The following is a 72,089-nucleotide window of genomic DNA, read 5'->3' as shown; positions in this document are numbered from 1 at the left end:
GTGACTACATTTTGGAGGAATTCTAAAAAATAAATTCCATTGGTCTGGGTGAACATTCTTATTTTACTTTTAAACTTATTCTCTTATTTCAAAATAATAAAAAAAAATATTTCAACAAATGGTTATCTTGGCTCATTGAATTCTAAACAATAAGTTAAAAATCTAGGAGCTTTAAATAATAATTTTGTCTTTGCAGTTGGCTTGCTGTCTTTGTCCATATTTAATGATTTCATTTTTTCATAAAAAAATTAAATAATATAAAGTTGGAAATTATTTCTTTGGTCTTTGAATACTTCTGTTAAGTCTATTATTGTGAGCACTCTCTTCACTACTACAGATCTCTCCCCTTCTCTGCCTTAGTCTATGGTATCCAAAATTTGCTGGGATGAAAATTTGATGACCCCAAAACCAACTTTGTGATTAATTTCTCTGAACTTAACTTGGTTAATTTTCAGATAACAGAATCTTGCCAGGCCTAGACTAAAAACATCTCCTGCTTGGTAGAAGCTGCCAGTGCTTGTGTTACAAAGACATAGTCTTCAAGAACCAAAGAGGAAAAAGATGTGCCTCCATGTCACAATGAGGTGGACTTGAGACCTAAATGACGAAACTGCAAAAATAAATGCAATCACTTTCAGTTAATGAGATTTTCAAATTAAATTAGATTATTGTTTCTCAAAATTCAGGAGAATCAAAAGCTTTTGATAGTTGAAAATTCATATTGCAAAAGAATTACATGAAAGATGTTATATTATTTATTATTATCATTAATAATAATTTAGTAAGATTCTACTCTGTAGAACTCTGTCCATCCTTTGCCCATCCAATTATATTTAAGACATGTTACATACCCTCAAGAAGCATAAAGACTAATTGAGATTAGTTATTATGTTAACAGTTAAATAAATGTGGACAATGAATGCTACCAAAAATCATGGCCCAGGATTTAACCATAGTACATTTAGGTGCATACTTGTGATTGAAATTATTTACATAAGTTTTAAAAGTCTCATTTTAGCAAATTAAAAACTACCTCCTTTTCCAAAAGGCCACACTTAAAAAAGCACCAAAAGAATGAGAAATTTATTTCTTCTATTTCTAGTCAATGATAAACCCATGGAAAAAGTACAGTATAGTAGAAAAGATTGGGAGGCAGAAGAGTTATGCCTAATCTCAATTTTACAGCATAAATCATTTAATCTCTTTTAGCAACAGTTTTCTCATATCTCAAATGTAGGGATCTGATAAGTAATCTATAGTGATCATTTTGAAAGTATTATCTCCCCCAATTAAAATGAGGGCTTCAAGGGAGCTAGGATTTTCTTTATTTTCTCTTTGTATCCCCAGCACTTATTATAAAGTTGTCACATAGTAAATGCTTAATATGTATTTCCCTCATTTCATTCTAGGATTCTAGCTTCTTTACTTAGCCACTCCTTCTGTACATTAAGAAGAATCACATTTGCAGGCTAGTTTGTTTCATAACATTGGATAAACTCATCCTATTCATTTTTATGTTTTATTTCACACTGGATTAGCAATGTCATTCCTACCAATTACTAGGAAACATAGAGATACAGTTTTATCATCTTAAAACCAAAAGGACCCTTATTTTACATATAGGGAAATTGAGGCCCAGAGAGTTTCTTATCCAAGGTCACAAAGACAAATGGCAGAACCAGGATTTGATCTAAGGACTCCAAACCCAACATGCTCTTAATTGCACCAAACTTGTTATGTGATGGCTTATACACCAATTGTTAACATCTCCTTGAAAAGCAAGATAAATAGTTCTAAAAGTCTTGGAGTGTGTGTAAAACAGAGGTTTTTAACTTATGATGAACTGGGCTACCATAATGAAAATATAATGTCTACAAGAAGAAGGGTGATACTCTGTCTTAGAAGTGACTACATGAAACAGCAAATAGAGGGATGGACCTAGAATCAGGAAAATCTGAGTCAGATCCTATTTGGAAGATTGAATTTCATAATTAATAAATAATATTTTTATAATTAATGCTCTGAGTTGCATTTCCTCATCTGTAAAATGAGAGTAATAATGTCACTTTCCTCACAGGGTTGACCAAATGCAACAGTACTTATGAAATGTTTTGCTAGATAAAGATTGTAAAGCATTATATAAATGTTTATTATTTTTTATTGCTGTCATCAGACTTTATGTGATTGATTTTAGGTATCACATTTTATGAAGGATATTAAAAAGTTGAGTTGTATCAAAATTGGGGTGGGTACTAGGATAGTAAAAAGACACAATAGTTCTTACAAGTGAGTTTTTGCACTTACAAACAATCATAGTGCATTGTTTATGCCCCTTGCAATTTTTGGAGGGCAGGGCTTATGTCTTTATTATCTTTGTATTTCCTCTAGAGTTTGCACAAAGTATTACTAATAAGAGTCATCCAATAAACATTTGCCTAATTATTGAATTACCATTTATAATCAAAATAAAACACAACACATTCAAGTAAATCTGCTATTCTAAAAGACCAAAGACTCAAGGATCTGTGTCCTCAATCAACTCAGAAAATTCTTATTTGATTTGATTATAATACAGAAGTATTAAAAAGAAAATAATATGAATTAAATTGTATCTTATTGGATATCTTATCCAATTGTATCTTATCACCTCGTTGTGATCTCTCCTTTCCTTTTCTTTCCTTTCCTTTCCTTTTTTTCCTTTCCTTTCTTTTTCCTTTCTTTCCTTTTCCTTTCCTTCTCTTCCTTTCCTTTTTTTCCTTCCTTCCTTTTCCTTTTTTTTTTTTTTTCCTTTCCTTTCCTTTCCTTTTCCTTTCCTTTCTTTTTTTTTCCTTTCCTTTTCCTTTCCTTTCTTTTCTTTCCTTTTCCTTCCTTTTCCTTCCCTTCTCTTCCTTTCCTTTTTTTCCCTTCCCTTCCCTTTCCTTTCTTTTCTTTTCCTTTCTTTCCTTCCTTTTCCTTTCCTTTCTTTTCCTTTCCTTTCCTTTCCTTTCTTTTCCTTTCCTTTCCTTTCCTTTCCATTAATAGAAAAGATGAAATCCTGTACAAAATCTGACTTTTTGTATTTGTTCAAAGATTTGAACTAGTATGTCTCAAAGTATTATTATCTAATTATATAGATTTAGGGAACGTTGGAGACTTATACTATATATTTTCTGGATCCAGAAAATGTCATCCTTGGGGCAGCATGCTCTCTGCTTTTCCTTTCCCTCTATAACCTTTCTCCCATTATCCAGACCCTATCCGAACTGCTCACATGTTTTGTATGAAGTAGGAGTCATCAACTTTATTGGTCCCAATTACATGGGAAACTATCAGGCCTTAACATTTACCCTGACATCAAATATTAAAGTTTTCCAGGCCTTGCCAACTTTTTCTTTTGCTTCTATGCCTTCTGCATCTTGGTATCAAACAGATACCACTTAAGGACCCTGGATCTTTGCATTTGTACTGCAACAGACACTTCTTTTATATACTTTGTCAGCTAAAGTATGGGCTCCTCAAGAGTAGGGTCTATGTCACTTTTTCTATTTGTGTTCCTGATGCTTCACACAGTGCCTGTCATATAGTAGGTACTTAATAAATCTTAATTGAGTAATTGTATGGATGTAATAGAAGTTCATATTTTCATATGTAAAATTTTTTGTTCTTGATATTTTGAAATGTTAGTGTTCACTAATTGGGTTCATAATAAAATGAAGGCTTTAATTAAAAAATTTAAAATCATGTCCAAAAGCATGAAATTATTTCAATTTTACCTGAAAAGAAAAGAATTTGGCTATAGTAACACATTTCCAATTATCTCTGTTCCCATCAACCATCTCTCTGCTATTGACCCCTTGCCTCACTCTCAAGGAAGTGCAACTATCTTTGAGATGGATGGAATGCGGCAACAACAAAATAAATCCTTCTTTCCATTGCCAGATTTTCCCTATCCTTTTCTGGGTATAACAGAATTAAATATTAAAGGTCTCTAGTTGCTCTTTTCCCCTCACTTTCCATCCAGCATAAGTGATTAAACAGAAGACTTTCTCCTCTGATTTCCAAATTCCATGTAGCATTTAAAAAGAAAAAAGAAAGGTTCCAATAAACAATGGGGATGTGAGCCAGTTTGGGTGGGTATGCAACATTTTCTATGGTATTTCCAAGAAGTCACCCAATTTTGTGTATTCCCAAGCGTAGCTGAGTACAAAATGAAGTGAAAAATTGAGACAAGAATTCAGATGCATTTTTACACACACACACACAGAGACACACAGATACACACACACATAAACACACATAAACACACACACACATGCACACATTCCAAAAGAAACACTGGAATAAATTTGTAAAGAAAATGTAACTGCTTGTTAACTTAACAGTGACTGTCACAATTATCCAAAAGAGAGGCAGAAAAACTGTGAGTGGGCAAATGGATAAAGTGAAACTTTTGGACATGTCTCACAGATTTGAATTTTTCTATTTCTTGATTCACTAATATCAAACTGAAGCAAAAGATTCAATTGCAATAAATTAATAGAACTTAAACAAAAAAAAAGAAAAGAAAAGAAAGAAAGAAAAAAAGAAAGAAAAGGAAAAAAAGATCAGGAAACTGCCAGTGGAGTCAAATTTCCCCCAGCAGATCCAAATATTTCAGTTTCACAGTACACATAAAACCTTTTACACAGCTCTCTTGGAAAGGGCACTTCCAATGATCCACCCATCACTTTTTTTTTCCTCCCTTAACCTTTAAAAGTCTTAATACCCTGGATAACTTTACATGTTACACCTCTTAACTATGGATGAGGTTTTTCAGATCCAAGTTAAATGCTGTTTTAATTTTGAAAAGAGAAAAGAATGATTTAACAAAATAATTCAATGCATTTTCTCATATAGATTAAGGTTTTAAAAATTCCTTATTTCTCAAGATGCGACTTAATTGTTAAACCTCAGCTTACCTGGGCCTTTGATAAAAGTTATACCAGAAGATCCCTGTTAAACTTTTGACATGTGGTAAATAAGAGTACTTTTACATATGTGAACTTACAGTTCAAATCCTTGGTTCCCCTCCAGTCTTCATCTGTCTTTCTTCTCTGTTTTTTCTCTCTTTTAAAATGGAGAAAGTACAATTCCTGTGATTACTTTTGACTGTACACCTCTCAGCAAGAACTGCCCTCTAGCTATATAAATCTGCAATTATTCAGCTGCTTCTGGACTTACCCAGGGTCACATAGGCAGTGTATGTCTGAGGCAAGTTTTGAACTCAGATCCTCCTGACTCCAGAGTCCCTCTTCCCTTTTCCATGATACTTCTCATTTACTTTTCATCTTCTGAAATATCTCTCAAACAATAAGTACAATACAATTCTTACAAGTGAGATAAGGTATCACATTATTTTAGCTCCTTGCTATAATCACCCAGAATTATACAATAAGAAAATTTTAAATCACTGGCTATGTTTCTATTTCAGCAGTTACATAGACAAATATATAAATAATGAATGAATAATGAATGAATTTCCAATACCAATAAAGATCAGCAACTTTTCTGAAACTTTTGGTCTTAGAGATTTGCTTCAGGAGAAATGAGGGATTAAGCAATTTAATGCAATGAATTTGTGTTGGAGACAGGATTTGAACTCAGATCTGACTCCCACAACTTCTCTCTAGAGAATTGACTCATATAACTCTTTAGATTTTGACCTCTCACTATTCTTTATTTATGAAGTTATATACCACTTCGTTTGTTAAATTGCTTTGCAATTGTTATAAATAGGGTACATTTTCAGTAAGTGTTAGTGACCTTAGCCATGTTTCCTTACTTAATTTTTATTTGACAGCTGGAAAAGTTATCTCCTAGATTTTCTGATGGAAAAGCAATTATATTTAAGCAGTGTTTCAATTATGTCCCCCATGAGTCCTGTGGAAGCAAATCTGGCTTTTTTAGCTTCTTACCATCTACCAACAAGCATGAAACTATTTTTGAAACTAGTTTAATGAACAATTGGGAATGACAACATGGTATTTTATACAAGTCAAAAATTAAGACAAGAAGTAACAAATATAGTCTATAGTTAAGATAGGTATACCACCTGTGTTATCAGTTTTACTATGCCTAACTGAAAAAATAGGTTAATTTTTTAATGAAAAAATAAATGTATATAGGTTAATTTAGTCAAACCACTAATGATGGTTATAGGTATATCTTTATAATGTCATCCAGATGTACATTAGCCCAAATCCTGAGACTCATATCTATTAGGACCTTGTCCTGTAATATGACAATTCTTTGGTTAAGTCCCAACCATAAGCACAAAGGAACCAGAACCGCAATGTTTTGGCATTCTCCTCCATTAAAATAACTTGAACTAAAGAGCTTAAAAGAAGAGACAACAGAGGGACAAAAGAGGTAGAGTGACCCCTAACCCCTTCAGGAGGAATTTCTCACTGTCTCTGGTAGGACCCTGGCAACACCCTTGGTTCAAAGAGATGAACTTTCAGTGATAGTCAATAGTCAGAGATCAATGCAGTGAAAAACAATAGGTCTTCAAATCATTCACAGAGTTTTAAGAAAAAGCATAGTTCTGAGCCCAGAGCCCAGAGCTTACAGACCAGTGACCAGTCCTCTGGGATGCCATGATTTTAAAAAACATTTGGGGTTGTGTTAAATTGTCTGTATTCTTTTACATGTTTGCAGGTGAAGCTACCAGGGCATTTGTGAGAGATGATAAGCAAACTAAACTAGACCTGTCATAGTACTCTGAGTTTTGAACAAGCCTTTCTATGTATGTGGACTGCCTAGGTCTTGTAAAAACTATGGGCATATTAAAACATACATATATGTGGGGGTGTGTATGTGTATATCTATATAGATGGATAGATAGATATAGATATATGCAGATATGTGCATATATGGATACATGTATAAATATATGCATGTATCTGTAAACATATATATTTATGTATTGCTTTTCTCTTTTATTGTTTCTATGGTAAGAGTAAAACTTGTTATACAGATGGCAAATCAGTCCATTATCTTTTTCAAGAAAACCCCATGGACAGTACTAAAATGATAAAAGGTTGAAGAGTCAAACATAACTGAACAACAAAAATGTTCTGTCTCTATCATGAACAAGTTTTGTACGTCAAAGTCACTTAACTATAGTCCAGTGAAATATAGCAAGACATGGCCATTAGGTAGGGGCTTAGCTGTTCTGATTGGACAAATCTACACTGTCTCCTCCCTTTCCCCAAGACTGACAAAATAATCCACCCACACACCTAGAAAGAGAGAATTTCTCTCTTGGGAACTACTCTGTAGGAATCTGAGATCTGAGCATACCCCAAGAATATCTACTCAGCAAGTTGAAGTACATAAACTCAAGGATAAGCCTAGAATGCCCATCTACTGAGTTTTCCTATGATTTAGAATCAGATTATGCTGTAGAATAATAATGTCTAATCTTGGTCCCAGAGAAACAGATAAGGAAAATCAACTTGATCGCTTTCTTAGAAGGGTGGGGAAACTCTATGCATGGAATGTTGTAAGACATGATTAATATTCTAGTTATTTTTACTTAATCGTTTAGGGGGTAGAGTTTATAAAGAAAAGTAAATCCCCTGAGGAGTGGGTAAAGGAGAGAAGTATATGCAGAAATAGATCTAATTTAAATATGAAACATATAAATAATACTTTTTTTCCTTTTCTCTCTCTCTCTCTCTCTTTTTTTTTTTTTTTTTTTTTTTGCTGAGGCAATTGGGGTCGAGTGACTTCTGCAGGATCATACAGCTTTGGAAGTGTTAAGTATCTAAGGTCAGATTTGAACTCACGTCTTCCTGACTTCAGAGTTGATGTTCTATCCACTGCACCACCTACCTGCCCCAAATAATATTTTTAAAAGACAATAAATGTGTAAATAAATGAATGAGTAAACAAATTCAATTAGGTTGATGGCTATCAACCCCTATGTTTATACTAGTATATACTAGGTGTTGAGTGAATGAATGAATTCTACCCTATATGAAAGATACTGAAAAAGTCTTTGTTTTGAATGATTAAAAAGGAATGAAAACACACAAATTATAGCAATCACCAAGGAATGACTATTTAAGTCACCATAATAAAATAAAGTCACACTCTGAGAGATATCCTTTGCAATGTAAGGGAGACAACATGGAAGACAAAATTTTAAAGTACACTGAAGTCTTTTCTCTAATAGAAAATATGCAGATAGAATTGTATACTACTAGGTAAACTGGAATATATATATTTGGAAATTTTTATGAAAGATGTACTTATGCCAGAATAAAATGGCAAGTTATAACAGGTGTAAGATCTATAGCCAATTTTGTGATTTATCACATCCCCTTTTATGGGAAATGAATGGGTGAAGGTTTGCAGAGAGGAAGTTGGAAAGACAGAAATAGAAGCTGTGAATTTGGTCAAGGGCAATTGATATTCTTAAGTACACACTTAGCTTTCTGGCTAAGATATTACAATCTTGAATATATTCACATAAACCCAAAAGTCCTTATTATAGCCAGTTTTGCTACATAGTGAAACTCCACTGATTTGGAACAATTGTGAAGAAGCACTATTTATAATTAATGAAAAATCTGATTTATGGTATAATTTTAAAATAATTTCATTTTTATTACTTTTAAGTAATATAATAACTAATGGCTAACAAAATGATACAAATGAAGAGTCCTCTAGAATCTGCATTAAAGAAAAAAGACAATTTGCATGAATGATGAGGCACTGATAAAGTAAATGAACACAATTTTTTAAAATATAATTTGTATATTTCATTAGCAATATTGTCTGTGCTAATACCTCAGTATTATCTAACAAGCCCTTTTTCATAGCTCTGGCAAAGATAAACCAGGTTAATCTTAACCTGAGTTTTTGTATTTATCAGAAATATAATTAATTATCTGATTAATATCAATCAATTAACCTCTAGTACCTACTGTGTGGCAGGCACTGTGCTTAGAACTGGGGAATAATAGAAGCAAATTTATATACATATATATATGTATGTGTGTATACTTAAGCGTATACATATATATATGTATATGACATAATAATGAAATACAAGATAACTTAGGAAGCGAAGGCACTAGCTGGGGAAGAGGATGTAGAAAAGTCTTCATTCTATATAATTTCAATTTTGGAGGGCTTTTGGAGAATGAGGAACTTGGAACTTATATTTTTATCATATTTTATCATATACACACACATTTGACAGATGGGTGTGCATTGTTGAGCTGAGGATTTTCATGATTGCTGACTGCATTTTCTAATATAATTTATACTATATATTCATTACTAAGGTAAGCATTCCCCTGTGATCAATATTATGATGATCCTTATTTAATACTTCTTTCTACAGAAAAACTCTATAGTTATTTTGGGAGTTCAGACTTGCTGCAGCCTAAAAATCTAGACCAAAACATCCCAGGAATTTTGTACAATAGATTTAGGAGTTAGTGAACAAGCATTTAAGCATTTCCTGTATGCAGCACTCAACTAAATATTGAGGAAACAAACAAACAAAGCTGAAAACATGGTTGTTCCTTGCCTTGAGTTCAGAGGAGGGATCACAGAACATGGAAATTGACTAAGGGGAGAATTGTCTCTTCACCTTACAAATTTGTTACTGATGAGGCGAGCCCCAAAACTCTTTCTCTTTCTCTCTCTCTCTCACTTTGAGGGGGAATGCTAAGCTCTCTCCTGAGAAACCCACCCCAGGGAATCAAGATAAAGTAGTTTTCATTCTGTTATCTAGGTGGGACTGGTTGAGTCCAGGCCCACTCCTAGCCCTATAACTCAATAGGAAATTAGCCCAGAGACACTCATTCAATTCCAAGATTTTCTATTCTGATTCCAACTCAAACTGCTCCTAGCCCCCATCAAGAGCTGCCCCCAACTTCTAGCCAAGGTTTCAATTATAAAAAATGGAAACTTGGGGCTCGCTCCTTGCAGAAGGCCTAAGGTAGCTTGCTCAGCTGCTAGGACCCTTCTGTTCGCTGAATAAGCATTCTCAGCACCAAATTCCATTTCCCTAATAAGTCTTTGCCACTATGGAAGTCAATCCCTTAGAAACTGGTTTTTATCCAACAATAAACTTTTATTTTGCAATTGATAATTCAGGAGCAAGTGAATTCTTTCACTTTTACACCTGATCAAAACAGAAACAATTGCTATTTATCAGTACTAAGAGCCAGGGGATTAAAAGAGATCTTTAACAGCTTTTATTGCCACTAATCTTATGACCTTATGACCATCAGGAATTGAGGACATTCCAACCTCATCATTACTATCCAAATCTTCTCATTTTGTACAAGGACCTAACCTCCTATTTTACTGAAAAAATAGAGGACATTTTTCTTTGCCTCCCTTTTATTTTTTATTCCATGTCACATTTTGGCTATAGATACTTTTGTCAACTATTTATGAAGGCAAAAACCTCTCTAATTTTTTTCACTGAAGGAAGTACCCATGTGGAATGAGAGAAGTAATACTTTACATGAGTTCTTGGTCCAAAGAAATATAAATTTTGATTGCTTGTACTTCACAAGGTATCTTGGGGGTTAGAAGCTAGACTTTTTTTTTTCTTTCTTCCTTATTTATTTATTCTTTCATTATTTAAATATTTTTAAAAAATTGGCCAGATCAGAACTGGTCACAGACCTATAAATGGCCAGAGTTGAACAAAACAGGCAAGAAATAGGAAAGCTAGTAATTCAACAGAAGTTTAATTACAAAGTGAGGAAAATGCTTGTGAGTAGAAGTCCTCCTGAAAAAGAGATCTTATGGCTTATGATAGAAGTAGGGCTTTTTAAAAATGAAAATCACAGAGGCAAAATGTAAAGCAGTCATACTCATATACTCATATTTTCACAGCAAGCCCATGAGTGCAGGCATTTTGGGGATGATACAGACATTCTTGAGTCTTGTGGGAACAATATCCAAGTTAGTAGAATCGAACTTTGTGATTGTCTTAAATCTTAAGGATTCTTGAACTTAGTGATCTTTCAGAGGGATACAGAACCAGAGTTAACATGGCAGGAACAGGAGAGTAGCACCCAATTCAGTTCACCTAGTGGTTATAAATACAAGAATTATTCAGTGTCAGGAGATTCTGTTGCAATACATCAGCTGCAGTTCCAGTTCTCTAGGGGTTAAATAGTTAAAAATCATAAATCTCAATGGATTTTACTATGGTTAAAATCATTCAGAAGATGAAAACAAAGGATTTTTATGCCAAGTTCAGGGCACAGATTGTTTCTTGGGCCTTAGTTCTGGAAAAAAGAGCATCTCCTAATGTTTTGACAAAACATAGATCTGAAAAACCAGACTTTAATAATCCCATTGTGATTTAAGTTGTTGGCCAAGTGTCTAAGTCTTAGATGCTCATTGTTTGGGTTTCCCTGGCTCTTAGTACTGATAAATAGCAATTGTTTCTGTTTTGGCCAGAAACTCAAAAGATTTTCCCCTCCCAGATTGATTACTTGTGTAAACAAAGTAGGCCTTTAATTATTGAATAGGCATTGCCTCAGACAAACCTAAACCTGGGAAAGACTCTACCTTATAAAGACTTGGTTTTCCTCTGCACTCTGGGCTATCACCATTTGTCTTGATCTATGTCTTGTCACTAGATTCTAGAGGACAGAGTGCAGCAAATGTCTTTGCACAGCTGTGCCTCACTTACACCCAATTCACTTGCAAGTCAATATATCATCCTCCTGATGTCCTTGGTATTCTTTGAAAAAAGGGCAGAAAAAACTCAACATCCATGCAGAAGAAATCAGAGAATAAAGTTGTTGCCATTAGCAATGGAAGTTTTAATTCTTTGTAGCTAGTAGGATTCTCAACAAAATTCCCTAATAAGTTTGAGTTCTGTCTTTACCATGTCTAGCCATGTAATTAATCATGGAAAAGTGCCTTAAGTGATATGCTCTTTGAACCTTCATTTCATAATAAATTAGAGATAATGATGCTTTCTTTACCTATCTGGATACACTATTGTGAGGAAAGTGCTCCATAAATAATAGCTACACAACTTTGAGTTTTTAATAGAGGTTTTGTAATGTAGTGAGAAATACAATAGTATTAGAGTTAAATGTAGTTCTTTTGGTTCCCTATTAGTTTTTTTTCAAGGTTTCTAAATGATAAGAAGACAATTAACAATGGTCTGTGAAACCTAATTGCTGTTTTATTTGTTGGGAATATACAGTTGACAGTTATTTGCCTGTCCTGTGAAGCAAATTCATCTCTTCACATAGAAAGCTGTTGGCTCTTCGCATTTTGCAGTTGTCTGGTGAGCCAAGTTTTTCTATCTCAGACTGTTCTAAACTCTATTTGTAAGATTTGGTTTTTTATTTTTTTGTTATTGTTTTTGTTCTAGATTTTGGTCAAATTATAGATTATTGAACCACTTCTTGGTCATGGATCAGCCTATCTGAAGTTTTGGTAACTGTTAGTGTGCTACACCTACCCCCTGCATGGACTAAGAGCCTCTGCCCATCTCTTAGCCTGAAGCAGTTTTGAATGAGGCTTCATCCTTTACCCCTGATGGACTGATATGGAGGAATTTGGGAACCCTGATTGGGTTGTCTATTACTGTGTGTTTCAGATTTCAGATGAAATTTGTTAAAACTAATCTGTTATGTATAGGAATTTTGATTCACTCTTGGGATTTATATGTGGTATGATTATTTGATAATTCTTTCCATAAGAAGAAAAGGGAGGAAGAGATAGGAAATTGGGGAAACTGGTGTATTATTCTTAGGCATTTCTGCCCCATCCCCTATCTCACTAGTTCAGATTGAATTGGAAGTCCTTAAATTTATTGGATTATGATTTACTGGTTATGCTTTAACTTTGAAATCCTTTATTCTGTTAGAATTGCCCTGGAAGATTCAGTTTTGGGCATTATTTTTTAGAAACAACCAGAAATCAGACACCTGTCTTGGGAGTGGAAATCTCTCTGATCTGTTTCTCCAGTCCTGTAATCCCAATTCCTAAATTAATATTTCAGCATTCTCAAAGGACCTTTCAGTTTGATATCAGACCTCTAAAGGCCTGCCTTGGTCTAACTGTGCATGCTCTGATAACTTTGCTCAGAAATCTGATTCTTTTTGCAGCCCTGTCTGTTCCTCTGGGCAGGGACGAGTGGAGCTACTCTAAGTCTCACCCTTTTCCCCTATAGTGGGTTGCCTCTCTGAATGGGCAATACCACTGTCTTGAGCCCTGCTGTTCAATAAGCAGAGACTGAGTTAAATGCACAAATTACCACAGACCTAACTCACAGTGAACTGTCTATCTCAAACTGGATTCTCTGGCTGAGATGGTGCCCTAACTACAGAGGAACTGATGTGCTTGCAACAGGGAACCTTTGTATTGCTGATTAACTCTGGGGTTATCAGGGAGAGACTTGTCCTTGCCATTAGTCCTTGCATTTTTCTAGTTTTATTTTGGGTTATTTACTTCACATAAGATTGGTCAAAATTATGGTGTTAAGACTTTCCATGTATCTAGAAGAAGGTAATTCAGTGATTTGAATATTCATAAGAGAGAGTGTGTGGAATGTGACACAGTTCCCTTTTATTGTCCTGGCTCAGTTTCCCTAATTGTTCTGACTTAGTCTCCCTAAATTTTTCTGCCTCAGTTCCTAATTATTCTGCTTAATACTGGAACACCACCCCTCCCTCCTAATCATGATGATCCAGATAAGAAGAAAGACCTTCTATCTTAGACATCATCAGAATGTTGGGTGCTTCTCCCCATTCTGTAATCCCAATTTATCAGATATCCCTCATGCCTCCCCCAACTGTGTCAGAACCAGATTAATAACCTGTTCCCACTATCAGCACTCTGACTCTGCCCCTGCCTTGGTCTACCCCTGTACCTGAGTCACATGTGTATATATGTGTGTGTGTGTGTGTGTGTGTGTGTGTGTGTGATGGGGAACTTACATTGTTTGCTGGATTCTTGGAGATGATCGTTTCATTTAGCCTGGGACCAAATCATGGATGCATTTGGTTCTAGTAAATCTCTTTCTTTTAAATAAATTATTTAAAACTCTCTAATCTCTACCTTGCCTTAGTTTCTCTGACATTACAGTACCATTTTACTTTCTGTATCACTGCTGATTCAGTGGAAAGTCAGCTTAGCAACACCAAGATTATGTATCCATAAAAGTGTCATCTTATGCTCTTCTCGTTTCATTGTAGCCTATGAATCTCGAACCATCAAAAATTTCTGACTCTTACAGCTCAGATGAAGAAATGGAGCAATTGAAGAGAATACCAATTCAACAATAGCATGCAATTTTAAGTGGACATAGACAAAAATGAAATAGTCCTTGAGCTAAAGGAACTTATGAAAAACAAAGTATATAATAAGAGAATTCTACAAACTAAAGGACTTGGAATTGATTTTTTGTGGGAAGGGGCATTTGAGCAGAGATTTTAAAGAAAATCAGGTAGAAATGAGAAGGAAGCACATTCTAGTACTGGCAACTGTCTGTACAAAAGCATAGAGATTGGAAGTAGAATTTCAGGTAAGTGAACAGCAAACAAGCTAGTTTCTCTGGAGCAAAGACTGTATGAAGGAGAATGATGGTCAAAAAGCTCTAAAAACCAAACAGAAGAGTTTATGGTAAATCCTGGTGTGATATATCAATAAATTTTCACATTGGCATTCAAACTCTTTAGAGCCCATCAAGTCCCAAGACAGCTTTGTTGTCATTCAGGAAAAAAATTAACCCAATTTACATGGGAAGAAAAGTTAAATGATTGCCCCCATAAAGGTAGCTATTGGAGTGTTGTCTCCCTACTTGAATATGAGCTTCTTGAGGCAAGGGACCATTTTTTGCCTTTCTTTGTTTTTTTAGCTGTTCATAAAATTGCTTGCACATGGTTAGCATTTAGTATTTATCTTTGTGGACTAACTTAGCTGACTGAATACACATAGTAAGCATGGCTAAAATGACGGTTTCTTTACATATGTTGCATGTATCACCTCTCTGTCAGAAAATGGGTCAAATGCTTCATCATAGTTCTCTGGAGATACTGTTGACCACAAACATTCATCAGAGTTCTTTCAAAATTGTTCTTTTTTACAATGTTGCCATCTTTGTATAATTTGTTCTCCTGGTATTGTGCATTTCATTCTGAATCAGTTCATGCAATCTAGGATTCTCTCAATAATTTTCTCTTTCATGATTTCTTATGACACAATAATATTATATTACATTTATATAACATAATTTGACAATTCCATTATTCCACCCTTTGGGATCAGATAAGTTTGTTTGTTTTGTTTGCAATTGTTTCCACCCTGATTTTATCCTTTCTCTCAATCCCTTCCTTCTATTTATCACCTGTAGAGAACTGAAACTCCAAAAAAGTGTGCTTGAGTTAGATAACTGAGCACTTAAAGCTAATTATCTATTCAATGTGAGACAATGACTCTATTAGCATATGTTTGGATAAATGACTCTTCTCACTGTTGGTGTTTGCTGAATGTTTGGTGTTAAGATATCATAGGCAAGGATTGGAGGACTGAGGGACAGAGGCCAGAGTCACTTTGCACCAGGATGAGGAGGAGAAAGTCTGGTGACTCTGGACTTGAGAATCCAGGATACATCTTTGACAAGCCTTGTGGCACTTTGCCTGCCTCCTTCACTTCTCCCCTTAAAGACCAAGGACATGAAGATTGAAAGACTCCATAACTAGTTGTCATTGATAATTGAGGGAAAACAGAGAGGTGACAAATAAGAGAAGGAGGTAAGGGGTTAGTTTGCTTGAAATAGAAGAATCTCAGATAAGATTTGTTCAAGAAGGGAATGGAGGCAGATTCAGCTTAGCACATAAAGCAGACATCAGAAATAAGTTTGTACCACTTAGAAAGCAAAGGTTAGAACCTTACATGAGCAAAATGGCAAAATAATCCAAAAAATCTCTCAGTTCTTAGCCAAGTTTCTGTGTTTGCAATTCAAAATCTGCTTTTGGTAAAAATTCAGAAAAACATTATTATTCAAGAACTTAATGATATTTTTAGTATTTTAAAGACTATTAGTAAAAAGTGAAATTGTCAGTTTTTCTTTGCATGGTAATTCTATTACTTATTATTAATAGAAGTTTAAATTTCTATAGCCCTTCAAGGTTGGCAAAGTGCATTATATATCTAATTTCATCTTATTAGCCTTGTGACACATATGCTATTATTGATCCCATTTTACAAATAAGGAAACTGAGGCTGAGAGGTTAATTGCTTGCCCAGGATCACCAGATAGGAAACGACTCAGGCAAAAGTCAAACTAAGATCTTCCAAACTCCATGTCCAAAGCTCAGCTATATTACATTGTCTCCAAGATCAGCTCTGTCCATTCCATTACCTCACTGCTCAAAGGAGGGGAGTTAAAGCATTTGAGTGACCATGTGAGAACTTCGTACTTTTTTATATAGTTAAATCTATATTTTAGAAATATATCTTTGCAATTTTTAGATGAAAAAATTGAAACCATTTCTAGTCATATGAAAAGGTGCTTCAAATCACTATTGATCAGAGAAATGCAAATTAAGACAACTCTGAGATACCACTACATACCTCTCAGATTGGCTAAGATGACAGGAAAAGATAATGATGAATGTTGGAGGGGATGTGGGAAAACTGAGACACTAATACATTGTTGGTAGAATTGTGAACGGATCCAACCACTCTGGAGAGCAATTTGAAACTATGCTCAAAAAGTTATGAAATTGTGCATACCCTTTGACCCAGCAGTGCTACCGCTGGGCTTATATCCCAAAGAGATCTTAAAGGAGGGAAAGGGACCCACATGTGCAAAAATGTTTGTGGCAGCCCTTTTTGTGGTGACTAGAAACTGGAAACTGAATGGATGTCCATCAATTGGAGAATAGCTGAATAAATTGTGGTATATGAATATTATGGAATATTATTGTTCTATAAGAAGTGACCAGCACAATGATTTCAGAGAGGCCTGGAGAGATTTATATGAACTGATGCTAAGTGAAATGAGCAGAACCAGGAGATCATTATGCAAGGCAACAGCACAACTATACAACGATCAATTCTGATGAATATGTCTCTCTACAACAATGAGATGATTCAAACCAATTCCAATTGTTCAATAATGAAGAGAGCCATCTACACTCAGAGAGAGGACCATGGGAAATGAGTGTGGATCACAACATAGCCTTTTCACTCTTTCGGTTATTGTTTGCTTGCATTTTTTGTTTTCCTTCTCTGATTTTTTTCTTTCTTTCTAGATCTGATTTTTCTTATGCAGCAAGATAACTGTATAAGTATGTATTCATATATTAGATTTAACATATATTTTAACATAGTTAACATGTATTGGACTACCTGCTCTCTAGGGGAGGGAGTAAGGGGAAGGAGGGGAAATTTTGGAACAGAAGGTTTTGCAAGGGTCAATGTTGAAAAATTATGTTTTGTAAATAAAAAGCTAGAATAATAATAATAATAAAATGTGTCTCTGGCAGTTGCATAGAGGATAGATTTGAGAAGGGAAAATCTGGAAGCAAGGAGAATTAGGAAAATGTAATCATTTCAGAAAATTAATTACTTTGTGGATATGGTAAATTTAAGATGCCTATGGAACAAAATTATGTATATCCAAATAGGTAGTTGGTGATTGGGTACTGTCGCTCAGGGGAAAGATTCAGGCTGGATTTGTAGATCTGAAAATTATTTGCATAGAGATGGTCATTGAACCTATGGGAGCTGATGAACTCTGTGAAATAGTTGAAGTCTTCTGCTTAACAAGAGAAGGCAAGAATAATGAAGATGTCTTAAGAAAGATCAGTAGAGGTTTGGAAAAGATAGTAAGGGATGTGGAACTATCCATGTGAAATTATCCAATCTGCAAAACAAACCAACCAACCACTGAAGCAGAGCTCTAAGCCAATAGCACTTTATTAAAAGATCCACAGTCCCCTCTAATGAAGTGAACCTCAAATTTTCCTCACAATATAAGATGTCCTTGATTCTTAGGATGTTGTTTTTTTTTTTTTTAAATAGAGTTTGACGTTCAAATATGTAAAAAAATATGTAAAAAACCAATGTCTCATTGGTTGCTAAATCTTGCTCTTGAGGGCTAAAAATGACATACCAGGAGAGGAATTATGGGTTGACTAAAGCATGAGACTTCCCTGCTGACTAAGTGGTCATAGGATGGTCATCTGCTCATGTTGGGCAAGAAAGTATGATCTGAAGTACAAATATAAGTTGTGGAACCTTCCACAGAATCAAGGCATCCCAGCCACACTGGTTTGGACTTGAAATTTGAACAAAAGAGGATAGAGAGATCTTTGTCAGCATTCTGGTGGTTGAACAAGTGAATTTCATAACTGGTAAACAAGTGGTGAACATAGGATTAAAGTTTAAGGACTATTATGATAATATATTTTATTTAATTATCTCTATATGATTTATGTAAAATATCAAACTGATTAATGTTGATTGGAGCAGAGGTCCAAATAAATCATTTTTCATAGGGGAATAGCATGAGAAAAAAATAAGAAATTTGACTGTAATAATGGGGACCTAATGAGAATAGAATTTCATAATAGAAATTCATAAACTTCATAATAGAAATTTGAACCCCCCAACAGAACTATGTGATTTCCCTCATTTAAAGTTAACAACATTTGACTAAAAATAGATATTGTAAATAATGGGAATGCACAAGGGCTTGTTTTTGAAGAGTTATGAGCAAGGCATAGGATGAAAATCTAAGGGTCTCAAGGGTGGAGGATAGTTGAAGTATTTAATTATAAAATCAACATTTTGATAAAAATGAGAATTGAAATCTAAGCAGAGCAGATGAAAATTATAATAAAGATGGAGAATAAGTTAGAGATGCAAATGGGTGGGGGGGGGGAATCTTTTCTTTCCTAAGTCTGCTAAGTCTTCTAACTTAATTCTGCTCCTTAACTTGCCTTACTATTACTTAACCTCCCCCATACATGGATCCCTCCTTTATCTTTTCTCTCCCCATCCCTTACATTCCCCGCTGGCTTTCCCTTTCACTTTATCTCTTTATAGATTTTGAAGGCTGCTATACTTTTCATGATATATATGTAATGTTGCCTATGTAACTTATTCCTGATGTGAATAGGTTTTCAGAACTATGAGCCATTATCCCCCCTCTAATGCCTCTGTGTCTATTCTTCCTCTGCGTCTCATTTATTTAAATCGTTCTTTTAAGCTACCCAATTTCTGATGTCAATTGTAAATGCATGATATACATTTCTATGTAGAAAACATAAACAATTTGTCCACATTAAATTCCTTAAAATTAATCTTGGATATTGATTCATATATTAAATTTTGTACTGAATTCTGGTTTGGTTAATAGAAAGTCCTGAAAATCTGCAAATTCACTAAATGTCCATTTTTTCACTGAATATTATAGATAATTTTGCTAGATATGATATTTTTGGCCTTAGACCTAGTTTTTTAAATTGCCAGTATATATGATTCCAAGACCTGTGGTCTTTTATTGCAGCTGCTGACAAGTCCTGTACAATTCCAATTATAGCTCCAGCATATTTGAATTAATTTTTTCGTTTCTTGCAAAATGTTCTCTTTGATCTGGGGATTTTGAAATTTGGCTGTAATATTCATATGTGTTTTCCACAAAGGATCTTTTTGAGGTGGTGATTGGTGGATTTTTTTCTTTTTCTACTTTTCCCTCATGATTTTTCACTCCAGAACATCTTCTTGGATAATTTTCTGCATTATTGGGTGTAGAGGGCCAGAACTCTGAAAATGTATACTTTAATCAAGGACAGCAGGGTGCTTATAGGTAACACCTACTCAGTATGGGATAATGGTTCTCTAAACATATACTTAATGTGATATGGTGATGTAATGGTTGCACATGCTCAGTTGCTGTTGTGATGTAATTGTACTGAAGTATTTAAGGGCTGGGAATACTGCGAAGAAGTCTCTCAGCCACAGATACAGAAGCCTCTCTCAGCCACAAACACAGACACAAAGATTCCAGACTTTATCTTTGAGTATCCATTCTCGTAAGTCTCCTGCTTCCTTCATTCCTCCACTAAAACTAATGACTCAGATTGATCCCAAGGTCTTCCAGAGAGCTAATTCGAACTTTACAAGTGGATCTAGTTTTTTTTGTTGTTGTTTTTGGGGGGTTTTTTTGGTCACAGCTTTCGGGAAGTCCAATTATTCCTATATTTTCTCTTCTTGATCAGTTCTCCATATATGTTGTTTTTCTTACGATATGTTTCACATTCTGTTTTATTTTTTCATTCTTTATATTCTGTTTGTTATTTCTTGGTCTCTTATAGCTTTACTGACTTCCCCTTTCCCAATTTTAATTTTCTTTTTTTTTTTTTTTACTTTCATGACATCACTTTATTATATATATCATAATCAGAAATGTTCAACTTCAGCAGTAATTTATACAAAATGTATTGTTACAGAGTTATAAATGTCATTAAACAGCAGACTTATGTATCAGTGTCATGCAAGTTGAACCTTGAATTTTTTTTTTAATTTTATTTTATTTAATAATAACTTTGTATTGACAGAATCCATGCCAGGATAATTTTTACACGACATTATCCCTTGCAATCACTTATGTTTCGTTTTTTCCCCTCCCTCCCTTCTCCCCCCCCCCCAGGATGGCAAGCAGTCCTATATATGTTAAATATGTTGCAGTATATCCTAGATACAATACATATTTGCAGAACCGAACAGTTCTCTTGTTGCACAGGGAGAATTGGATTCAGAAGGTAAAAATAACTCGGGAAGAAAATCAAAAATGCAAATAGTTCACATTCATTTCCCAGCCCAATTTTAATTTTCAAAGAATTATTTTTATCTTTAGGATTCTGTATCTATCTCCTTTTTTAGTGAGATAACGTCTTTTTCATAATCTTGTTTTTCTTGGATGGTTTTTATTTTATTGTTTTTATTTATTTTTTTTTTAGTATTTTTCCTCAATATCTCTCATTTGATTTTTAAATTCTCTTTTGAGTTCTTCTATAAATTCTCTTTGGGTAGGTTTGTTGTTCCCCTTTGGGGTAGAAGCAGCTCTTTTTACTTCAGTGTCCTCCTCTGAAGATATACTTGGGTCTTCCCTATTCCCATAGTAAGTTTCTATGGTGGGGTTCTTTCTTGTTTGCTAGTTCATTTTTAAAAATGAGAATTATTAGTATAAGCACCTCTAATTTTGTGTGTGTGTGTGTGTGTGTGTGTGTGTGTGTGTGTGTGTCTGTGTATGTATAGGGAGATACTGCTCAGCTTTCACTTCAGCTCTCTCCCCCCATTTGGAATTCAAACCAAAAGCTCTACTCTCCTGCAAATGCCTACAAACAGCAGCATCCCTTTCTCACTGCTTCTACACTCATTAGGTGTGCTAGTTTCTTCTTGACCAGGACTACTTTTCTGCAGCACACTGGGCCTGGCATTCCTAGTCAGTCAAGGTTTCCTCAATCTTCCCTAACTCAGACTCCAACTCCACCGGCAGTCTGGGAGGTGAAAGTGTCTGTGTTTTCTTCTGAGGTTTTAGCCCCAGGGCTCCCACTTGGTGTTTCTGTGGGGCTAGACCAGAAATATTTGCATTTCACAGGAGTTAATTCTGGCTTGAGGTCTTTCTTTGGATCTTCCTGAGTTGTATCAGGAAGACCCTTGTTCTGTCCCAAGTCTTCTTGATTTTTCACCAATCTATGTTCACCCTGAGGCAAAAATTTTCTCTGTTTTCAGAGGAAATTTGGAGAGCTTGAAATTTACCAACCTTTTCTGTCATCTTTCCAAAATCCTCCCTTCTCCTCATATTCCATATAATAGCTCACCTCTTTTCCAAACTTCCTTATTTCTTTTAAGGGTACCATCATTCTTTCTATTATCCATGTTTGTAATCTTTGATGTTATCCATAAGTCCTCTCACTGTACATGTCCAAGCAGCTATAAAACCTTGATTTAACCCCCACAAAATCTTTAGAAAGTTTCAAAGGCAACTATTTAAAGCACTTCACTTCCTACATGCTACATTCCTGCTAAAGTAGCCCTTTCTCCTTCACATATAGCACTCCTTATCCAATTGTGGTGCTTTTGCATTTCTTTATGACTAGAATATCCTCTTTCCCTACTTCTGCTTCTTAGATGTATTATTTCTTCAAGATTCATCTCAAACACTATCTTCTACATGTATCAAGAACATCAATCATACCTGAAAAAAAAATATAGCCTTTTCTGAAAGAGAACTTTAAGTAGTACATATTTCTTAGTATTTCACATCATTTTTCCTCCAAAGAAGAAATGATTAACAATTATGAAAAAGAAAAATATAAATCAATGAGATACATATTAGCATCTGAAAGATTTAACTAAAACAGTCCTCTGAAGAATAATTACATCTCTCAAAACATACATTAATGCAATAGAGGAGATGTTAAATGAACTAAACATGTAACTTAAAAAATCATAGAGAACAAAACCAAAATAAACACAAAAGAAAAAATTTGGAAATTATGGGGAAAACATATAAAATGCAAAGCAAAAAATACAATAGAATTTATAAGTAAAACTAAGAGCCATTCTTTGAAACAATGAACAAAATTAATAAAGTTCTAGGTCTAATTTTTATAAAAAGAATAAAGTCAGTCTAAAGCAATTTTAAATTTAAAATGAATGTAAAAAAACCAAAAATTTAAAATTCATTCTTCAGAGTAATAATAAAGGCAACACATCCAAAAGATAAACACTTAAATGAATACTTACTACTAACATTCTGAATGATAAATTCATTAAATTCCAAAGTCCAAAAAATTAACTAGAATATGAATATAAGATAATTTGCTTCTTAGTTTTAGATTGGTTTTTAGTGATATTGTGACATAAAATGAGTTTCCCTTAGCAAAGCTCCTCGTCCAGTCATGTTGGTATGAAAGAGACTCATTTTACCATTCACAATTTCTTTCTTTTTTAACAATTTTAAAATTATATATGTGCATTCATTTTTTCATATTTCTACATGAATCATGTTGAAAGAGAAAAATCAGAACAAAAAAGGGAAAAATGAGAATAAAAAGAAGAAAAGTGAAAATAGTATGCTTTGATCTGCCTTGGATTACTGAATTACTGACAAGAGTCAAGTCTATCACAGTCGATTATCACACACTCTTTCTGTTGCTGTGCATATTGTTTTCCTGGCTCTGCTTGCTTCACTCAGAATCAGTTCATTTAAAACTTTCCAGGCTTTTCTAAAATCAGCCTGTTGGTTTATGTTTGTAGAATATTTATGGAATACTAATATTCCACTACTTTCATATACCGTAACTTATTCAGCCATTCCCCAATTGATCAGTTTGCAATTTCAGATCAAATGAGATTGGTTTGATCTCATTTGCAATTCTTTGCCACCACAAAAAAAGCTACTACAAACATTTCTGTACATATGTGTTCTTTTCCCTCTTTTATGATTTCTTTAGTATACAGAGCCAGTAGTGGCACTGTTGCATCAAAGGGAATGCACAGTTTGATAGTCGTTTGGCCATAGTTCCAAATTGCTCTCCAGAATGGTTGGATCAGTTCACAACTCCACCAACAATGCATTAGTGTCCCAGTTTTCCTACATTTTCTCCAACATTTATCATTATCTTTTCCTGTCATCTTAGTCAATCTAATAGGTGTGAAGTGGTACTTCAGAGTTGTTTTAATTTGAATTTTCTCTAATCAATCCATTCACCATTTCTTTAGGATCATTCGAATCTTTATCACTAAATCAGATTCCTCATGATTCTTACCTTTATCACTATTCTCTTGCCCTTCAAAAATGACTCTCCACAAAACATAATTGATTTTGCAACTAAGATTCTCTCAACTCATTCAAGCAACAAAATTTACAAATACAAAAGTTGGTAGCTTTCCACCAACTACTTTAATGTTTAGACAACGATTCATTACATTGCCAAAACTCAAGAAGAATTTTGACAATATAGTGTTTACTTTTCATCATTGTCATATGACAAATTGCCACCAAAGAGTTGGTTACTATTTAGATAACATCATTATATGATTATTTTCATCCTGGATTTGGTTTCTGCATGAGAAACTAAGTTATTTTCTTGGATGCTATTCAAGCATATAAGATTAACTTTCAACTTTAAATTTCAACTTTTGCTTTGGTGGTTCTTGTGGTAAACATATTTTATAGAAAATGTTGTTCTCAAGATCTTCTTGGTTCTTCTCCATGTGAGGTTTCAATTCCTTAGTTTTTGTGGTTTGTTTCTGTTGTTTTTAATTCTGGCTTAGATTCAAGTTCATGTGAAGTTTCTTCCAAAAACCTCTCTTATTAGCACAGATTCAGAAAATAGTTACAATTCTTCTGGTCCTTTTACTTCCTCTTCTGAGTCTGACAAAACACTTTATGCTCATAAGGGCATGTATATATAAATTTAAATTTATATGTAAACTTATACAAACTTAATGTTTATATATAAACAAATATGAACTTAAAATTTATAAACATATCCTTCAGGAACAAAGGAAAAATCATTAAAACCATGATTTAGACAACCCTTTCATCACTCAAAGTTGCATGAATGGTCACATGCTAAGCCTGGTATTTTAATTTACTGAATTTCAAATAACTTAGAGTACATATAATTTTAGTCCTCTATTAATTCCCATAAGCATCTACTTTATTATGAACATAAAATGGAAACCCATTTTGACAGAAAACCCATGCAAATATCCTGGGGCTTTATTCAACAAGATATAACATTGCTTCAAAAATCTCTTTCTACCAACAAGGGATTTAACTTTCCCAAACCATTTTTTGGGGGATGCACAATGTCAAATGCTGCTTTTTTTGTTGTAGGTTTGCTGCAAAAAAAAGCTAAACTTTTATAATTGAAGATCAAGCTCAGCAAGTAGGCTCTCTCATTTCAGGTTGCAATTAGAGCTGATTGATTTTTCAAAATTATTTATTCCATTATCTTCTCTGGTTTCTCTTGACAACAGAGTAATCTTAGTTTAATTCAAATGGCATTCCTTTATAACTGAAGTTGTTTCCCATTATCTTAAAAATGTGTTGTTTACTATTGAAATTGTGAAATGTAAATGCTACCTACTTTAACAAACAAACAAAACAAAAATTTTTCTCAGGGAATTCTGCTTTGTTTGTTTGTTTTTTAATTATGAGTTTTTTATATCATTTACCATCATTTGGTATTCAAATTTTTATGCATCATGCTATTTGAGAATTCCATGATTTAAATTATTACGTTAATTCTGTCTAGCCAGGCATGCTGCTAATTCACAAAGACAGTGTAGCCCAAGGCCTTAGTGTCCAACATAATAACTTGTTCATATTTTAAAGTCACATGAAAAATAGTCTGTCACAAAGCATTATAGAAATGCAATTGAAAATAATTTTAATAACAAAAAAGGAGAATGACAAATGTTGGATAAGTTATAGAAAAATAGATTCTAGTTTTGTTGAACTGTGAGTTGACCTAGCCATTCCTGAAAACAATTTGAGATTGTGCCCATGAAATTACCAAGCGCTGCCATATCCTTTGACCATTAATATATTCCAAAAGAACTCAAAGAAAGAAGCAAGGATTTATATGTACAAAACATTTTTATAGCAGCTTTATATTATATTTATAGCGATTTTAATAGTCAAAAATTGGAAATTAATAGAGGAGAAATCAATGGAAATTAATGGACCTATTGGAGAATGGCTAAATAAATTATGTATATGAATGTATTGTAATATCTTTATGCCTTAAGAAATTATATAAAAGTAGAGATTTGAAGCTCTGGGATCTTACTGTATGTATATCCATACTGCTGGCATCATTGCTATTATTAATTGCTATCAATCATGAGTAATAAAATGTCTGATTTGTGATCCTTTCAGTACTTGTTTTCCTTCTTGATATCTCACTCACACTCTCTTCACAACAGAAACTATGATTTAGGAAATGTTTTCTAGAACAAGAAGATGAAACTAATCCAAAAGAAACAAAATATCTGTTCCCATGGCTATTATTAATTGCTCTCAATCAGGATATTCTCAGCATCAGGGGAAACATTTACCTCTGCTCTGTAACCAGTATTAAGGCTGGGTAGTATAGCTGCCCAGCCTACTGAAGTACTCCTAAGCAGTACATCCCTACTGCTTAACCAACACAACAGCCATTTGCCATGAGTGCCGAGCAAACAGCAAGTGCTGATTTTTTTAATCTTTTGAATACATTGAATATCAAATCAATGAGCTTTAAAGCAGACAAATGCTGAGGTATAGTCTTTTCGGTGCTTTTCAGAGATGAGGACCAAGGTCAATTTTGCTTTCATTTGATAGAATACTTCTTTATTAGGCCCTATCAAGGACAGTAAACAGTTCTATAATGTCATCAGTGGGGAGTGTGAAAGTTTGCAAGACTTCTTTGTGCCCCATGTTCCCCATATCAAATAGATGATATTGTATTGGTCACCTAACAGTGGAATAGGATGTACAGTGAACAAAGCTTGCTCTCCTAAAAACTTTGAAAGAGGTTGACTAGGTTACTAATCTTAATAAACTCTAAAAATTAGAGCAAGAAAATTAAGTTCCTAGAAAGTCACTGCTCTGGAGTTTAGCTTGACATACATCTGATAGTACAGGACAAATTGGAAAACAGAATCAAGAACTGATAAGCTTATATGGATATTGATACCCTCACTTTCATCATTTGCACAAAACTTTGGTGACTCAGCAGTTGGCATTCTTTTTCTAGGGACATGAATAGCAAAAAGTCCTTGAAAAAGGCTAAGATGCAGCTAAACAAGTCCTGCCAATAAGACCTTTTTATGCCCAGGTCTACATAGAATCACAAATATCAGTTACTAGTAATCTAGCTGATTGAAAACTATAGAAAAAAAGATTCCAAAGTATACAAAGACACCAAAAATTCTAGATTGGAACTAAAGTGGAGGCCATGTAAAACTATACATTTTTAAAAAGTAGTTTCTAGGTTTTGTAAGGGTCAATATTGAAAAAAAATTACCCATGCATATATTTTGTAAATAAAAAGCTATAATAAAAAAAGAAAAAGATGCAATTAAAAAAGACATACCCCATTTTGGGGGGGGGAATTGATAATAGAGAATTTAGGAGTTCTAAGTAAAAATATGGCAATGTTCTTCAACCTAAATGTTTCTGTTTTAACTCAGTCTTATAGAGATTTTGAAATCATTATTTCTCTAGAATTAAAAACATATAAAGGAGAAATCTGCAACAAAAAAAAAAAAAGAAAAAAAAGAAAAGTAGCTTCTAACTTGCTATTGGACTTTAGTTGAAATTAGAGAGTGCCTATGGCGTTATAAACAGATATATGTATCTGAATAACTCTAAATCCCATAGGAAAAAGTGAGCAGAAGTCTTTTTTATCAAGTGATAGTGATATTTTCCCTCCTCACTAGGCCCAGCCATGACCATGATATTTGGAACTTTCATGATTAAAATTAGGTGGGAAGGTTTAGTATTCAGAAGGAAATAAGTAGGTGCCCACAAATATAGCTGCAGGTATAGGAAACATGATGGGGATTGCAAAAGAAGGAAAGACAATTTATTGCCCCTCTAAATAGTAGGGTATGAACACATGCTACAGCAAGACAGGGAGGGAGTATGAATTTAACATATCCAATATATTTTTGTTGATAATAGCCACAGTCATATATAGTATCACCATAACATCTACCTATTTGATTCCAATTACCCATGTTCTACTACTATGTATTCTACCATCAGAAGGTCAATAAAAACTTTATAGCATCCTACAAAAGGATATAATGAGATACCAGAATGGTTAATCTGACATCCTCTAGATGTGCCATATGATCTGTGAGAAACAAGCTGAGTGATTTGTATCTTTTTGAAAGCTTATATTCCTCCTTATACCTTACTCATGATCTCTTCACAGTGGGAATACCAGGAAGAAAAGATTAGTTTTAAAATGCTTATTAATTAAAAATAAACTTTTAAAAAACTTCTTACTCATATTTACCATTTACTTATTGGGGAATGGCTCTTATTCTTATAAATTGGAGTCATTTCTTTATATATAATATATAATATAAAATTTTTATTTGATAAACTTGCTGCAAAGATTTTCTCCCATTTACCTTATCATTTTTACTGTTAGATTTGTTTGTGTAAAATATTTTAAATTTTTTGTAATCAAAACTGTCCATTTTATCTTATATGATCTCTATTATTTGTCCCTTACTTATATATCTGAAAGTTATTTTCTTCCTTCTGATGTGAATATGATGTGACATTTTATATTTAGATCAGGGATTAAATAAAGAGAGGATTTGGGGTGGAGAGATATGAAAGGATATGTTGATTTTAACAAAGTTTCTTAAACCGTGACTTTAAATAACCCTATAACTTAATGTGGGAGTTCAAATTATGATTGAATATCAGTAAATGTTTGACATATCTATTTTACATATCTATATCCAAAGGTTGAATAAAAATTTCTCAGACTAAAAGAATTCTCAAGTGGAAAAAGTTTAAGATGGGACACTTAGTCCTAGATGACCAGTAAGCATCTGGACATTTGAGACTAGAGGTCATCAGGAAAGTTGGGACTGAATAAGTAGATCTGAGATTCATTAATACAGATGATAAATAGGAACTTATTAAAACCACCCAAGAAGATAGTATAGTGTAAGAAGAGAAGTACAGGAATAAACATGCAAGATGTACTTCATATAGAAAATCTCTAATATTGTCACCTGATAATGTGGATGACTATTTCTTCAGATTTACCTGTAACATCATTTCATCTAATATTTGACCTAAATGGTCAGATTCTCTATTAACTGTTTGCTCTGTTTGCTCTGATACCATATCTAGTAAATGGTTCAAGCTAGATGCTAAGAAGTAATGCTATACATTTTCATATCTGCCTAGGTATCTTTGGCACATTACCAAAATTTTCCTTAGCTATCTTTCTCTCAAAATTTCCATCTTGGAAGATTCTGTCAGGAAATTCATAATTTAAAAAAGTGTTTTGTTTTGTTTTGTTTTGTTTTTTTAGCATCACTTTATCAAGAGTAAGTACTTCTGGGTTAGGTATGTTTGTATATAACTGGTGGAACGATGTATCACCCCTCAAATAAGACCTGTTTTTACTAGCTTTTCCAAGAAACTCAATATAGATAAGTTCCAAAGACCTGATGCCACTTAGATTTTCCAAATATGTAGAAAAAGTTGATGATATTTTCTTTGGCACAAATTTCCCACTTCTTGGTAAAATTTTGAATGAGCAAAATTTTTTTCTTGCCAAATTTAATGTCCCAAATTGATCCATATGCCAAAAGTGATTATGGCATTTATGACTGTTGAGTGGTAGCACTAGTTGCTTCCTGGTTCTATATGTGGGATCAGTTATTACAGAGCATTACCTGGCTCCAATTTCTGCCATTGTCTCCACAATCCGGGGTCATCTTCTGACTGGAGTTTAAGATGGTTAGGATTACTACCTTGCTTTTTGGGTTATCATTTCTCTTAGTCCTTCACCAGGTATCTATTTTTGTGTGTGGTAGAGCATCTCCTTTGGGTGTCTGTCCCAGATAGCTTTGTTATTTAGAGTACATCTCACTTAAACTTACAAGTACTTGTCTCACTTAAGACATTGATGGTAGTGGTTTCTGTTTCAGTACTGCTAAAATGATACTGGATACTGAATAATTTATCAAGGCTTAGTTCCTGCAGACCAATGTTACCTGCATTCTTAGGATTCACTACTCTTTCTGTCAGGCTTGACAACAGTTGTTCCTCTCCTGTAGAGGAAATCAACAAGTTTTTTTCTCATTTATGTTGCATTAGACACAGCATTAGCATATGCTTCATCTCCTACCTACTCTTCTTCAACTATCTTCGTTAAAATTTAAACCATTTGTACTAGGTGAATCTGGCTATGTACCAATGAAGTCAATCATTTTCACTGATACTCTCCCTCTTGAATTCTCTCAGATTCATTGTTTTCTCTGATTAAATGTCCTTCTACAGCCTTAGATCCACTGTTTGACCCAGTTTTCCCAAGGCTTTTCTCACCAGGACATACAGTTCATGTCCCGAGAGAATACCAATTTTGTGTCTATGATATCTACCACCTTCTCACACAGAAATATAGCAATATTTCCTACTTTAATATTTAGAATGACTCCTAATTTTGTGACTTTTCTTCCTCAGAAGTGAGTTGATATCTTGTTTTGGTCATTTTTCAATCATGTCTGACTCTTAGTGACACCTTTTAATGTTTCCTTGGCAAAGGTACTGGAGTTTGCCATTTCCTTTTCCAGTTCATTTTTCAGTTGAGAAAACTAAGGCAAATAGGGTTAAGTGACTTGCCCAGGGTCACATAACTAGTAAGTATCTAAGATTAGATTTGAACTCAGGTCTTTCTGACTGTAGGCTCCAGATTATATTTATTGCACCACCAAGCTGTCTTGGGTTGTTATACTACTTAAAGTATTTCCTCTACTGTCAAATGTGCTCAACTTTCTTTGGCAGGACTAGAAAAATCTTCCTGAGTTGTTTCAGCTGCCTCAGTGTAGGTGGTGGTACATTCTTACAAGTATTTCATATTTCTTTTAGACTTCAGTTGTAAACTTGCAACAATACAATTCAATTGCCTGTGTTATCTAGCTGCCCCAGTGAATAGAGCAGCAGCCCTGGAGTCAGGAGGATCTGAGTTCAAATATGGCCTCAGATACTTAACACATTTCCTAGCTGTGTAAATCTAGGCAAATCACTTAGCCCCAGTTGCTGAGAAAGAGAGAGAGAGAGAGAGAGAGAGAGAGAGATGGTTTCTTCCAAGAGAGAGAGATGGTTTCTTCCAGGAGACTGGTATCTCTGATTGGAGGGCTGCTGAGCCATGCCCACCTTTGGTGTCCACTTGATTTACCCAACTCTTACTTATGACTCCAAGAAGCTATAGAATGCACAGTGGTCACACTCCATTAAATTGTTTTGACAGATAGGATAAACCAAGTAGAGAGTAACTTGAAGGGCCTCAAACCCATTGATGAGTTAGAAAGGTAACAACCCCAAGCATGTGAAGCCTTCCCCTGACAGAAAGCACAAAAGAGGACTATTTGTTCCAATAATTGTAAAAGTGTCTAAAATTATAGGTTCCTGATGCTAAGTGAAATGAGCAGAACCAGAAGATCATTATATACCTCAACAATGATACTGTTTGAGGATGTATTCTGATGGAAGTGGATCTCTTCGATAAAGAGATCTAACTCAGTTTCAATTGATCAAGGATGGACAGAAGCAGCTACACCCAAAGAAAGAACACTGGGAAATGAATGTGAACTATATGCATTTTTGTTTTTCTTCCCGGGTTATTTATACCTTCTGAATCCAATTCTCCCTGTGCAACAAGAAAACTGTTCGGTTCTGCACATGTATATTGTATCCAGGATATACTGTAACCTATTCAACATGTAAAGAATTGCTTGCCATCTGGGGGAAGGGGTGGAGGGAGGGAGGGGAAAAATTGGAACAGAAGTGAATGCAAGGGATAATGCTGCAAAAAATTACCCTGGCATGGATTCTATCAATAAAAAGTTATTTAAAAAAAAAAATAAAATTATAGGTTCCAATGGAACACTTAGAGTTTGATTAAATATCAAAGATCTTAGAGATTGGTCAGGTTTTGAAGATGCCAAGGTCATCCACTGCATCTTGAGCATCTTGCTTTTGAAAATGGTTTCATTTTGAAGGTGGCCTAGCTGCATCAGACCTAAAACTATATTATAAAGCAATGGTCATCAAAAGCACTTGGTACTGGTGAAGAAATAAAGTAGTGTATCAATGGAATAGGTTAACTTCACAGGACAAAATAGTAACTATTGTAATCTGATATTTAATAAATCCAAAGACCTCAGCTTTTGGTATAAGAACTCACTATTTGACAAAAATTTCTGGGAAAATTGGAAATTAAAATGGTAGAAAGTTGGCATTGATCCATACCAAGATAAGGTCAAAATGGGTTCATGATTTAGACATAAAAAGTGATACTATAAGCAAATTAAAAGAACAAAGGATAGTCTACCTTTCATATCTATAGAGAAGCAAGGAATTTGTAGCCAAAGAACTGGAGCACATTACAGAATGCAAAATGGATAATTTTGACTTGATTTGATTATATTAAATTTTTAAAAGTTTCTGTACAAACAAAAACAATGAAGACAAGATTAGAAGGGAATCAGAAAACTGGGGAGAAATTTTACAGCCAAGGGTTCTGATAAAGGCATCATTTCTAAAATATATAGAGAATTTATAAGAATGCAAGCCATTCTCCAACTGATAAGTGATCAAAAGATATGAACAGACAATTTTCAGAAGTTAAAACCATTTCTAGTCATATGAAAAAATGCTCTAAATCACTATTGATCAGAGAAATGCAAATTAAGACAACTCTGAGTTACCACTGCATACCTCTCAGATTGGCTAAAATGACAGAAAAAGATAATGAAGAATGTTGGAAAGGATGTAGGAAAATTGGGATACTAACATATTGCTGGTGGAGTTGTGAACTTATCCAACCATTCTGGAGAACAATATGGAACTATGCCCAAAGGGCTATCAAAATGTGCACACCCTTTGATGCAGCAATGTCTCTACTGGGCCTGAATCCCAAAAAGATCATAAAATAGGGAAAAGGATTCCCATATGCAAAAATGTTTATAGCACCCTTTTTAGTAGTGGCAAGAAACTGGAAACTGAGTGGATGCCCATTAGTTGGAGAATGGCTGAATGAGCTTTGATACATGAATATTATGGAATATTATTGTTCTATAAATGATCAACAGTAGGATTTCAAAAAGGCCTGGAGAGAGTTACATGAACTGATGCTAAGAGAAGTGACTAGAACCAAGAGAGCCTTGTGCACAGCAACAATAACAAAAAAAATATGCAATGACCAATTCTGATGGAAGTGGCTTTTTTCAACAGTGAGGTGACTGAGGCCAGTGCCATTCATCTTGTGATGAAGACAGCCATCTGCACCCAGAGAGAGGACTGTGGAGAGTGTGTAGATTACAATATAGTATTTTCATCTTTTTTGTTCTTTGCTTGCTTTTTTCTTTCTTTCTCATTTTTTCCCTTTTTGATCTGATTTTTCTTGTGCAGCATGATAATTGTGGAAATATGAATAGAGGAATTTCACATCTTTAACAATATTGGATTATTGCTGTGTAAGGTAGGAGGTGGGGGGAAAGGAGGGAGAAAAATTGAAACACAAGTTTTTACAAGAGTGAATGGTAAAAATTATTTATACATTATAATAAATAAAAAATAAAAATAAATAAATTGAAAACAAAAAATAAATAAAAAATATGAAAATAAAAAGCTAAAAAAGGCTTTATTTTATGTGGTGGCATTTGTTTATGTGAAGACTCTCACCAAGGAGGCCCAGGGAAACAGCCAAATTAAGGGAATCTTTTCTGAAACTTGTGCTTTTGCTAGAGAGCACAGGACATGATCTCTGCCTTTCTATTTTTTTTTTTTCCTACAAAAAGTAAATAATGTTGGGTTTATTGAATTGTGAGGTCTTGGGCAACTTTACTACATTATTTATTTTTTCAAACTGGTCAATTCATCTTGAAATGAAACAACATCTCCCCATTTCTGGGGAAAATAACTATTCCTATATTTATGAATGGAAACTAGTAAAATGTGGTATGATATATTGAGTTCTTAAAGCTGACTTTAGATTCATTCTATTTAGAATATTTCAAGGACTATTCGTCAGTTCCCTCATCATAACAGTTCTGTCCCACAGACAGTTTTTAGCTTGTTTTTTTAATTTTATTTTATGGTGAGAACTCTGGTACTTTTTGGCTCTCAATCTTGGGCTTCCCAGGGAATGGTGAATGGGTCAGTGGCAGTTTTATTGCCCTTTAAACATTTAATGAGGTTTCTGCATAATTTCTCATCATGTTCTTATTTGTTTACTTTTTTACATTTTTGGTTTAAAGTTGAAACCTCGTGGCTTTCAATTTTATTATGCTGGCACAATGATTTTCCTGCAGTGCTAAATCTTGACACTTCCATTCGAACCCTCAGTTTCTGGGGTACAGAACACAGGCATGAAATTGTGATACACTATAAACAAATACTTTTTCTTTCCTTTTGAATCTATATTGCCTAATCAAATTTAAAAACATTTAAATACATATTTTTCTACTGTGGGCCTGGATTTTCTTTCACAACATGAGTAATATGGTAACATATTTTGTATGATTAGATATGTATAATCTGTATCAAATAATTTACTGTCTCAAAGAGGGGGGGACTTAAAGGAGGGAAGAAGAAAATTTGAAATTCAAAAATTTTAAAAATTAATGTTAGAAATTGTCTTTATATGTTATATTGTTGTTGTTTAGTAGATTAATTGTGTCCAATTATTTGGATTGCCATTTGGAATTCACTCAATTTTCACTTCCTGGAGGAGGCAGGGTATTCTACCAAGTCTTTAGACACCAGTGAAGACAGTTAAGATCCTGAATCCCAAAGCCTTGAGAATAGTAAGTACTTTATATATTTTTTATTTATTCATTCACATGTTTTCTTTTTTATATATGGGGTGCCCTTCCCCTAAATTTTTTTTAATTATTAAAGCTTTTTATTTTCAAAACTTATGCATATAATTCAGTTTCAGTTGATCAAAGATGGGCAGAAGCAGCTACACCCAAAGAAAGAAAACTGGGAATTGAACATAAACTGCTTGCATTTTTGTTTTTCTTCCCAGATTATTTATACCTTCTGAATTCAATTCTCCCTGTGCAACAAGAAAACTGTTCGGTTCTGCACACGTATATTGTAATCCAGGATATACTGTAACCTATTCAACATGTAAAGGATTGCTTGCCATCTGGGGGAGGGGGTGGAGGGAGGGAGGGGAAAAATCGGAACAGAAGTGAATGCAAGGGATAATGTTGTAAAAAATTACCCTGGCATGGGTTCTATCAATAAAAAGTTATTTAAAAAAAAACAAAAAAAACTTATGCATAGATAATTTTCAATATTCACCCTTGTAAAACCTTGTGTTCCAATTTTTTTCTTCTTTTCTCCCTACCCTCTCCCCTAGATAGCAAGTAATCCAATATATATTAAACATGTGCACTTCTTTTATACATATTTCCACAATTATCATGCTGCATAATAAAAATCAGATCAAAAAGGAAAAAATGAGAAAGAAAGCAAAAAGCAAGCAAACAACAACAAAAAGGTGAAAATACTATGTTGTGATGCACACTCAGTCCCCACAGTCCTCTTTCAGGAGATAGATGACTCCCTTCATCTCAAGACCATTGGAACTGGCCTGAATCATCTCATTGTTGAAAAGAACCATGCCCATCAGAATTGATCATCATATAATATTGATGTTGTCATGTACAATGATCTCTTGGTTCTGCTCATTTCACTTAGCATTAGTTCATGTGAGTCTGCCCAGGCCTTTCTAAAAATCATCTTCCCGATCATTCTTATAGAACAATAATATTCCTTAACATTCATATACCATAATTTATTCAGCCATTCTCCAGCTTTTTGCTCCAGTTTTACTGGAAACTCAGTTTCTGGTTTCTTGCCATTACAACAAAGGGCTGCTATAAACATTTTTGCAAATGTGGATGCCTTTCCTTCCTTATAATCTCTTTGGGATACAAATCCAGTAGATCTGAATCAAAGGGTATGCAAAATTTGATAGCCCTTTGGGCATATTCCAAATTGCTCTCCAGAATGATTGAATCAGTTCACAACTCCACCAACAATGTATTAGTGCCTCAGTTTTCCCACATCCCCTACAAAATTAAGTTATCTCTTCAAAACCTGTGTACCATATCAGTGGTTTTATTCATAGTTACTTCATATGTTCATTCAATTTTACTGTTTTTTTCACTTTGTTCTAATATTCTATGTAATTTGTTATATAATTAAATTTAAAAGTTATGTTTAAATATATATTTTTCACCTGAAATAGATCCGAAGAGGAAAACCTACAGGAGCATCATTGCTAAATTGTGAAACTCCCAGATCAAAAAGAAAATTTTACAAACCACAACAATTCAAAAATTCAAAGATTCTGGAGCCACAATTAGAATCACACAAAATCTATGAGCAGCTACAACAAAAGAATACAGGTCTTAAAATACTAAATATGGAAGCTCAAAATAACTAGAATTGTGGCTGAAAATACCATATCCAGCAAAATTAACTAAAATTCTGAATGAAAATAAATGAATATTAAATGAATTGTCAGACTTTCTGTGTTGGAAAACCCCCCAGTGAACTTAATAGAAATCTGACATATAACAGTCAAGAAAAATATAAAGATCAAATACTAATTTCAAGGGACTCAATAAGGACAAACTATGTTTTATATGTGGAATATAAATATAAATATAAACCATATGTCTAAGATTGTCATTAATAATTGGGCTGTTCTAAAGAAAGACTGGGATAGAGCTGAGCATGATGTGACTTTTAAAAGTAAAACCAGGAAGAAGTAGAAACAGTATTTGTATTATAGAAATGTGGCGTGAGAACAAGAACCAACACAGAGGAATTAGATTGGGGAGAAGGGCTGGTAGTTCTGAAGTCCTACTCACATGAGGAATGGGTTAAAGAAGAAATTTCTCTCTCTCTCTCTCTCTCTCTCTCTCTTCTCTCTCTCTCTCTCTCTCTCTCTTTCTCTCTACACACACACACACACACACACACACACACACATATTTGAAAATGAAACTCTTCAAAATTTATGAAGAAATAACGGAATAGGGAATAGGATAAGATGAGGTATAGAAAGGTACATAGGTTAATGGGAATGGGATAAAGAGGGAAATAAAGAATGGGGGAAGAGAATAAGGGAGGGATCCACAGATGGGGGGAGGTTAAGTAATAGCAAGGCAAGTTAGTAGGGAAAAGTAAAGTAGAAAACCCAGCAGAGATAGGAAACAAGACATGCATACAAACACAATAATAATTATCAGGAGTAGAATTTATTAGGAAAAAAAGGAGGGTTAGTATCCTTGATTTCTGACAAAGTTAAAGTTAAAATTGATTCAAGCAAAAGAGAAAAAAATAGGGAAACTACACTCTATGTCAGTAATATTAATGTAGATTTAAACTATTCAAAATAACTATATATTATAAAGTCATAATATTGCTGGAACATAGGAAATGATGGGTTGTTAGAGTTAGAACAATAAGGATTATATTTAAGAAGGATAGTGTTATCCACCGTCATAGAAACAGAAAACAAACAAAATAGTATAAGTTTACATAAATATATATGAATGTGCATCTATGTGTTTATACATTTGTATAAACATTTGTACACAGACTGGGGGAGCAGTAATCAATTTCTCCTAGCAGAATCATCAGAATTCTATTTCCTTCTTTGGTCATTATTCCCTCATCTCTGGATAAAGCTCACAAAGATTAAGACTAACAGAAGCATCTGAATTAACTATGGTATGCTCTTGAGGGAATCAAGAAATGGAAAGAGGGAAAAAATGCTTAGTGAGTTGTTTTGTAGGAATTCTAAAGATCCCTATTTTGTTGGATTACATTGGTAAGAATTCCTCTCTCTCCCACTCCCTATTTCTGTCTATCTCTGTCTGTCTGTCTCTGTCTCTCCCTCTCTCCCTCCTTTCCTCTTCTCTTCCTCCCTCCTTCCTCCTTCCTCTTTCTTCCTCCCTCTCTCTGTCTCTCTGTCCTCTCTCTCTGTCTCTGTTTCTCTATCTCTGTCTGTCTGTCTCTGCCTTTCTGTCTCTGTCTCTCTCTGTGTCTTTCTGTCTCTGTCTGTCTCTCTTTCTCTGTCTCTCTGTGTCTGTGTCTGTGTCTATGTCTGTGTTTGTGTCTGTGTCTCTGTCTCTCTGTCTCTGTCTCTGTCTCTCTCTCTCTTTCTCTGTCACACACACACACACACACACACACACACACACCCTTTAGAATTCTTCTGAGCAAGCAATTTTTTGTTTACAAAAATCTCTTAAGATGTGCCTACCATCCCAGCAGGGGAAACCAGCTTTTCCAGGATGCCAAAACCTTGCTTGGTTACACTTCCTGCTAAGTCTTTTCATTTCAACTGTGCACCTGTGCATTAAGGACATCTGAGACTTGCTTGTAAAACTCCAGGATGTTCCTTTCCTTACCCATAGTATAATTCACACAATGGATATTTAAGATTTATGGACAACTCTCTCACATGAAGGTGGTCTGACCATTCTATTTCCTCTCTCCATGAGATTAACACTTCATATGACTAGCATTTGGAAAGAGACTGACTAACATTGGTATTTTGCTTAAAATCATTCTAGTAATAATGTCAAACCTAACAGTTGCTTTCCCCATTAAAGCCAGAAACTAAATCACTTTTTGAATTTTTTTTATTTTAGAAAATGATTATGCTTTATTTTAACTTTTAAAAACAATTTTGAGTTTCCAATTCTTTCTGTCCCTCTGGTCCCTCCCCCACTCGTTGAAATGTTGAGTGATATAATATTTCACTTTTTGAACCTTAATTTTGATGTTGATAAGAGCCAAGACACTCCAACAAAGATGCTTCCATCCCAAGAAGTAAGAATAGGAAGATACAATTTCTTTTCAGATGGGAGATTAATTAAGAATGCAGATATCTATAATTCAGTAGAATGTTATGGAAATTATGAGAATGATGTCAGTAACTGTTTCCAAGAAGGAAGAATTAACAAAGATGACCCTTTCAAGGCAATGAAAATCCAATTCATTTGAAAAAACACATCCTTCATTAGGCATATTAGCTTTTTCTAAATTCTATATTATATCTCTTGCCTAAATACAATTATTCAGGCTGTCCCATGCCTGAAACACACTCTTACTCCCACAAGCTTTCACCTCTCAGAACCCTTCTTTTTCTTCCTGGGGTCTGCTTGGGTATTAATTCTTCTGTGGAACTCTCTTGGATTTTTCCAGGTGAAAGTGTGGTCACCCTTTTCAGAATTGCCTAAGGCATATTTTGAAATTTTCCTTTTGCCTTTTGCCCCATTTCCTTCTATTCCTGTCTATGTGGAATATAGAATGTGTGCTCTCTGGGCACATAGTAGGCGTTTAAAAAGCGTTGAACTGAAATTGACTCAATTTTTAATGATAACAAGATACCAATTCAATTGTTAGGCATTATGAAGCCTGAGTTTCTCTTCTGAAGCTTCTGTAATGTAGGGACTAACTTTACCTTCTACTAAAAATGAGGGGGCAATTCTCAATGAGGAATGAAGGGGAGGGAGAGAATGTAGAATTCAAAATTTGAAAAAAAAAAAGCATTTTGAAATTGTTTTTACATCTAATTGGGAAATATGTTAAATTACTCAAAAAAGAGAAGAACAGGGCAAAACACTTTACAATGAGATCACAGATTTAGAGGAGGAACAAACTTTGGAGACTGTTTAGTTCAACATCTTTTCAAGAAGGAAACTGAGACCCAAGAAATTTATTTGCCTAACATCCCATAGAAACTCTGGACTAACTTATTGGGTCCTCTGACTCCCAATACATTATTCTTTCCATTATACTTTTCTATTCCTTTTAGCACCTGGTTCTAGCTCCATAGAAAAGTATAGTGGATAAAGCATCAGCCTCAAAGTCATAAGACCTGGGTTTGAGTTGCACATCTGCTACATACAGGATATGTGATCCCAACAAATCACTTAAACTCTCAGTGCCTCAGGCAATCCTTTAAGATTGTAAATTGCTATGATGGATTTGGCTTTTTTCAACAGTAAGGGGATACAAGGCAATTCCAATAGATTTGTGATAGAATATGCCATCCAGAGATGAGAACTATAAATACTGAATGTTGATCAAAGTTTAGAATTTTTACCCTTTTTTTTTTTTTTGGATTGTTGTTGTTTGCTTGGTATATTTTTTCTTTTTTCCCTTTTGACCTGATTTTTTTTTCTTGTACAACATGACATATATGGAAATGTGTTTGGAAAAATTGCACATGTTTAACTTATATTGGATTGCTTGGGATAGGGGATTTGGGAGCAAGAGGGAAGAAAATTTGGAGCACATGGTTTTGCAAGAATGAATGTTGAAAACTAACTTGGCATGTATTTAGAAAAATAAAAAATATATATATTTTAAAAATAAAATTATAAATTGTAGAGAAGGTACCTTACCTGTATGGGAAGAGAGAATTTCTTCACCCATCCAGTATTTCCCCATTCTAATCACAGCTATAGTCTCTATCATTACTCTAAGCCAAAATTGAGAATGTAACTGGATCAGAGGATTTAGAACTGGAAAAGATCTTAGGGATTATCTGTATTCTAGTGCAACTCTTCCATTTTATAGATAAAAAAATGATGCCCAGAGAATTCAAGTTTCTTGCCCAATGCTCCATAGGTAGCAACATAATGATTTTAATCGAGGATCTCTGACTCCAAATCCAATTTTTTCCATTGTACTACATAGCAAGCTACTTTATTAATGTAAGGACATGACAAATAATAGAATCATTATTCTACTATTTCTTCTTCAGAAAGGAACAAAAATAATAATGATGACAAATGATAAGGCCCACAGAAGGGTCTTAGGATCATAGGTATAGAATTGGAAATAATCTTAAAAGGCATCTAGTCCAGTCACTTAAATTTTAGAAGAAAAGGGAATGTGAGGCCTGAGGAGGTTGGATTCCTTGCCCAGGGTCACACGTTCATTAAGTGCCACAGGTGGGAATCTAATGAGGTCCCCTGATATGAAGGCCCATGCTCTCTAGCCATTGTACTATGCTGTTTGCCTATGAAAGTAGGAAAAAATGCGATTTTATTTAATTTTTAATTTATGAAATAAAACAATCATTTTCATAATATAGTAAATTTTTAAAAAGATAATTGCACATGAAAAGGCAAATATATGTCTAACTTGTTATTCTTTTAAAATATAATAGTTATCATTTAATTTTTAATTTTTTTCCTTCTCTCGCAAGCCCTCCCTGCCAGATGGTTACCATTAGATACAAATATGAATGTGTGTAAAATACTTCTATTAATACTACAATATACATTTCAAACAACCATTTACCCCCAAATTTTCAATGTTTTGCAAGATTTTCCTGCTATGAGGGCCTAAAACAAGGTACTGATACCTCTTTTCTTCTCTCTAGGCTTGATTCAGATACAGAAGAAATAAAGGCCTAACTGAGGTAAACACCTTGCAAAATAATCTTTCTATTTAAAGAATGTTAATTTATAAAGGAAATTGGGTATAGAGTGCTAGACTAAAGTCAGGAAGATAAGAGTTTGAATCCTGCCTCTGATGGCAGTGTAACATTGGGCAAGTCACTTTTTAAATCTCAAGCAACTTCCTAAGACTTATCTATTAAATTGTAAATAGGTGTAGTCTTCATGCACACTTTCTTTGATATCTTTGATCCATTACATTTAATATCAAATACTAATTAGTTTTGTGCATGAGAATATTATACAGATAGAAAATGCACATATTCATGTCTTAGAAATAAAATAAATAACTTACCAAAGTATATTTTTCTTTCTTTCTTTTCTTAAGTATATATTTTTCAAGAATATAAGTATTAGCCTATTTGAAAGGCATTCATATTCCTCATACCCTATTTGTTGAAGGCAACTTCTCCAGATCAATGGAGTTTCCTTATATTCTTCAAACATAGCAAGGACTTGATCTGGACTGCTTCTTACCCTTTTTTCTATTTTAGTTCTGGTCTGAGTCTAGTCTGGAAGTTGAACAGCTTTGTGACAGGCTTTGGGTGCAGAAGTGGCTATGAGTGTTCTTTATTAAGACCCTGTTTTCTGATAATTTCTGTTTTCTGAGGAGATAAATATTGTTAACCTCAAGCCATCCATTCTGATATCTATCCAGCAAAAGGTTTCAAGGAAGATTTATTAGCACTAAGTTCCAATGATGTCAGAGAAAAACGGTGATCTGAAAATTGAATTTAGGTAGAGTATTTGCGGGATTATTTTGATGAATAATTTGTCAGAGAGGTTGTAACAGAGAACCATTTTTACCATCATCAACCTTGACTAGCCTTCCCTATTCTGGCTAAATGATTTTTGTTTCATAGTCATCAAGTGCTGCTACCACAGACTTTAGCATCCAATGATATGACTGGAACCTCTGAGAAATAAATAATGTCTGTAGATAAAAACAACTTTAACAATATTGGATTATTTCTATAACTTTGACAGACTCGCCAAGTAGAGAGGAAGAGTTTGCAGAGCCCAGGGACAGTATTGGTAGGCGTAGTCAATGAGAGGAGAACAAAATGCCTCTACCATTTGATGGGAAAAATTAGGCCTGAGGTTAATAAATAGTCCCTCTACCCTCATCACTGTTCATCACTATTACCATAATAAATAATATGGATGAAAGGATTTTGAACTGGAAGAATCTATCTATTGATAGTCTAATCACTTCATAAGGGTTAATGAGGTTAAGCAATTTATTTCAAATCATGTAACATAGCCAAGATTCTAATCCAGATCTTCTAATTCCAAATGTACTTTTCTTCTCTTTCCAGGTCACTTTAATAGCTCTGATTTTGTGACCTTACTTCACCAGTCAGAGTCCCCCTTGATGTTCATCTTACCCTGGTTTTTTTTTTTTTTTCATTTGTGCAAAAATAATTGGGTGAGAAGTACACAACTTGCTTTTTCCGAGACCCTCCTTTCCCCTGGGTTCCAAGTCCTAGAGAGTCAAATTATTAAATCATAGCTTTCATATTGTTACTTTTTAGCAGAATTTCATAATTAGTCCAACTGCCACATCAGATTGATCCTTATCTAACCATCCTGCTAACTCTATTTAATTTTTGAGGGGGTGGAGAGGAAAGGGAGAGAGCAAGTTTGTTCCTTTGGGACTAAGCATATCAGATTCACAAATTTTGCCTTGTGTGCTCCATTTTTTTTTCACATTTACTCATCTATAAAATGAAGGAGTCGGACAAGATGACTTCTAATATTCCATCTAGTTTTAAATCTATGACCATATTATTAATGTAATATTTTTTCAATGTACTCAAGGAAAATATTTATAAAGTTGTATCCTCTGCACAAATCTTTATTATAAGTCTAAGATAATTAGAGAAATACTAAAATGGCACTGACTTTTCAGTGAATGGCACATTTGATGCTTACTCAGACTAGTAGTAGTTGTTGGCAAGTAATGTCTAAGAAGTTATTTTTACCAAGTATTGGAATATCATTTTATTTCCCTTTTAAAAATTGTTATCTTTTGTTTTTCCATTACTTATATTTTCCATCACTTGTCTCCAACTCCATCTCAAAGAACTCTTCAGCATATACAGAATAAAAAAGAGAGAAAAGAGTTAAAGTAATAACACAGTAATCAAGTTTGACTTGAGTATAAAGCATATAGACTTATAGTCTTCTGACTAAACAAAGAAGAAAAGGAGGTCTTATTTTCATATTTCTTTTTGGGAGGGACAATTTTAAGCATTATAATTTCTCAGCATTGAATTCTCTATTTTTGTTGTTAAACTTTCTATTTTTTGTAGTTATGTATTTTTCATGTTTCTACTTACTATATATACATTGTATCAATCTTTCAATTTTCCTTTGTATTCACCATATTCATTGTTTCTTATAACATTATAAATAGCACATTAATATTCTGTTATACCTAAGAGCCACAAATTGTTTAGCTATTCTCTAATTGATGGGCATCTACTTCATTTCCAGTTCCTTGCTGCAATGAAAAGTCATGTTATAAATATTTTTGTGCATGTGAGGTAGGTAGAAAGAAAGGAAGGAAAGAAGGGAGAGAAGAAAAATATTGTTGCAATAGCTTTTCTTTTTTTAATTTTATTTTTTCCAATTTTATTTCCAAATTATTTCCCTCCCAAGCCCTCTCCTACCCATTGAAATATGATATTATACATATGAAGTCATTGCAATAGGCTTTTCAGTTTCATGGAACTGGAATGACCTATCTTTTCTAAAGATTGGGAGAAATCTTAGTGCCAGTACCTCATATTGATTATAAGAACACAGGCAGTATAAGGACTAGGACTATGATTTATATCTATGTAGTATTTTCTGTTCACAATGTATCTACTATTAAATTTGAAGTGAAATCAAATATCCTATTAGAATTTATGTAAAAAAAAGTATATGTCAAAAGAGTGGGAAAACAGGGGGAAATGAAGAAATGGAAAGGATGGGAGAAGAAATAAGAAAGAACTTAGGGGGATAAAATCTCTGGCTCTGGACCCAAATACTCCATTGAAATCTTACCATAGTACAATTTAGTAGAGTCATCATAAAATATCCATACTGGATTTTCTCCAAGAGGGACTTAAGTGGAGAAATGTTCCCTCAGCTCCACTTGAAACTGAGTAAAGGAAGGAAAAAAAAGGAAGAAATAAAATCCAGATAGATATTGCTAACTGAAAAGATATTCTTGTGAAATTCATTTCTGGAGTTAGGATTCTTGCAGTGAGACTAAAACTTTGTATATCACTACAGGAGAGTATGAAACCCATGCATCAGGGACATCTATAGAAAACATAATCTACATCCCAGAACAGGCAGCTGTTTGTTGAGTTCCCAACCGTGGCAACATACTTCCAATTTTCAATTCCCAGAGTATCTATATGGAGGCAAAGCCTGAAATGGAATTTTCAGACTCTAACTTGAAGTTGGTTATATTCCATCTTCAAATTGCAATTTAGTGTTAAACCTTCAATTCATTTGCAAAATACAGCTAAGAAATGAAAGTAAAATTCAGACCTTTTCCATGGTTGTATAGAAATCCTTAGGACTTCCTCCTCTCACAATGAAGTAGTTTGCCATGATCCACCATAACCCAACTTGGTATTTTCAAGAAATGAAAAAGAATCCTAATTTCTAATTAATGTAAATATATGTGTATAAAATACTACAGTCTTTCTGATATGAGAAATCATAGATTATAGAAGTTAATATGTAGAAAGATCTTAAATTATCATCAAGTCTATCTTAATTTATAGATGGAATAATACAGAGAGGCTCCTGGGCTAGAGTTAAGTCTCCTGACTGCTATATTTGAACTCTTTCTGCCATATTATCATGCTACATGATATAGGTCAAGTCATATAAACTCTCTTTATCTCATCTGGAAAATGACATTGAGCTAGATGGACACAATGCTTATGATTCTAATATCTCATATCTCATTCTAATATATCCAATATCTCATTCTGCCAATAGTTATAGAGATACCAATGTTATTGTCCTAAATAGATTGTTTTTTATTGTACATATTTTTCTTTTCCCCTCAAATTTATAGTTGTATTTTTAAATTTCAATTTGAACTTGACTCTAGATAGCTAAATATTTACTGTTTGATTTTTAGTGAATGAGCTTAACAGACCATGTATATTCTTTGTATTGCCTAAATGAAAAGAACAAATATTTGAGGAAATAAAGCATAAGACAGGCAAGATTTTGAAGTGATCAATGGTCAAGAATAACTCCCAAGCATCACCACATCTAGACAACAAGAAATGTACTAGATCTAGTATGTTACAGAAGAGAAAGAGATGGTCACAGCTTCCAGGGATTCTCTCTCCAACACAGACTAACTGTGCTCCAATCCAAAAAAAAAAAAAAAAGCAGATGAAGATTTATATTGATAAATAAAGTTTTCTCATTAGGATTTCTCTATTTCAAGGAATTCACAGGCCTATGAAAAGAAAAGAGAAAAAAAGGAAAGACAAGTATTTCCATACAAGATATAGCATTTTGAAATATTACCATAGGTTCTAAGAGAATAATCTACTCCCCTCTTGTGAGAATTGGATGAGGGTTTAGTTTCACAGAGTTAAGTTAAAAAAAATCAGAGAAAGGAAATTTAAATTGGAGAAAGGAACTAAAATTTAAGAAATGAAAACTAGGTGTTAGGCTGACAAGGAACAAGGAAAGTGAAACAAATAGAGGGACTGCCCATATAATCACTCATGGGGAAATATAACCAAATAAAGTGAATGCCAATGAGGGATGTAATTAGGGATGGAGACTTATGTTTATGTAGTGGAATTAGGTGCTTCTGATGAGCTATAACCTCTTGTAGTATCCAGCCAATGGGGAAAACAGGGGAAGGATTTGGGTTTGGGACAGAGAATCAAAAGGCTGTGATTTTGACTTTCAAGAGTGTGCCTAGTGGTTTAGATACCCACTCTTGCTAGAACATAAAATAAAATCTTTCCTTGTATTCATCAGTGAGTCAGTGGATTTCTTAGTAAGATGCTTATCTCTTACACTACACCACTCAGTCAGCTCTGATGACTCAAGACTTCCATGTTAAGCCATAACTGTGGAAATATCGATCCTTAACAATGATTCAATCTAAGTACTTATGGAGGGTGAGGAGATTCAGAACCAGTATTCTATAACAAGTGGAAGAAATATATAAATCTATTTACAATTGTATCTCTATGACTTTTCATAGGGTAGAAAATCATTCTTACCTCACAAAGTGAGATGAGCTTTGGTAGATTTTACAGAAGGAAATGCAAGCAGTAGAAGTTCCAGCGTGGAGGTGAAACAAGACAGAGTTTTGATATAATCCTGACTGCTCAATAAAGGAGTATGGTATGAAAGTCATGTTACTCATCTATAAATTGAAGTAGTTAGATTTGATAATCTGAAGATGCCTTTTAGCTTCAGATCCTCTGACCTAATTATCATAAAATTTGACATTCTTTAGTACAATCCTTTATTTTTATAAACTGGAGGTTTAAATATTTTTTTCAAGCATAAAAATGCTGGTGAGAGAATTATCTCCTGATGTGTCTAAATGAGGAATAATTTTACTTTTTAGGCAAATTTTAAAAAATAGGCTTATGTATCTCTTGCTAACTCTGATTATTTAATTGTATTGAGATCTCTTTGTCTCATGGCAATAATTATTACCAGTACTTGAATTTAACAGTTTTGGTGAATTGGAGTTCTCTTAAATCTCTTGCCAATGTAGAGGCTCAATTAGTGTGCTCAGATAACATTTGCCTTTGAGAGTCTCACTTGAACTGATATAATTATTCTGGTTAAAATGGAACAACAACTAGCATCTTCTAATTAATGAATTTTAGAAATAGTTCCTTGTACTGACAATAGTTATTAGATAAATGGATTTTAGAAAAAATATTTGGGAGAAAAAAAATCAAGGAATAAAAGAAATGACATTACTTTTAGATATTTTAGGAAAATCAGGGGTTTTCTCTATGTAGGAAACTCCTAGTGTGGAAATTCCCTCTACCGATGCAAAGTGGCAGTCCATTTTTCCTGAGGCATTAAATGGTTAAAATACTAGCCCAGGACCACAAAGCCAGAATGCATAGAGAGAGCAAACCTCAAATTCAAGTCTTCTGGCTTCAAGACTTCTCTTTGTGTCTCGTTCTGGGTCTTTTATTTTTACATCTTTATTCTGAATTGGTTTCATAATATTTCTCTTGAAGTCAAGAAGACCTGAGTTTGTATCTCTCCTTAGATATTTCCTACCTATATGATTTTGGGCAAATCATTTAGTCTTTCTCAGTCTTAGTTTCCTCACCTGTAAAATGGGAAGAATAATATGACCTGCTTCCCAAGGTTCTTGACTTGATGAAATGAGATAATATTTGTGAGATGCTTTAAATATCTTAAACAGCTATATGAATACTAGGCATTATTATTATTTTAATTATGCTACATAGTCTTTTACCAGAAGATTTAATGTTTTAAATAATGACATAATAATGTAAATACTTCAAACATAGGCATTAAAGAACTAGATGAATGTAAATAACACTTTTTTTTAATATTACTGTTAATGTCGCCAATGAATATTATAATAAAAAGATGTTAAAAAAACTCAGACAAAACTTGTTTCTTCTTCCCTATTTCCCTATCTTCTCTCTTTTCCCCTTTTGCTCTCTTCTCTGAGCCTTTTCAGACAAGGCTATAGCCTCAGTCTCCTACCTAGGGGTAGGTATTTATTTTTACTATTTCACCATTCATGTACTTAATTAGCCCTTTATCTTATTAGTTGTAGGATAGGAGAATTTTTTCTTCAGCACTAATATATGTGTGTGTGTGTGTGTGTGTGTGTGTGTGTATACACACACACAATCTGTAAACATATATACACATATGAATATATACATATATATACACACACATGCATATACAATAATACAAACACGCACACATATAAGACTTAGTGTTCTTCTTCCAAATGTACTTAACTTATTAGTTACTTCCAGGGAAAATCAGTCAACAATGAGTGAATATTATTTAGTGACAGAAAGTAACTTCAAACACCTAAATCTGACATGAAGGTCACAGTATCGAATCATAGAGAAAGAAAAAATTATATATCAAACTTAAAAGGATCATGTTGCAGTAGACAAATATATTTCAGTGATGAAAAGAGAAAACACTAAATAAAAAAAGGAAAAAGACATTCTATAGTATCCAGAAATAATGAAGGAAAGTGGAATTTTTGAAAGCAGAAATAATAAGGTTAAAAGAAGAATTTAAATAAGAAATAAGCATAGGAATCCAAACTCTCAGAGAAGAAATCAATTAATTAGATAAAAGTACAAAATTTAAAATTCATGTCAAATTTTAAAAAAAATTAGTAAAGACTCTGGAAAAGAAAATAACAGATTTGGTACTCAAAAAAAAGTGGATGTAGAAGAAAATTTGACAAAATAAAATCAAACAACATCATTAACGAATGAATACAAGTACTTTATAATTCAAATTGACAAATTTATTTTATTTTGCATAATAGTAGCTTTTTATTTTTCAAAATATATGTAAAAATAGTTTTTGACATTCACCATTGCAAAACCTTGTGTTCCACATTTTTCTCTCTCCCTCCTCACCTCCTTCCTCTCCTAAAAGCAAGTAATCCAATATAGATTAAACATGTGCAATTCTTCTGAACAAGTTTTCATATTTATCTTGCTGTACAAGAAAAATCAGATCAAAAGAGGAAAAAATGAGAAAGAAAAAAACAAGCAAGCAAACCACAAAAACAAAAATTTTATGAAAATATTATGTTGTGATCTATATTCAGTCCTCATAGTCCTCTCTTTGAATGCAAATGGCTCTCTCCACCATAAGAATATTGGAATTTTCTAGAATCACCTTATTGTTGAAAAGAGCCACATCCATCATAGCTGATCATCATATAATCCTGTTATTGCTGTGTATAATGTTCTCTTGGTTCTACTCACTTTAACTTAGCATCAATTTATATAAGTATCTCCAGGTCTTTTTGAAATCAGGCTGCTGGTCATTTCTTATAGAACAATAATATTCCATTATAGTCATATACCATAACTTTACTCAACCATTCCCTAATTAATGGGCATCCACTCAGTTTCTAGTTCCTACAAAAAGGGCTACTACAAACATTTTTGCATATTTAGGTCCTTTCCCTTTTTTTATAATCTTTTTGGGATATAAGCCCAATAGAGACACTGATGGATCAAAGAGTATGCACAATTTTGTAGCACTTTGGGTAGTCTAAATTGCTTTCCAGAATGTTTGGATCAGTTCACAATTCCACCAACAATGTATTAATGTCCAGTTTTCCCACATTATCTCCAACATTTATCATTATTTTTTCTAGTCATCTTAGCTAATTTGAGATGTGCAAAGTGGCATTTCTCTAATCAATAGTTATTTAAAGCATTTTTATATGACTAGAAATGACTAATTTCTTCATCTGAAAATTGAAATTGTCAAATTTTAAAAACAGAAGGCAGAGAGATAATTTAAGAATCATACATTTCCTAGAAAAATGTTATGAATTGAAAAACTTGAATATTGTTCTGCAAGAAATAATATAAGCAGTTGTCCAGAAATACAAAAAATAGAGGATAAGCATAATCTCCAGGTAACCAATCTCAGAAGTCCTGAGTTCCTTCTTCAAGGAAGGTAGTGGTTAAAACTTCAAATTTTATTTTTGTTTATTTTTTTTTTGATTTCAGATTGCCAAGAGAAAAACCTTACCTAGCAAGAATAATAGATCTGAATTATTCAAGACTATTTCTAACTAATGTGAAATCAAAGATAGGAGGCACTCCCCCCAAAACATTCTGTAGTCAAATGACATGTGCTGACCATATAATAAGTTAAAACAGATGAGGTTTTCATCAAAAAAAGGCATTTACATTTTTTTCTGAATGAAGTCAGATAAACAGATGACAATGCACATAAAAAATAACACATCTTTAATAAAGATAAAGTAATGTAATGAGGTTTTTTAAGGTGCTGGGGTGAGACAAGGCTATTTTTAAAACCACTTTTCCATTGTTTTAGGACCAAAAAGAGAATATCTAGAGGCAAAAGGATCTAAGGGAAAATAGTTAAAAGAAGGGAAAGAGAAAGAGTTAAAATAATAGTCTATATACAAAAACACATGTTTCTGTCACCCACATGCACTGTGTGTGTGTGTGAAGTTGGGGAGAGGATTTGGAGATGAGATGGGGAGAGCTATAGATTATTTCCAATCTGTACTGTGATGGAAAAAAATGGGGGAAGAGGATTTTTTAGTCTCTTAATATCTCTGGAGAGCTTCCAGATAGTGAGTAGTAGTTCCAGGTAATGGAGGCCAGTCACCTCAGGAGGGGCAAGGGAGAAAGATTTTGAGCAGGAAAAGGAATGGTGGGAATACATCAAAAAATATTTTCATTAAAGAGAGTGATATCTCTATCTAGAATCTCAAGGCAATTAAAAAAACTCCCTTCTTGGGACAGCTAGGTGGCACAGTGGGTAGAGCACCAGACCTAAAGCCAGGAGTACCTGAGTTCAAATCTGACCTCAGACATGTAGCTGTGTGACCCTGGGCAAGTCACTTAACTCTAATTGCCTTAGCCAAAAAACAAACAAACAAACAACAGCAACAACAAAAACCCCAACCTTCTCTGAGAGTCTTGCATCACAGCAGATAAAAATATTCATGTATATATGCATATATGTATGTATGGGTATATATTTGTATGTATATATGTATACAAATGTTTATATATCTATCTACTTATCTCTCTCTCTCGCTATGTGTGTGTATGTATGTATGTATGTATCTTATCTCAGAAAAGGAGGTGAATGATACTTTAGAATAGTTATAGTCAAGAATTTGAATATACTGGTCTTGGGATGCCAAAGTTATTGATGTCATGACATGGAATAGAAGCAGGCTCTGTGACTCTGAATACCATCTGTGACAATGAACACCATACTCAACTGTCTCTTATATGAAATAATATTTCTACACTTATAAGAATTATATCTAAAACATTCTTTTCAGAAATCTTTATTGTTTATGGTTATGTTGCACCAATATGGTACAAGTGGCAATATTACTAAATAAGTTGGTAGACTTAATGCCATATCAGTCAACTGCCAAAGAATTACTCCTTTATTGAATTAAAAAAAATAATAAAATTCATTTGGAGAGACAAAAGTTCATCTACTATCTCCTGGGAAATTAAAAAAAAAAAAGTAAGAACATGATCAGAACTCAAATTATATTGTAAATTAGTAATAATCAGGACTTTAAATGGCTTGCATGGAAATGTATTTTGCATGACTACACATGTATAATCTATTTCAATTATTTGCCTTCTCAATGAGAGGAGGGAAAGGAGAGAGAGAGAAAATGGACCTCAAAATTTGAAAAAAAAAAAAAAAAGAATGTCAATATTGCTTTTATATGTAATTGGGGGAAAATAAAATATAAAATAAGACTGGTGGTAGTTACAAAATAGAAAAGTGGATCCAGTAGAACAGGCCAGATAGATAAGATCGGAGGCAATTACAAGTTATTTAATTGGAATTAAGCATTCTAATGAAATCAAGAACCCAAATTATTCAAAGCAGAAGAATTTCCCACTAGACTGGAACTGCTAAGAGAAATAAAATGCAAACTGGCATGAACTAGATCTAGAAGAGTATAATTTTAAATACCACATAAATAGTATAATGAAAGAAGAAACTACTCATAATTAAGGTTAAAGAAGAAATTCCTTAACAAAACCAAAATATACATGATCTAAAATACAAAGTAGATAATTTCTATTATATGAATTTAAAAAGTTTTTGTCTAAAAATGATCAATGTAAATAAAATTTTAAAAAGTAGAACATGGAAATTAGTAATAGCATAATTGAGAAGAATGTTTAGCTATTTAGTTTGTATTTTTAGAAATATTTTATATGGAATTAATGTATTAAATTACACTTGGTAGTATTACTAGTGTAGTTCAAATTATCAATAAATATTTCTAAGTACCAACTGACAAAAAAAAAAAAAGGAGAAAGAGAAGAAGAAGACAAAGAGGGGGATAGGATGGAAAGAAGGTTGAGAGGAAGGCAGAAAAAAGAGAGAGAAAGGAAAGAAGGAAAGAAAAAAGGAAAGAAGGGAGGAAGGAAGAAAAAAAAGCAATTTCTGTACTTCCTCTTATTGCATATTCATATCAACCTGTAAATAAGTATTAATTGCTATGTGCTAGGCACTGAACCAAACTCTAGTTCACAACAATACTCTAGTTCACAACTATATCACATTCATATATATATTTCAGTCTATGTCTCAGGTTTGTTTTTGTTTTTTTAAAAGAAAGTTAACAACTTGAGTGCAGACAGCAGGTGTGATGATTCTTGCTGGGTTTAGGCTTTTAACACCATCTTGGATGTTCTGTAATTTCTGTACACAGTTCACAGCATGCATAAACTTTCTTTCCCCATATCTCAAAGAATCCCACAGTCACAAACTGGCCATATGGAATATTATACAAAATGGAAACATGGATGTCCGGATTTTTCAGTGAGGCTTCTGTGGGTTTCACAGTGGTGTTGATGGTACAATTAATGGCAGAACAGCTTTTGATCAGGGAATTTAATTTTAATTGAGCAAAGCATAATGCATTCCCGCAACCTCATCATTCTAACTGGACATGTGCTAATTCTGTATATATTTAATGATATTTCACCTCTTACTCCTTGTCTTCTGCAACTAAATTCACACACTGTGTAGGGGGAAAGAGTCAAATGAGTATCATTATCAGTGGCTTCTAGACTGAAGCTTTGTATCATCAAATGTTGATATGTTAAACACATTCTATTGCATTATATTCTCTGTTTTGTAATATCTTATATAAATTTCAACTCTATTTTCTCTGAGTTATTATATATCTTTTGTCTTAGGTCATGGATGTAACTGGCTGTGAAAAGAACCAGCAGTATAAATGAAAATAACAAATGGCATAACCCTAAAGGGACGGGTAAGCCAAGGTTTCCCAAGGTAACAGTGGTACAACATTATGACTGCTTTGTGACTCTCTGATACTATCATCTATCTGGCAATCAACATACAATTTAAAGCATGAATATTAGGAGGGAAAGGAAAAGAGAAAGTTGGGGTGAGAGGAGAGATAGACTGAGAACACATAGATATTAGAGGGTAAGAAATCCATTGAAAATGGATAATTTCTGAAATTGCTCTTTTCAAATTCAGGTATAAGGTAAATGCAGTTAAAGAGAATTCAAAACACAGACCCTTCTATAATCTAGGCTCTATTCACATAGCTAATAGTCCTGGTTTCCAGATGATAGTCAAAAAAATATTAGATTCAAATTCTCTAGATTTTGGCTGGAATCTCCTTCAGTCACTTATTATCTAGGGTACTGTGGGTAAATCATTTTATCCGTCTGTGCATTGAATAAACTCATATAATCTTAGCTGAGAGGGACTTCGAATGCCATGTGGTTCAATCTAAATCTGAGGTTGAATCCCTCCACAACATGCCTTAAAAGATTGCTTTTGACAGATATCGCAACACTTCTTTTTTCAATTTTTTAACAATTTTTTAAAATATCAAGCTTAATTTGCTTTCTTTGAAATTTCAACCCATTGGTCCTAGTTCTGTCCCCTGGAAGCAAGTTTGTTTATTATTATTATTAGAACAAGACTATTTCCTCTTCTATTTGTCAATCCATCAAATATTAAAGGATAAATAATGTAGTCCCCTTTAAGTCGTCTCTAGGCTAAACACATTAAGTTTATGGGTTCAAAAACCTATTCTCCATACCTCATATTTGGAAGGGATTCCATAAGTCATCTACTCATAGCCTCTCATTTTGTAGATGTTCTTTAAATTGACCCTTATATGACATAAATCAGATTGCTTTTCACTATTCTAATTGGCCTCCTCTGGACAATTTAAAGCTTGTCAATGTCCTTTCTAAAATGGGGTGACCAGATCTGAACACAACTCTTACAAGTGCTCTAACTGGAGCAGTATATAGAGTTACTATCACCTCACTATGTCTGGACACTGTGCCTGTATAGAGTAAGTTTTCATTAGCTTTTTGGATGCTAAATCTCGCTGCTTAATCATTTAGCTTACAATCCACTAAAACTCCCAGATGTTTTTCAGAAATTCTGTCTAGTCATGTTCTCCAGGATCTTGTACTTGCAAAGCTAATTTTTGAAAGTGAAGTATAAGACTTGACATTTATTTCTGATAAATTTCATTTTAGGGGTAGTATGGCACAGAAAGACCTGTGTTTAATCCCATCTCTGACACATAATGGCAATATGATTTAGGTAAATTGCTTACATCTTCAGTGGCCCCAGGCAATTCTTTAAGAGCAGATGCAGGCAGCTAGATAGATCAGTGGAGAGAATTATGGGCCTGGAATCAGGAAAACCTGAGTTCAAATTCAATCTCAGAGACTCACTAATTTTATGAGCCTAGGCCAGTTAACCTGTTTACTATAATCTACTACAGAAGGAAATGGCAAACCATGCCAGTAACTTTGCCATGGAACCTCATGGTTAGCATAGACTGCTGTGGTCCATAATGTCTCAAAGAATTGAACACAACTGAATGACTAAAGAACAATAGAACAGGCATTGGCCTGAATTAGTAAAAACAGTTTCCAAATGGGTCATTTCCTATAGAAATGAAATGAGAGTGTACGTGGGAACATCAATATTATATGATGACCAATTTTGATGAATGTGACTCTTTCCAACAATGAGGTGACTGCTGCCAGTTCCAATGATCTTGTGATGAAGAGAGGCATCTACACCCAGAGAGAGGACTGTGGGAACTGAATGTGGATCACAACATAACATTCTCCCTCTTTTTGATGTTGTTCACTTGCATTTTGTTTTCTTACTCATTTTCTTTCCTTTTTGATTTTATTTTTCTTGTGCAATAAGAGAGTTGTATAGATGTTTACACATATTGGATTTAACATATATTTTAACATGTATAACCTATATTGGATTGCTTGCAGTCTAGGGGAAGAGGTGGAGAAAGGAAGAGAAAATCTGAAACATAATCCAGCTATGCAAGGATTAATGCTGAAAAATTATCTGTGCAAATGTTTTGAAAATAAAGTTAAAAAAAGACACCCCCCCACAAAAAAAAAAAAAAAAGAAAGAAAGAAAATAGGACATATAAGAGCAATTCAAGAATTGTGGATCATAAGACCATAAGAATCAAAAAGCTTACTCACCATAATAAAGAAATAAGGAAAAAAAAAAGAAATGAAATGAGAGGAGACTGTCTCCCCTCCTACAATGATTAGACTTAGCTCAAAATTCTAGCCTTTCAAGAAATTTTGCTTATCATCAATTCCAGTTTTGCGTTACCTGTAAATCTGAATAAGATGGTGTCTCAAAATAATCTTGAAAGTTTTTTCCAATTCATTATGGAGTCTTCAGAAATCCCTTAATTTTCCTTATCTTCATATAAAAACAAGATTGGATAAGGTCCAACCTTGAGTCATTTCTAATTCTAGATATAATATTCTGTGAAACTCTTGACGATGTGGAGTAATAAAATTTTTTAAACATTCATCTTACAAAATTTTGATTTCCAAATTTTGTACTTCTCTTCAGCCACTTTCTCATCCATTGAGAGGGCAAGTAATATGATAATTATACATGTTAAGCTACATAAAACATATTTTCATATTAATCATACTGCAAAAAACAAAAACAAGAAAGAAAAACAAAGTAGAACAGATTGTGCTTTCATATATATTCAGAGTTCATCATCTATGTTTGGAAATGTTTCTCATTATGGGTCCTTTAGAATTGTCTTGGATCATTGTATTGACCAACTTATCTAAGTCTTTCACAGTTGATCATTATTAAAATGTTGCTGTTATTGTTTATAATGTTCTCTTGGTTTTGCTCCTTTTGCTTTGCATCACTTTATAAGTCTAGGAAAGAAATTATTATTGTAATTACTTTGTATTATAAGACAGTTTCCATGTTATGATTATTCCAGTGATTCTTTAATAAGATTTTAAATAGACATTACTTAAATGTTCAGTAATAAACATACCAAACATAAATAAACTAACCAAATCCTCAGGGATGTTTTAGGGTCAGACACTTGATCCCAGTTTTGTCTTGATAATCCTCTAAAATGTATTTCTGTAATTTGGACATTTGCTATACATATCTCGCTATAGTTTGATTGGGATTGGTTGAGAGATTTCAGGTAAGAGAAGCAGAGGTAAGAAAAGAGAAACATAGTAATTCAGGAAGCAAGGCATGACTTAAAAAAAATAGGAAATACCTAAAGTCATTCAAATATATCAAGAAGCTGATACCCCAATATGTCCCTTGATTCTAAGAAATTACAATCCAAAAGACTGCTTAAGAGCATTTCATAAAAAGATGATTTTCTCCCTGGTTGAGCTGAAATTTTGTCTTGCTCCCAGAAAGCAGAGCTCCTTAACTTGATCATCTAAGTCTCATATGGTTTTTTGAATTGTTTTTACTTGCTTGTTTTGGTTTGTTTACAATCTTTATCTTGAGTAAGAAGTAATCAGAAGGAAAGCAAAACTGGCTCTGATTAAGTTAACTGGCACCCTTCAGGATTGAGCAAAACTATTGTTCTTAGAGTGACCAGGGAAATGGTTTCTATCCTGAACTCCCTCTCCCCAAAGAAGAATCATATTCATAGAATGTAAACATCTTCTGTGTGCTAGATATAATTCCAAACTCCATATCCTCCTTGAAGATAGGAAAGTAATGACCCAATCATGACTATTCTGCTAATCCCCACAAAAATGGAACTTCAGCCTCAGAGACATGGAATGGGACAATCAAAATCTGTCTTGTTACCCAGTTCCATTTTGGTACATACCATGTTACACTTATGTGTATGTACAATCATACAAATTTACAGCATGATGTAATCAGATAGCCCATTGTATTGCACATAGGAGGCACAAAAATCTTTCTTGAGTTGAACTGAATTCCACTTGGCAGAGTGAAAATCATGAAAGATGCTTTGCAAAAGATAAAAAATTATTTTTTGTAATACTGTATCTACTGTTTTTGACTGTTAAAAAAAAGTCTCTCAGGAGCGTTATGCATGATGCTGCTGCCTGTTTGTTGGAGAGAAAGCCTATGTTGGCATAATCAGAAATCTATTTGAGTACTTTAAGCTACTGTTACCTAAAAGGGTGAGAGAACTAAAGATCATTTAAAAAAATTAAGAAATTCTGATGGCTAAAATACAATTAATCAAAATACCATAATAGCACTAGTTTAAATATATGTATATATTTAATTGAATCCTATTCAGTATCAGTATAGTGAAACAGGTAGAACAAACACCTCTTGGTTTCCTGGGCTTCTTTTAAAATTAGCTCTTGACCTTTTTTTTTAAACGTTACATGGTTTACTATTAAAAAGGGGGATTTTGAAATGTTAAAAGATACTAACAAATCTGCTATTTTGTGTCCCTTTCTTCAATTTTACTGATGTTCTTTTCTATTTTCATTTTCACATCACCCATGAATTCATTCCCTCCCAATCCACATAAGCCCTCAACAAATAAGTGAGGCAAAACAAATTGTCATATTAGCTGTATCTAAAAATGTCTTATTCTGCACCCTTAATCCATCCATTCTCCTGGTTCTGCTCATTTCAGGCTATGTCAGTTCATAAAAATCTTCATAAGTTTCTCTTATACTTTCCTGTTTACATTATGATATAATAAGTATTATATTCATGTCACAATTTATTTAGTTATTACCCAATTTCCCTTAATGCAGCTGCCTGCCTTCCCAAGCCTCCAAAATACTGCTACAAATCGTTGTATATATTGTTATTTCCCCTCTTTCTTTGATCTCTTTGGGGATATATGTCTCTAGTGGAGATTTCATTGAACAAAGGTAGTATACTTTTTTGGGGTTTAGTCCCAGTTGTTTTTCATAATGGTTATATTCATTCACAATTCCATCAAGAATGTATTAGTGTGCCTATTCCTCCACAGCTACTCTACTAATTGCCATTTTCATCTTTTTTCCAATTTGATGTTGAGGTGAAATTCAGGAGTTATAAAAATTTGCTCTTGCTTTTTTATTGGTGTTTTATAAGATTATTTATTCTGTATTTCTAAATTTGAAATGGTCTGTTTGTAATTTCTAACCAACATTCCTCTTGAGGAATTGCTCCTTTTTTCTCACATATTTGTACTAATTATCTATATATCTTGCATATCAGATCTATATCTGGCATATTTGCTGCAAATTTTTTCCACAGTTATACTAGTTGGTTTTTTTAAAGGAGGAGGCCAGGAAATCTGTGTGCCCAGATTTTTCCAATGCGTTATGCCTGGATATTGAATCTGCTCACAAAAAAATGCATATGCTAGGCCTCTGGAAGCATCCAAATAGATTGCCTCAACCTTATCATCGGTGTTCTGACTTCGAGGTGTTTTATCATTATTATCATATAACTAGGATCTGATATTTGCTATTGTGTTACCAAATACAGTGAACCATTCTAGTTATAGAAAAAAAAAAAAAAAAAGACTATCGGCAAATCTTCCTTTAGTATAGCTCCCATTGAGTTGTGCAATTAGTGCCAATCACTAAAAGTACTTTGCTAGTCCCAAATTATATGCTGTTCACTTGGGTGTGTTAAAAGGTGTAGAAGCCATGCCTCACTTATTAATCATTAATGTAAACTTGCCACCTACTCAGGACGTTAGCTTTTTAAATCATTAAATAAAAAAAGCATCAGTCTTAAGCATAAATACAGTGTGACCCAATGCACAAAGGCTCTTTCTTCTAAATTCTATTCATATGAGGGGCAACTTGTCACATGATGTTTACATTAAAAAAATAAGGGTCAAGAATGTCTAAGATAATCAACATGTAGATTGTTTTCTACTTCTTGTGGAAGGAAAAGGTTCTGTAATGAGCTTTGGTGCTGAGTTAAGCACTTTTGTACATAAGTCCATCTGAAAGCCATATCATATAGAGATTTCTGCTGGGCTGCCATGCCTCCTAGGCTCCTTTCCTCTTTTAAATTTTAAATACTGCAAAGGAACCATTTACTCTGTGAGGTTCTCATAGTTAGGACCAAACCCTTCTCTGAGGAATTTTGGCACCCTATTAATTAGCTCGTTATGAGCAGGAGCTGCTCTCTTTCAGTAACTCCTATTCTGCCATCAGTAAAGTGTGATTCCATAATAAATTTCCACGAAGCAAACTATTTCTGGTAATTCTCCCTAATTAACACCAGGTCTGCTAATAATAAATTAGTACCTATGTGTTTCTGATATAACCAAGATCTTGTCTGGGAGGACCCTAAAAAGGTAAACTCCAACCTAAATTAAGCTCTGGCTGGCAAAGGCATTTATATGCCATTTTGTAAGAAAACCTTTGATAATCTTATATTGGAGCTTTCTGACTAGCAAACATTGAGTGACAGGGAGATTTGTTCTGGTTTGAGCATTGAAAAGGGATTTACTGTGAACACATACTGTTGAGTCTTAAGCCTATAAATCTTGCACAGGATTACTGATGCTTAATGAATGAATGACAGATCTCTTATTTTTGTCGGTGCATTTTAATGTGCAATGACGTGATTGATAGAAACCAAACATTGACTATTAAAGTGTCAAATGCAGACATGATGCTCTTAAATGTTTGGCTTCTGGAGTTTAATATACTGTGTGCAAGTAAACCTGAATTTGTCTTTTATTCCCAAATCTCAAGACTGCAACAAAGAACATTCCTCTGAAACTTCATGTAGGTGGAGACAAAAATCTTAGTAAAACCAGTAAACAAACAAGGCTAAAGTAAATCTACTTAATTTTAGACTACTTGGTTAATGAGGCTCTAATGAGACCAGGGCTATCATCCCGAAATCACTGGTGAGAGTGATAATAAAGAAGGAAAAAATTCTGTGTTACTAAATAAATATCCAGCTTTGCTTGTGATAAAAAGTAATAATAAGCCTGGCAGAAAAAAACAAATCTGTTACATTGACGCACCATTTTCAAATATTGCTTAACACTGAGTGATTGTTAGGCCAACAAAATGGGATAAAAACTACCTGTGAATCTAGTATAACCCATTTCTAATGTGACCAAGAAAAAGAAGAATCATTCACCACAAAAAACCCAGATGTGTTTTTCTCAAACACCATACCTATTTATTATGAAGTTATTTATGATTTATTATGTACATAAAGATATTGTTCTGCTCAGCATGCTGCTTATATGTATTTAGTATATTCATCCAAAAGCAAAACTGATTAGAATACAGTTTTTAGTAACATAAACAGAAACAAGCCAAAGTCAAGTTAATAGAGAAGGAAAATGATACTTAAAAATCCCAAACCTTTTAAACAAATCAAGCAGAAATAAATTGATTGTGTGGCAATTTTTTTCTATCAATTTATGTATTTTCTTTATTTGTATATGCCTGGAAAGTAACCAGGGAAAATGTTGCCCAAAATTCATGTACTGAGACATTTACTCAACACAATATGGTCAGATTGTTCTAATTACATCTAAGTTCATACAAGAGCAAAGATAGAGAAAGTTCCTTAGAGACAGTGTGCATAATGAATACAGTTGGAGTACTTCAACTGTTGCAAAATGTGTATATTAATATATTCTCATTATAAATAATTTTATAGACAATAATGCATGAATAATTTTTTAAAAATTCAAAATCTGTTGTCTTAATTTAAGCTCATATCCTAACATTTCTTGGGAATTAAAGTTTAATGTCAGCTCTCATATGAAGTTTGAACCATCAGGGCTTATGGGCAGTTGAGAGGAAAGGGCGCTTGTGGCTTATGGAACCTGAAAATTCCAAGTTGAGAGAGAAAATTTTCAAGTTAGGCTTCTGGTAGTAACATCCACTATACTTTGGAGAACCCAATTTGACTCTCAGAAAACCTGATTTGATCCTTGGATAGGGCTACTATAATACTAAAACCATTGATCCTATTGTCTTTAACTTAATAATGGAACTTGGAAAACTTTTGGTGATCACTCTCAATCTAGGGCCATACAGTACATTTTAAAATTGTGTTAACAATTTTCACATCCAAAAACATACATTAAGAGAACTGAAAGCAAATGAACTACAAAGAAGAAACAAAAACAGAAAAGGCTACTGATCTAGGGGCTATCTATAACCAGAATAATAAATACTCAGGGAGACAACCTGAACAATAAATGCCAGGTATTAAAAGATTAACCCTCATGTATTACAATCTACCCTTTTTTGGCGGGTGGGGGGAGAATACACGAATCCTTCTGATTTATGAGCAGTAGACATAACTTATTTCCATGGGATTAATGATTTGACAATAATTTGACATTTCTAACAACTTAGGAGAGAGACAAAGCACAAAAAGAGAATTATAAACTCGGCAGCAGCTCCCCTGGCTGGAAGAATGGATGTTAGAAGTAAGGTAACAACATGATCACCAACAAATATGAGTGTGTGTGCTGGGGGAAGAGGAGGAAAAGAGATGGATACTTCTTTAATTAAAAAAAAAAAAGTCCCGAAAGCATAACTTCATCCAAAATCTAGGAAAGAATTTTTATAAAGTACACAAATGTCATAGGCTATCGAATAAGATCTTGGTATGTAGTCCCAAAACAATTAGAAAAACAAACAAACATACCAAAGCAGGTTAGAAACACATTTTGAATTGCTCAAAAGCTGCAGACTTTGTAGGAGGTGGGATGTCCCAGAGGCCCCTTTGCAGGTGTGCAGCTGTCAAGAGCAAGGGGGAACCGGCTGAGTCCCCAGGATGCTCTCATTCCCTTATTAGAGACAAAGAATCCAAGAGGTGTTTGATTGCTTTTTGGTTTGGCAGATTTATCCTTGTGTCTCCCATTCTGATTTATTTAAGTTAATTATAATCCACATATAACATAAATTGGTTAAGACCATAAATTAACAGCTGTCAGCAGAGCTGCCTTTCAAGTTCGGGAGGTTAAACAAAGAGGTCAGTTTCAACCTTTACTCCAGAACAAACAGGCACACAATGGAAGACAGGGAGGGAAGTGAGTGATGGGCCAGGATCGAGTTTAGGTTCCCATCCCCTTTTAGAAACACCTTGCCCTACAAGTCTAAGATGGAAACTTAGAATCATGAAGAAGTAAGAATGACTTACCCTCTGTTCACTAAAAACAGACAGGAGGAAAAAAACCCAAACTAAGAAACTATTAAATGCCCTGCATATTCGTTACCAAACTAATATATACAGAGCATCCTGAAAATGTTAAGACAGTTTAAAATTTTGAGATTTAAACTGCTTTAAGACTTTGGGACAGAGAACTAATATTTTCATGATGTCTCTCTCTCCCCGGATCTATACATAATTTAAATTCAAAATATGGAAAGCAAATAATGTGCCAATAGATTATCGCTTTTCTATCCATAATATCACACAATTTTCAAATGAAATGTTTTTGTATTTAATTTGAAAAGTGCACTAATTATTACTACTTTTAACCTTCAACAATTAAAAAACTATATTATTAATCAAATCTCAAAAGTGATTTTTTTCATCTTTAATTAATTTCCAAATTGTGTAATTTTAGAAAAATCTTGTCTCCAAATAAAACTTTTTATCTTTCAACCTATCAGTCCTTTAACTCTTACAAGATCCTCTGATTTATCAATCTAGAAAGTAATAGGAAGAGATTTAGATAAAATCCACTTCCTCAGAATTTCTTTCCAAAAGCAATGAATTTATATAGCACAGCTACATAAAAAGATTTTTTTTTTTAAAATATCGAATGTGGCTACTAAACAAGAGGCAGCACATTTTTAAAAAGGCGTTGATATGACCAAGAACTGGTTCTTTGAATTCATTAAAACCTTTCTAAAGTTATTAAAGATAACAACTGTCATTTATGTAGTGTCTGAAGGTTTGCAAAAGCACCTGAAGAAATCTATCTCTTCAACTCCACCCTCCCCCATACCTTCCCCTTTAAAGGGAAAGAAGCTCAACTTTCTAAGCATTCACCTTTTTTGCTGCTAAAAAATTAACTTACATGGTTTATGTATGAGTTCCAATAGATGTCTGCATAGGAGAGGAAAACTTTCCTTATTAATACATCACTAAAAAAAATTTTGCTCATTTTGCACTTAAAATTCCTTGGCATTTCTTCCGATGAGTGATCAGTTCTCAGCATAGCTACACAGAAAGTTTTTTTAAAAAAATAAAGATTGAAACCTATTATTTAATAAAGGAAGAAATCTCATTTTGTTTGCTTTTAAATTTCTCATACAAAAGGAAAAATCTGAGGTATTTTTATATATTTTCCCCCCAGATTTACTTAACATCTATCCTGTTATTTTGTTTTTATTGGGAGGGGGGAGAAGATGAATTGAAGTCTCAACATAAAGCATGATTCATCAAAAAAAAAAAAAAAGTTTCTTCATCCAGTTCTTTCAAGATGAACAATATTATTCAGTTAGTAAATACAGGCCTGATAGCTATTCCATTGGCAGAAAATGTCATGAAAAACCTTAAGTTTCTATGTCATCTCCCTCTCTCCATTTTATATGTCCAAATTTTCCATATAAATGTATAAAAAGTTGGCAATTATCCTTTCTGTATATTTTTTCAAAGTGAATGAATATTAGCCTACAAAAGATAGCTACTAGTACAATCCATTTTCTTTTTACTCTTCAATTTTTTCTTCTTCTCATTTCCTTTCAGAAATTCATAGAATGAGCATGTTTCTTGCACAGTGGTTTATCCTTCTTGGAGAAAAAAGTCTGACCTTCCAAACTGTCAGAACATACCTGAAAAGGAAAATAAAAGCCATTCAAGAAACCATCAACATCTTGCTAAATATGCCTATCAAACTAGAGGTAACACATTTTGGAAAAGGTGCTGATATAAACCAGAACTAGTTCTTGTGCAAATTGATTGGTACCAATGCTGCATATAATATTCTAAAAGTTATCAACTGTCATTTATGCAGCACTTGAAGGTTTGCAAAAGCACCTGAAAGTTTGCATTGTGTAGTGAGTCCTACGATCCTATTAAGTGAGCACTTCTAGTAATAATTATTGTCTTCATTTTATAAATGAGGAAATAGAAAGTTCAGGATGATTAAATGAGTAAGTTCTAGAGAAAGAATGTGGACAGGGAGCATGTTGAAGTCAAGTCCAACATTCTACTCACTATACCATGCTGCTTTTTTGAAAACAAGGTTGATTTAAGCTCATTTCATTTTGTTCAGCTGTGTCCTCATTTGGGTTTTTTTTTGGCTAAGATACTGGTGTGGTTTGCCATTTCCTTTTTTAGCTCATTTTAACAGATGAAGAATTGAGGCAAACAGGATTAAATTAATTGTCCGGGGTCATAGTAAGAATTTGAGACCAGATTTGAACTCAGAAAGACTCATCCTGACTGTATGCTAGCATTGTATCTACTGCACCATTTAGCTGCTCCTCATTTTGTTTTACCAAATTCAAATAGTCCCTTAGGTGCTTTTCTAATGCATCATCAAACTATAACCAGGCCTGCCCAGGGACTCATTGACAGATTAGTGACCTCCTTAATATGAGCATTCTATCTATCAGTGTTAACTTGCACTGTTTGTGTGAACTATTTGTGTGAACTAAAGCAAGTCTTTTTACCTTTTGTGGACTGAGTTTCCTCATCTGCAGTGTAAGAGTACTGAAACAGATGATCTGTACAATACCTTTCAGCTCTCAATCTGGGAACCAGACTTTTTATCCTGTTCATTTAATATTTTGTGGCTATTGCTACAGCACTAAGGCTTTATCTCATGCCTACAGCTCAGGATTGATCTTTCTTCTTTATTGATCATACATGTCCTTGGTGATATTTTTCCTATCACTTCTTGACATTTGGAACTTGAATTTTTCGGAGTTGTGATATTCCTTAATTTTACATCACCAGGAAAAACTTTGGTGTTAAAAAAGGTAGACTTTACAAAATGAAATGAAGTCTCACCTCCATCTAATGTGCCCACATATGTATTAAGAGAATCTCCATCCAAATGCATGACATAACCCAAACAACACAACACATCCTCTATTTGGTCCTTCTAGCAATCAAATTTTTTTCTCTAGCACTCTATTTTTGCCATCAATGACAATGGAACTACCTCATTGGGAATTAAAATAATTCTGTATGTGATGTGCTATATTAGAAAATAGAATTGGCATTCAAGGAAATGAAGTTGATTAGAGCAGCTTGATTAAACTAAATATATTCCAGGAAACATGTGCTATAAGGAACACAGTTTTAAAGACACATGTGGATGGATTTTCAAGATAGCTCAAGAGAAGTTGAAGATTTCAAAAGAATGAAAAAATACTACAGCTGGTATCATTATCTTAAAAAGTAAGAAGAAATTAGCAACTAGTAAGTCTCTGTAGATGTATCCTTGATGAAAATATGAGAAAGGAACAGGCACACTGGTACAATGCTCTACAGAAAACCACATCTTCAGACTTACAGTGAACTGAGAAACAGAGCAAGTAAGATTTCTGCTGTTTTAGTTGCTTGATTGCAAAAAAACCAAAACCAAACCAAACAAACAAAAAAAATTGACTCAGCAAAAATAGACTTAAAGCATCTCCTCCAATAAGGTATTTCTCAATCATTCAACATATAGCAGAACAGATAAATATTTCACACATATGGAAGACATCTGTAGTCACAATGATAACTTTATTACACAATCCTTTGATCTTTAATACCCACAGAGGTACAAAAGTAGGGAGACATAGACTTCTCAGGGGTTTATAGACTCCTCATACGTTTTGCCATTATCATAGTGAATGTCCTGAAATTTCCACCCTTCCCTCAAGAAGAAGGATTTTTTTTTTCCAGGTTCAAAGATTTTTTTTTTTTTAAATAATTATTTATTGATAGAACGCATGCCAGGGTAATTTTTTACAGCATTATTCCTTGCATTCATTTCTGTTCCGATTTTTCCCCTCCCTCCCTCCACCCCTTCCCCCAGATGGCAAGAGTCCTTTACATGTTGAATGGGTTGCAGTATATCCTAGATACAATATATGTGTGCAGAACCAAACAGTTTTCTTGTTGCACAGGGAGAATTGAATTCAGAAGGTATAAATAACCCGGGAGGAAAAACATAAATGCAAGCAGTTTATATTCATTTGCAGTGTTCTTTCTCTGGGTGTAGCTGCTTCTGTCCATCTTTGATCAATTAAGGCTCTCTTTATCAAAGAGGTCCACTCAAGAAGAAGGATTTTTCACAGATAGGGAGGTTCGGGAGATGCACTAGTTTCATAGTAATTCTACATTAACTGATGAGACACTTTAACCTTCTAGAACTGCTCAATACTTTTTAATAGGTCTTGTCAAAGTATGATGATAATGGGGAAGATAAAAATTAGTAGCTTACTATACTTCGCTTTTTGCCTATTTTCTGGATAACTGAAAGCTGCTGGCTATATTCATATACATTTAAACATGTATGTATGTAATATTCAATTCAAAAAGCACTTATTAAATGCTTACTATGTGCCAGGTCCTGTATCAAGCACTAAGATAACATCCCTCATATTCTGCTGACAGAATATGTATAATAAACTTATGATATATAATGACCATCATCATCATCATCATCAAGCACTTTATCATATAGCACTTAAAGTTTGAAAAGTGCTTTATACATATCTCATTTGGTCTTAAAAACAATTCCTTTCATTTTTCTTTCCGGGTTATTTTTACCTTCTGAATACAATTCTTCCTGTGCAACAAGAGAACTGTTTGGTTCTGCGCGCATATATTGTATCTAGGATATACTGTGACATATTTAACATCTATAGGACTGCTTGCCATCTGGGGAAGGGGGTGGAGGGAGAGAGGGAGGGAGAGGAAAAGTCGGAACAGAAGTGAGTGCAAGGGATAATGTTGTAAAAAAAATTACCCAGGCATGGGTTCTGTCAATAAAAAGTTATAATTATGGGAAAAAAAAACAAAAAAAAACTCCTTTCTGGGAGGTAGAGGCTTTCTTTATCTTCTTACTTTCTGGATTCCAAGTCCAGCAACCTATCTATCTATCTATTATGTCACCTAGCTGCCAAATAAATATGGTACTTTAAAAAAGCAGGCAAAGATGTCAAAGATCTGTGTTTTTATCAGTGTGGCCAACTGATCCTGGTTACAAAAAAGCATTTGACTCAGCAAAGAACTTCCCTCCTATAATACAGATTAAAATTTTCATGAAATAGTCGCTTAATCCAAGGGAATTGTTTGAACCATCAAGAGAAGAAAGGTTGTTAACCATTCCTTAGTGATACATTTATTAAGTATCAATAGTGGGACATAAACCTCAATCCTTCTGAGTTTGGGGTTGAGACCAGAATTCTATTTACTGTTAGCTTCTGAAGTACGTATGAAGTACTTTTTTGTAAGAGAGGCGTGGTGAGAAGCACTAATAGCTGGGCAAATAAGGAAAGGCCTTATATAGGAAGGAGAAACTAAACTATGTTCAGACAGAAGTTAGAGATTTTAGAAATAGAGATGAGGAGGAAGAATTATATGTCAAGTAATGGAAACAGAAATTAGTCCACATTGGCTGAATAGTAAATTCTAGAAAGATGAACTGAAGACACTGTGAAGTTTTAAATGTCAAACAAAAGTTTGTATTTTATCCAAAAAGCAACAGGGACCCACTGAAGACTTTTCAACAGGAGGTCAGCCAATCTTGTGCTATGGGAATTATTTTGGCAGTCAAGTGGAGGGCAAATCAAAATGGAGAGATTAGAAGCAGAAGAGCAGTAAGAAAACTGCAACAGTTTAGGTGAGAGATTATTAAGAATATGAACTAAGTTGGTGGCTGTTGGAGAGGAAATAGGGATGGTTTTAATAGAGAGTGTGGAAGTAGAAACGCCAAGACTTGGCAACTGATCAGATATGGAAGTTGAGGGACAAGAAAGAAACAAGGATGATTCCAAGGGCATTGTAGCCCTTCAGAGAAATAAAGGTGGTAAGAGGAGAGGTAGTTTTTTTGGGAAAGATGATTACTTCCCCTTTGAACACATTGAGTATCAAGTATCTGTGTAACATAAGATGGAAGGTCAAGTGAAATAATATGGAAGATCAAGTGAATAACTGAGGACAATTCAAGTTAGAGAAAGGAATGAGAATGAGATATAAGATTTGGGAGTCACTTTATAAGGATAACTGAAATCATGGGAGCCAATACGATCATTAAGAGAGAATACAGAGAGGAGAGGGGAAGGGAAGGATAGGGAAAGAATCTTAGAACTTTGGGAAATGTGAGGCATGGATGATAATCAAATAAAAGAGTTGTGGAAGGAACAGTTTAAGGTATAGAAAGTGAACCAGGAAAGAACAGTACCCTGAAAGCCACTGGAGGGAAAAAAAATATGGAAGAGATTGCCAATCATGTCAAACACTACAGATGAATGGGCAATGGACGTTGAGTTCAAGAGATAATAGTAACCTTTGAAAAGACAATTTTAGTTGAATGGTAATCAAAAGATAAACTGCATTGCAAGGGATTTGAGAAGAAAGGATAAATGTCACACAGCTACTAAAGGTCTGAGATCCCATCTGAATTCAGGAAGATAAGTACTCCTGACTCGAAGTCTAGTACTCTATCCATTGCACCACCTAGCTGCTCTTGTTAGACACAAGAAAAATTATTTTCCCATCTGTCCCAGGAAATAATATCAGTGTGTTAATGATTTTCTTCAGCCTTTGCTGAAGCAGAGATTTTTTGGATCTCAGTTAAGTTTGGGTAGCATGTAGATAAACTGGAAGGCCAGAGAATTGTTGATTTTTCTCACCCTTCCTAGTAGGCACCAGCAACTCCATCCCCAGAATCAGTTTGATGGTAATACCGAGCTAATGTGTTGATTTTCTTAACCTTCCCTGTGGCTGAGGCTCCAGCCTACGTGGCACCTTGATAGTTACAAAAGGCTAGTTGTGGCTGATTTTTTCATCCCTCCCAGAAGAATGTAATAAAAAAAGAAACACGTGAGCAGGACACATTTAGTAGATTTTTCCTTTTTATGTATGTGACTAAACATGGAGAATATCTAGTGTGAGAATCTCTTCTACCAAACATATATCACTTATTATGACATATTTTTCACCAAATGTCCTTCATTTCTAAGTCTTAAGTTCTGATAGTTTAAGTAATATGCCCAGGATGATGCAGATGTCAATGTCAGAAGTAAGATTCAAACTCATCTTCTTGACTACAAGTTCAACACTCTATCTACTATCTCAGTGGAAATCGAGGCCTCTAAGCTTACCAACACAATGACATTATTGATGTTTAATCTGGTCTAGATGCTCCACTGAACTCGAGTTGGAAATCATTGTAAATGACCAATCTTCTATTCTATTTATATGCAAAATACCAGAGAAGGCATTATGGAAAATATAAAGAATGGTTAAAGGATTATTGATGAGGAAGAATACATTACAATACTTTATTTTCATATAGTAAAAAAGTTATTATAGTTTTGGGGGACTAATAGTAACTTTATTAGTGCTACCTGGGTCACTCATTTTTTCCAAGTCTCAGATTCTGTACTTTAAAAAACTGGACAACAAGATTTATAGTACAGATTTCACAAAATAGTCGTGAGACTTAAATAAAGTAATATATGTAAAGATCTTTGTTAGCTTTTAAGTGCTATACAAAAGTCAGTCATCATCATCAATTAGCTATATAATTATATTATCTATTAAATTATGTCCTTAAAAGCAGCTAATATCTTCCAAAAGGATTTTTGTCATTGTAAGAAACACTAGCTTAACTGATGGGATAAAAATGTACTTCTTAATCATTACAAACATCAAAACAAACATGCTCATTAACATATAAACTTACCAAAGTTGGGGGAGGGGTTTCTTATAATATTAACACACCTTTCACAATGACTATCAACTATTTTTCATTCAAATTTAGAGGCTAATACATAATCTACATATTTTTCTCCTCATACAAATCAGGCTTTACACTGCATTCAATTATTTCAGGAAAAGAAGTTTTTACTTACTGAACATACAAAACATGTATCATGCCAGGTATGACCCAGAGCTTCAAGAAACAGGTCACCAGCTTCTATGGGAAATTCACATCCATGGCATATGGTACCAAATAGAGCATAGTAATCTGCAATGAGGAAAGGATAGAGAGATTGATGGAAAAATCTCAGTCATCTGGAGATGGTATTTACCCAAATTTCTTCACTTTTCATTCATTCAAAAAAATAAACAAAAAATTTATTTTTATGAAGTAGGAAAATATCACAATAGAAAGAGGTATAATTTATTATCATCTGCATCTGATAATTCACTATACTGAGGAATAAAGTAACTTGTTTCTCAAAGAGTTACTATAAAATTAACTTGTTATCTAAGTCTTAAAAATGAATTTTTATGCTTTTGGAGAATATATCTGATAAATACTACTTTAGTAATATTAGTTATTGAAACTTTTAAATGCTTAAAAACCAAGTCAGCTGAAGTACTAAAATACCCCTTTGTTTTCCAACTAGCAGAGAGTTAAAATGTTTGGAAAGCCAAATTCCCTGTTTCTGGAGAAAGGAAGAAAACAATATGGGGGGAAATATTGAGTTTTCAAAATTGTTGACCTGAAATTAGATATTGAAAATGTTCTCTTTGTATTACAATGAATTTTTTAGAAAAGAATTGAGATATACTTTTCTCTATCAGCACTCATTACTGGAACGCTACCTTTATTTATTCCTTTATTTACATGACTTATATCAAACTATCTATAGAGCTGAAGTCTTGAGAGCGAAGCAATTGAGGTCAACAACCACCTCTCCATCTTTCCTAAAGTTTTGGTTTACTTTCCTAGGAGACTCTCAGATAAGAATGAAGCGAAAAATGGTGGACCTAATGCAGACATTATATGACAACTACGTAAATTCTCTGAAAGTCTACTTTTGAAGAGATGGTCCTGCATTTGGTATTTATTTTAAATATATGTCTAATAGGAGTCTTTTCATCATTTCTCACTTGAATGAATTCCTTGACTTCACTGTCTGTCACTGATCTAATCTGATAACATCACTTCAATTTGAAATTCATACTCTGCCCCTTCTTCCTTCTGATTAAAGAAGTAAAGATTGGATAGTGGTTAGCTCCTCCCAGATCTTCCATTTAAGAAAGGTATTCAGGGTAGCCATCTCATCATCTTCCCCTAGTTACATTCCTGGACTACAACCATGTTCTCACATCAGAAACCCCCTTCTATTACCCTCCTCCCTTCCAGTTCTTTTAATGTGATGTCTTTTATCATCAGATCAGGAGCTACTTGAGAACAGGGACTTTCTTGTACTTTTCTTTGCATCTGTGTTGACATAATGTCTGACACACAATAAGTACTTATTATTTAGTGACTGTTAAATTTCTTTTTGGTAATGTTTATTTCCTTTATTCTGAAGTTTATACATTTATTACTATTTAAGACCTCTCAGCTCGTCAGCCACCAAAATGCCCATGTATGAAGAATAATAATCCAGTTCTTTAACAAGTATTAATATACTTTACTATTAAAGAACACTAGATATAAGGTTCCAACTTCCTGGCAATGTCAAGGCTATTTCATATTGATTAAAAACAAATTCCTCATGTTGAAATATTACATACAGTATCTAATT

The 72,089-nt window shown here is 33.8% G+C and overlaps 1 protein-coding gene and 1 long non-coding RNA gene across 2 annotated transcripts in view; one reads left to right on the top strand and one right to left on the bottom strand.

Annotated features, from left to right (window-relative positions):
* The first annotated feature begins 17,951 nt into the window (after positions 1-17,951).
* On the top strand, positions 17,952-54,245 carry LOC127540366 (uncharacterized). Its single transcript, XR_007948124.1, has 4 exons — positions 17,952-20,069; positions 34,468-34,608; positions 41,232-41,270; positions 53,304-54,245. It is a non-coding gene; the product is annotated as an uncharacterized LOC127540366 (long non-coding RNA).
* A 6,309-nt stretch (positions 54,246-60,554) lies between these two features.
* The window catches only part of PDLIM5 (PDZ and LIM domain 5), a 211,413-nt gene continuing 199,878 nt past the window's right edge, over positions 60,555-72,089 (bottom strand). Inside the window, exons 13-14 of the mRNA XM_051965053.1 lie at positions 70,458-70,573; positions 60,555-64,208 (exon numbers count right to left, since the gene is read on the bottom strand). Coding sequence (XP_051821013.1) covers positions 64,119-64,208; positions 70,458-70,573 — 206 coding nt within the window. The 3' untranslated portion in view covers positions 60,555-64,118. The remainder of the gene's footprint in view (positions 64,209-70,457; positions 70,574-72,089) is intronic.

The sequence above is a fragment of the Antechinus flavipes genome, chromosome 6, assembly GCF_016432865.1.
Source record: "Antechinus flavipes isolate AdamAnt ecotype Samford, QLD, Australia chromosome 6, AdamAnt_v2, whole genome shotgun sequence".
NCBI lineage: Eukaryota > Metazoa > Chordata > Mammalia > Dasyuromorphia > Dasyuridae > Antechinus > Antechinus flavipes.
Note: the sequence above shows the minus strand (reverse complement) of the source record. Positions and strands in the feature narration are given on the sequence as shown.